Raw genomic sequence first — 72089 nt, 5'->3', positions numbered from 1 at the left:
TATCGGCAACAGTAATTTTTCATTGCAAACTATGGATGACAGTGAATTTATCACTTTTGCTCTTGTTGTATTTATTCATTTATTTGGAATTTACATCATTGCATAGTGCCTTTGTGAACCATAACATTTTCAGTTTGAGACGTATGGGCCCTGGGGGTCCAAGTTGGTCTTGTGAGTGTCAGCTGTGGCTTATAGTGGGTAGCACTCTTGCCTCTGAGTCGGAGGGTTGTGGGTTGAAGTCTCACTCCAAAGGCTTGAACACAAGACTGGATCTGACATTCCCAGTGCAGTATGAGGGAGCTGCACTTTGCGAGGTAATCATCTTTCAAGTGACATGTGATAGGGAGGTTGGGGGCAGAGGCAGGTTGGTGGGGTGGGGTGGCGGTGTGTGGAGAGTGGGGGGGAGTTGCACAAAAATCCAGGATTGAAGGAGTGGAGAGGCTGGGAGTGCTTTAGGGCTGGAGGAGGTTTCAGAGATAGGGAGGGACAAGACTATGATGGAATTCAACCCGTGGATGAGGGTTTCTGTAGTAGATAGGCTAAGGGAGGCTGAGATGAGTTGTTATGGAGGTGGAAGTGGGCAATCTTTACGATGGAGTGAGTTTGGTGTCAGCTCGGAGGTGAACAAGACACTAAGATTGCCAATAGTCTGGTTCAACCCAGTAGAAAAGGTTGAGAGTTTATGGCGGGGGTTTTGAAGATGATGGGATCAACATCCTTGACCATGTGTCAATGTTTCCAGGATTCCTCAGGAGTGTGGAAAATTTTTCAGAAAATCCCCAGAAGCATGTCAGTATTTGAAATGGGCATTCTCCTTTGCATTTGCAAGAGCTGCTTGGGAACGTGCCAGTATGTTTGCACACAATGGTAACATTTGCAAAGAGAGTTGTCCAGAAATATGCCATCATTCCCCAAGAGTGTTTGCAAGGGATTGCCAGAGAGTGTGACAAGATCTGCAGGATGTCGCCCGCACTAATATATTTTAAAAGCAACGGGCTAAATTATGGATGCCATTTCGCTCACTGTATGACTCACCATGTTTACGTGGACAGACACATTGAAGGCTGGAACAGTCAAACTATTTAATACTTTATTCCCTCAAGTGGGAACTTCCTCTGGAGAGAGGCAGGGAGCAACTCGCTTTACAGGACATGGAGCCTTAAACTGTTCTCTGTGCTTCCATAACTATTAAAACAAAATAAAAAGTTCTAATATTAAGCTGGGAATTCCACAATTTCCAACTCTATATTTCCGAACATTAAAAATTAAAATCCTACATTTTACATTTCCACTTCAGTTACATTTTCTAAATGTTCTAAAATATCTTTTTGCAGCCACCCCCACCCCACCTAATATTTTAGTGACGATTCTAAATGATCCAGTCCTCCTTGTCTGAAAGTATACAACATTCATATTTAACTTGACTAACATATTTTGGATTCTGTGAGGACTATCAAATTTCCCAGAACATGTTATGTTTTGGTATTTTGCCTCTAGCTAACAATTTGCTGGAGCCAAAGCCTAAATCAATGCAAAATTTCCCAGGACCCTCCATGAAGGAGAAGAGAAATGGTTGCTGAACAAGGATTCAAAAGAGTTGACTGGGAGGCATGGTTGAGGAGTTAGGTTTGAACTAACACCTGAAGGTGTGGAGAAAAGTCACAAAGGAAGGCAAGATGGGGTTGGTGGGTGAGGGTGCGATGTTTGGAAAAGAGTTTCCAGAGTGCATGCACGACATGAGGACACACAGTAGATCAGAGTGTAAGTCATGAAGAGAGTCAGAAAGCAGGACAGAGATCTTCACTGTATCGGTAATGGAAGCCAGTTGTGAGTTGGGTGGATCGGTGAATGGTTAGCATCAGTGACAGTGTACGAAGAATTGTATTTTGTGGAGAGTTGTGAGTGTTGACACCAACTCTCCATCCTAAGTTTTTCAGCAATTAAAAATTAATTTCAAGGGAACTGCTGTGAGCAAATACTGGAGAGAAAGATCCTAGGGGCGTTGGGAAAAACATTTTTCACTTCCTTTGAGCATTTTTGTTTATCAGTTATATAAAAAAAAATGGAAATGGAATAAAAAAAAATGGTTGTTTAACTGACAGCCAAACAACATCCAACGGGACAATGAAGAGCCTTGCTGCTTTGCAATTGGCTATGGCAAGGTGGGTCACCATGACGATAAACACGTCGTGGGACCAATGGCGGGAGCTTGGGGGTGGGCTGGTTAGAGCCATGCGGTGAACCCTCCAGGAATACATCCAACCAGAGTTGGCAACTGGAAGTGCGTGCATGACCTACTGGATCTATTTGTAGCTAAGATTGTGAATGGTAGAGCAATTGAGTTGGTGAAAGAAGGTAATGCTCTGTCCAAATGGGAGGTGAGTGCATGTACAATAATATTGCAGGGAAAGTCACAGTTTTAATAAGGTCAGTGTGCCTGTATTTAATTTCCATGTTCTAACTTGTTGACCCCTTGCATGCTAGCCAAGAGCTTACAGAATTAATCAAAGCATCACCTCTGCAGCATGAAATCTCCGCTGGGCAGATATTAGGGAGAGGTGGTGACATAGCGTTAATGTCACTGGACCAGTAATCCAGAGACCCAGGTTAATGCTCTAGGGACATGGGTTCAAATCCCACCACGGCAGCTGGTAGAATTTAAATTCAATTAATAAATCTGGAATTTAAAAAGCTAGTCTTGGTGATGGTGACCATGAAACCATTGTCGATTGTTCTATCTGGTTCGCTAATGCCCTTTAGGGAAGGAAACCTGCCATCCTTACCTGGTCTGGCCTACATGTGACTCCAGACCCACAGCAATGTGGCTGACTCTTAAACGCTCTCTGGAATGGCCCAGTAAGGTACTCAGCTGCATCAAAACCGCTGGAAAGTTGACAAGAGGAAATGAAACCGGGCGGATCACCCAGCAGCAACCAAGGACCCAGAAACAACAGCGGCGGCAAACTCAGCCCTGTCGACTCTGCAACGTCCTCCTTACTAACATGTGGGGGCTTGTACCAAAATTGGGAGAGCTGTTTCACAGACTAGTCATGCAACAGCCTGACATACTCACGGAATCATACCTTACAGGCAAAGTTCCAGACACCACCATCACCATCCCTTGGTACGTCCTGTCCCACCAGCAGGACAGGCCCAGCAGAGGTGGTGGCACAGTGGTATACAGTCGGGTGGGAGTTGCCCTGGGAGTTCTCAACATTGACTCTGGACCCCATGAAGTCTCATGGCATCCGGTCAAATCTGGGGCAAGGAAACCGCCTGCTGATTATCACTTCCCCCAACCTGCAGCCCTCTCAGCTGATGAATTAGTGTTCCTCTATGTTGAACACCACTTGGAGGAAGCTGAGGGTGGCAAGGGCACAGAATGTACTCTGGCAGCATGACTTCAATGTCCATCACCAAGAGTGACCGAGCTGGCTGATTCCTAAAGGACATAGCTGCTAGACTGGGTCTGCAGCAGGTGGTGAGGGAACCAACAGAGGGAAAAATCTACTTGATCTCATCCTCACCAATCTACCTGTCACAGATGCAGCTGTCCGCCATAGTATTGGTAGGAGTGACCATTGCACAGTCCTTGTGGAAACAACATCCCGCCTTCACATTGAGGATACTCTCCATTGTATTGTGTGGCATTACCATCGTGCTAAATGGGATAGATTTCAAATAGATCTAGCATCTCAAAACTGAGTATCCTTGAGGCACTGTGGGCCATCAGCAGCAGCAGCAGAATTGTATACAACCACAATCTGTAACCTCATGGTCTGGCACATCTCCCACGCTGCCATTACCTCAAACCAGCCGATCAATCCTAGTTCAATGAAGAGTGTAGGCGGGCATGCCAGGAGCAGCACCTAAAAGTGAGGTCATAACTTGGAGAAGCTACAACATAGGGCTACATGCATGCCAAACAGCAGAAGCAGTATTTGATAGACAGAGCTAAGCGATCCCACAACCAATGGATCAGATCTAAGCTCTGCAGTCCTGCCACATCCAGCGATGAATGGTGGTGGACAATTAAACAACTCACTGGAGGAGGAGGCTCCACAAATATCCCCATCCTCAATGATAGAGGAGCCCAGCACATCAGTGCAAGAGATAAGGCTGAAGCATTTGCAACAATCTTCAGCCAGAAGTGCCGAGTGGATGGTTCATCTTGGCCTCCTCCTGAAGTCCCAGCATCACAGATACCAGTATTCAGCCAATTCGACTCACTCCATGTGATATCAAAAAATGGCTGAAGGCACTGGATACTGCAAAGGCTATGAGCCCTTACAACATTTTGGCATTAGTACTGAAGACTTGTGCTCCAGAACTAGCTGCGCCCTTAGCCAAGCTGTTCCAGTATGACATCTATACGGCAATATGGAAAATTGCCCAGGTATGTCCTGTACACAAAAAGCAGGACAAATCCAACCCAGCCAATTACCACCCCATCAGTCTACTCTCGATCATCAGAAAAGTGATGGAAGGGGTCATCGAGCTTCCAAACCTTCAACCTCCGCTATCTAGAAGGACAAAGGCAGCAGATAGATCTGTCTATCCCAGCCTGAAATATATTCAGTGATGGAGCAATCCTCTGGGGTAGAGAATTCCAAAGATTGACAACCCTTTGAATAATTTAATTTCTCATCATCTCAGTCCTAAGTGATTGGCTCCTTACCCTGAGACTGTGCCCCCCCCACCCATTCCCTGACCAGCAGAAACAGTAACTCAGTCTCTACCCTGTCAGGCCCTTCCAGAATCTTGGATGTTTTAGTGAGATTGCCTCTCATTCTTCTAAAACCCAGAGAATTTAGGCCGACAGTACATGGTAGAGGCTCACTACCCCAAGGGAATAGAAGGAACACCCAACATTCCAGTCTATTCCTCCTCTTGAGGTTTTAATTGCTACAGATGGAGCAGTCTTTGGCCTGTGGAACCATTGGTATAATCAGCTGAGAACTGACAAGTAGCCATATTGTCTCACGTATTACATTAGTGAACAGTGCTTCATGAGTAACTAATGGACAGAGTTCAGAGTTACAAAGCTGTGATGCATCTGAAATGTACATGATTAGAGACGTGACATACTTTGCCTTATTAACTCATATATTGTTTAATCTGATTCAGCAATGCGTGATTAAATGAATGTTCAGAGTCACAGCTTGGTGAAGCTACAGAACTGCACCAATGAATGGTAGAAGTCATCTTTGTATCAGCAATTTCCCAACATTGTCCATGTTGGCTCTCAGCCAGGTCACTACAGAGAGCCATAGGGCACCTGGAATTCCTGCAGGAGTCACTCCACACAGTTGTTACACAGGGTCCAAGGAGCCAGTCACCACACAACATAGGCAGAGACAATGGGACTTGTATGGCAGTTGGCAATGTTGTGTCCTTAGGGTTACCAGCCTTCCAGCATTGTCCTGGAGTCTTCACCACTGAAAGTGATCCAGACAAAAATCATAGGGGCATTAGTTTAGAACTGAGATGAGGAGAAGAGAGCCAGTGCAGACACGATGGGCTGAATAGCCTCCTTCTGCATTGTAAAGATTCTGCAATACTGTGAAATTACAGCTTTGTTACTCTGAACTCTATCCATTTGTTACTCATGAAGCACTGTTCAGTAATGTAATGTTTGAGACAATATGGCTACTTTAAGAGTTCTCAGCTGATTATACCAATGGCTCTATAGGCCAAAGACTGCTCCATATGCAGCATTTAAGACTGCAAGAGGTGGAATATATTGGGATATTGGGTGTTCCTTCTATTCCCTTGGGGTAGTGAGCCTCTACAATGTACTGTCGGCCTAAATTCTCTGGGTTTTAGAAGAATGAGAGGCGATCTCACTGAAACATCCAAGATTCTGAAGGGGCCTGACAGGGTAGAGACTGAGTTGTTGTTTCTGCTGGTCAGGGAATCTATAACATGGAGGCACAGTCTCAGGATAAGGGACCAATCATTTAGGACAGAGATAAGGAGAAATTTCTTCACTCAAAGGGTTGTGAATCCAGAGGGGTGTGGATGCTCCATCGTTGAATATATTTCAGGTTGGAGTAGACAGATTTTTTGGAATCTCAGGGAATCAAGGGATATGGAGAGCAGACAGGACATTGGAGTTGTGGCCCAAGGTCAGCCATGATCGTATTGAATGGTGGAGCATCCTCGACAGACCGCATGGTCTACTCCTGCTCCTAACTCTTGTGTTCTTGTTTTAATCTTTATTTTCCTTGAAGTTATTAGTTAAGGTAGGGGAAAGAGAGCTGATTCAGTGGCCCTGAGATGAAATCTCCATGAATATAGCCTATGAGAGCTTGCAACCCTACACTGCCCTAAGACAAAGAGGATGGGAAAAGTGCCTAAGGAAGGAAAGGTATAAGAACACTGAGCACAAAGGAGGACATGTATTTCATTTACAATCTACATAGGGTGTTGTTTCAGTTTGACTGTTGCTAGGGTTGCCAAACCTCCTGGATTGGCCTGGACTCTCCGGGGATTGAAGATCAATCTCCAGGACACTGGTGTGTGCAACTCTGGAGAAAAATTATAGGGACATTAAAAAAGATTGCTTTTTGACATTTTCTTTGAACATTTCTCTTTACCAGATATAAAAACATTAAAAATGGGGACAACAAGGCTGTTTGGCTGATAGTCTAGCATCATCCGATTGGGTAATGAGTCTTTTTGCTTTCCAGTTGGTGTAGGAACGCAGTCCATCACAGGGATGGGTGTGTTGGCCGACTAATGGCTGGAGTGTGGGGGCAAATCATGTGATGAAACCTCCAGAAATACACTTAATCACCGTTGGCAACCCTAACTGCGGCACAGATGTTGTGGAGGCTGTAACTCACATCACTTCCATCTCTCTCTTCCACGAGCAAACCATCAAATTGAAGATTGGCCAAGGAAAATAATCCAACAAACACAAATCAAGGTGGGGGCTTAGAAAAAAAAATCTCATCTTCCCTTCACCAAGAGAATGGAACGGACTCCCACATATTACTGAGAGGGAAGATTGAGAGTCAAGAAGATAGTAACGGAATTTCTACTTTAATTTTTTTAAAGTGGAGATGGAGGAAGAAAACTTTCCAGGGTAGGTGAGGAGCAGGTGGTGGGAGTGAGGGTAAGAAGGGAGAAGGTCAGAAAGTATGGGCAGAATTGTCTCAGATTTGCACTACCAAGTGCGGTAGCGAATGGCAGCTTTTCACACCATATCGTCCCAAACACAGTGCATTAATTAAACATTCCCGGGAAACATGCCGTTTCCATGGCAGCGGGCTCTCATTCGCCCGCCACGCCATCACCTCGCCACTTCATCACGCGCCCTGTTTAAAGTGCAGTCACGCACACACATCTCAGTTCCCGGCCCAGGACTGCCGTATGGAAGACAGGATGGCCACGAAAGGCAAAAAGACTGCAGCCCCCACCCCTGCATCAGTGATGCGTCCCTCCACCGTGATGTCCTTCACCCCCACTTGGGCCATAGGATGGGCATGGGAGAGGGTGGCAGTGGTGGTTAGTGCCAATGCCCTGCAAAAGAAGACAGCCGCCCAGTGCCACAACAGGCTGAATGGTCTCTTCCGTTCTGCCATGGCAAGTCGCCCTTCTCATCGCTCACAACTCACACACTCACAAACCCATCACATGTCCACAGGGATCTCACACCCCAAGGGACAACGCCACTAACTCTCACACACACCCTCACATCTCCATCAGGCTCATATCCTCTCGACCCTGTGTCCTCATCCTGTCCATGGCTCCGCTCACCACGCAAACGTTCCACGCAGTGCCATGTTTGCTGCTCACACTCTGTAGGAGAGTGTTTTCATGTAGGAGAAGCTGGCTCACATCAGCAGGGAGAGGTCCCACACCAGGGATGGAGTGGCCCATATTAGGGCACTCACTCACTTTGCGGAGAGTGCCATCGCACTGACTGGTGGGGACGTGGACCGTGCCTGCAGTGACAGTGAAGTTGGAGGCAAACACCCTCATGAGGATCCTGCGCCATGTCATCCCTCTCTCAACACAACTGGGAGAGCTCTCTCTCCTGTTTTTGACTCTGCTGCCATGCACTAATTGTCTCTACTTTGGTTCACAGGGAGCTCTGCCAAGTGACCGACACCCTTAGCCAGCCAGTCCCTCAGCTCCATCCAGGTCCTCACCTCCAACCAAGAGGACACCTCCTCCATTGAGGAGCTGGAAATAAGCAGCCTGGAAGACCCGTCACAGCGCTTACCCACACCCTCCACCACCGCAGAGACACACACCTCAGTGGGACCGAGATCTCGAGCAGGCTCAGGCTCACAATCTGGTGGTCACAGCACAGACGCGTGTCTGCAGCAGGAGGAGACAGGTTCAGCCAAGACCCCCAGCACTGGGGGGACTGCTGGGGAAGGGGTGTCTGTGAGGTTTGAGTCAGATGACGAACCTCTGGATTTGGCCTTCCAGCTCATCCTGGAGAGTCAGCAGAAGGTGTGTGAATGTCACGCAGAGCTGTCGAAAACCCTCAGCAGAGTGGCACGCCAGTCCGAGGAGCGCGTCTGCCTGCTCTCTGATGAAGTGATGGCCACATGTGCACGTATGGAGCTCTCCATGGGGAAGATGGAGACCCTGGTCCAGCAGAACGCGGAGATATGTGCAAACCTGCACTCCATCGCGGGAGCCATGAGTGAGCTCCTGCAGTGGCAACGCAACAGGGAAACAGGGCACCTCGACATCCCTCCAGGTGCTCCTTCCCCTCAAGGAGTCTGGCCGGGGCCCTCGGGCACCCAAAGGGAGGAGGAGCAGCAGCAGCTGGACACCCCTGGGTCATCCACTCAGGAATCTGAGGCTGTCCATTCCCTCCGAGTCCCCTTTGCCTGTGAACCCCTCAACCTCGTCCTCTGTCACCACAGAGGGAGCAGCCGGACAATGAGTGATTCTGGAGGGAGAAGCGGGTGTGTGGCAGGACCTGTCGGAGCCTCGTGCAAACACTCTCCACACACACGGATCCTTCCCGTATCATACTCACCTCACTGCCCTCAGCATTTCCAATGCTGTCTGCTGGGGCTCACATTCAGGTGTCCACCTGAGCCTGACCCACATCTCCACCCACCCACTGACCTCACTCCCATGCAGCACCTGATCTCACCCACACGACTCTCGTTTCACTTTCAATTTAGACACCATGGTTGTGATTCAGTTTTTGCTGAACTCCCCCATCTTTTCCCCTCCCTCAGTCACCCATTTCCTTTTCCCCATTACTGTTGAACCCCCAGCTTCACCTTCCACCTCCCCTCTGTGACCCACCAGCCACAACACTTTCCCTTCGGGGATGTCCAGGTAAACGTGCACATTCCCTTCCTTCCCGAAAATCCCACCCCCATCCATGTTCACCTCCCCGGCCTCCTCCTTCCCACCCCCAGGGTCCGTGTTTGCCTCCGAGACCCCACCAACCATCCTCGCCGTCCCTTCTACCACTGTCGAACCCTCACCCTCTCACTCTACCGCCTCACTCTCCCCTCGATCATTCTCAGAATTTCCTCATGCCACGCACACCCTCAGTTCGCTCCCCAGGAAGCAGTCATGGACCCATCAGACCCCTCCCTTGCACATTCACCTAGACATCTTCCCTCTGGACCCCTTCCCTCCCCCCCTGCAAATCCCCTTCCGCCTCCGGACCCCTCCCCCCCTCCAGAACGCCTTCCCCCCTCTGGACCCCTTCTTCACCACTTAGTCCCCTCACCCCCAGACTCATCCACCCCATTGCTTAGTCCCTCCCCCTTCCTGACTCCGTCAGACACCCTTACTTCCTCCAGCACCCTTAGTCTTCCACCCTCCTGACTCCTTCCTCTAGCCTTACTCCTGCCCCCTTCATGACTCCCCTCAGGCACCCTCACTTCTTGATGAGATGGAATTTCTTCACTCGGAGTGTGGTGAGTCTTTGGAATTCTCTATGCCAGAGGGCTGAAGATGCTCAATCATTGAGTATGTTCAAGACACAGATATTAAAGCTATTTAGGGGTACGGAGATGATGCAGGAAAATTGTGTTGAGGTGGAAGATCAGCCATGATCTAACTGGGTGGCAGAGCAGGCTTGAGGGGCCGAATGGCCTCCTGCTGCTCCCATTTCCTAGGTTCCTAAAATAGAATCATCAGTGACTCTGGATTGACTAGTTCGATGGGCCAGATGTCCTTTGCTTGCCCTGGACTTGATGTTACTAGGAATAAGACACCCTGATGCTCACTGTAATATTAGGACAAGTTGCGGTGACATTAAAGACTGAGAGCTATATACTCGCTGTCTATAGAACCTGAATCCTGGGAGTAGCAGCTTTAAATCAAACCCATTTATCAGTTATATTTTATAATATATAAAACAGATTATATATATTATATACCACATATTATAATTTTTTTTAGCCTCCATTTTGCCAGTTTGCCTTATTATTTGCCAGTGAAAATACCACAGCAGATGCCAGTGATTAGTACACCCGAGAGTCTCAATATTTTAAGAGGGTACCCCAGAGTGTGTCAATGTTTACAGGAGATTCCAGGAGGATCTCAGTGCTTACAGAGGGTATCAGGGGGTCTCAGTATTTGGAAACACTCCCCAGGGGTGCGTCAGTTTATGCAGAGGGTCCCAGGAGTGCGTCAGTTTATGCAGAGGTTCTCGGGAGTGCATCAATTTGTAAGGATCTACAGAAGTTCATAAGCATTTGAAAGCGTCTTTCATCATTTGGCGAGTGTCTTCACACAGAAATCCTCAGTTGTGGTTACTTTTCCTGCCTTATCCTGAAACCACAGTGAGAAGTTGTTTCATTTGAAACCATCTAAATTATTTCGAGCAGAGTTTTGCTGACCAAGTGAAGTTTTATTTTCTGACTAAAATCATCTTTTGATCAAAGAGAAATTGTTAAAGCAACATTTGCTTCTGAGGACAGTAATCTGACCACTTTCCAAGTAATTTCACACTGCAGCATTCTCTGGTTATTTAAAGTCAGCCCATCTCTCCCTCATCCTCTCCATCTTTAGGCCAGTTAAAAAAAAGTGTATTTTATAACTAACTCAAACATACGCTCTGTTCCAAAAGCCCACTTGCCAGATCCCTGAGCAATGTCTCTTAGTCTTTGAGTTCAGAGTGCCCTGAGCAATAGGAACAGGAGGAGGCCATCCAGCCCCTCGAGCCTGTTCCACTATTCAATTACCATCATGGTTGATCCATACCTTAAATTCGTTTACCAGCCTTGGTCCCAAAACCCTTAATATCCTTGCCTCACAAAGATCTCCCAATCTCAGTTTTGAACTGTTCGGTTGACGCGGGGTTTCAATAGCTTTTCATGCGAAGGTTTTCCAACTTTCCACTAAACTGTAGCGCAGAGAGCGATATAACTACAGATGGATTAATCCCAGTTGCGACTGACATGGAAAGTAGTGATCAGGTTGCTGATTTATTGGGTACTTTTCTCTTTTACGCTTTTTATAAAAGGTTACACTAAAAACTTGCGTGTGACAAAGTGTGACAATGGCACAGCTGAAAACACAGATCTCTGTGCTGTAACAATTCTGTGGTCTATAATCTTTTGAAAATCTTCCACCCGTCAGCACTCCCTATCTACTTAACTTTACTTATTAACATCACATTTTTGTCATGCTTTTGTGTCAACTTTTTCCATGAAAAATTCCTTTGATCACACTTGGAATGGAGGTCGCCTCTGTAAGATGATGGTGCCGGCTTCACATTGGGAACTCATTAAAACATCTTCCCAGTCTCAGCAGGTAGTGCTCTTTCCTCTGAGTCCAAAGGTTGTGAGTTCAAACCCCATTCCAGAGACCCAAGCAGATAAACTAGCCTGGCACTCCCAGGACAGTGAAAGAGTGCTGCACTGTCGGAGGTGCCATCTTTCAGGTTAGATATTAAACCAAGGCCTCGCCTGCTGTCTCAGGTGGATGTAAGAAGTCCATGATCCTGTTTCAAAGAAGAACTGGGAGGCCTCCCAGTGTGCTAGCCAATACTTATTCCTCAGCCAAGATGTCAAAAAGAATTTGTTTTTATTTCATTGTTGTGGGATCTTGCAATTGGCAAATTGGCTGCTGCATTTCCTACTTAATAACAGTGACTGTATAGTGTTCAATGATTCAATTGTTCTGCATTTGATTATATGAACCTGGTAACTGGTCTATGTTCACTGTGATTGATTTTTTAAGTCTGGGTGTGGACTCAGAGCAAAGTAAACAAAAATAAAAATACTTGGAAAAACTCAGCAGGTCTGACAGCATCTGCGGAGAGGAACACAGTTAACGTTTTGAGTCCGTACGACTATTCAACTGACACCACAGAAGCTACATGTAAGCATGAGTATAGACATTTTGTGATTGCGGAGATATTTTAAAACACCTGTAAATAAACCTGTTGTACACTTAGAATCCAGTTTCATCTCTGCATTGCTCTGAGGTCAATCAAGTATATAAAATATACAATGGTGACTACAGTTCAAAAGAACTTCAGCCATCACCGCACTGAATGATTGAGCAGGCTTGAAGGGCTGAATGGTCTACTCCCGCTCTTATTCCTTATTTTCTTCTGAAGTAGGGTGGTGGGAGATGGCTCGCGAGTAATGTCAGTACAGATCAGATGGGCTGAATGGCCAGTTTCTATACTGTACTCAGTGCCCTATTTTTGCACAGCAGAGAGTGTCTCACTGCTTCTACCAATCTCTCAGCCTAGTAGAACTATCCAGGCTTGACAAGGTACAACAAGACAACAGGTTGCCCTGTGTAGCGAAAGCATCACAACAATCATATATCATTGTGCCAGAAACTTTGATCAACACTGTTTGTACGAAAACTCTCCAAACGCAGGACAAGATGATCATTACCATTCACCATATGCTGTGTTGTCAGGGGCCCAAAGGATTCTTCATTTCATCGCTCTCCCACTCAATCCGGTAATGAGTTGCCATGTCACATAAACCAAGGAATGCCCTTTGACACCACCTATTATTCTGAATGTGTAGCAGCCTGTTGCTCATCTTCAACTGAGTGATGTGGGCTACATTCTGTATTGCTACTGCAACCTCTCAACCTCAGACTGCAATAAGGGAAGTACAAGCCTAGTCAGTTTGAACAAGTGGAGGAGAGGGGTCCAACACGTTACTTATTGCCACAGCTAAATGAATGTTCAACTCACTGAAGAGAAATTTGTCATTATGATGAGCCTTTTGGTGGGAATGTATAAATTCTATGACAAACATCACATAGCATTTTGTTTCACCAGCTTCCTCCTCAGTTTTGATTCTCTGATGTTTTAATTCCTCAGCCAAGTGGTTACAGTAGTCCAGTGGTTCTGTACTGGATGATCAGGTTTGAGGTGAAAAGATGGCAAAAATCAAAATAAATACGCCTGGTACTTTGTTGGTTTGGCACCAGGGGATGCGACCATGAAAGCTGCTGGATTGTCATGAAAATCCAACTCGGTCAATCATGTTCTGCAGTGTAGGGAACCCATTCACTGCTACCCCGTCAACCCTAAATATAACTCCAGCCCACGTCACCTATTTGGCATTCAATGCCCTTCGAAGAGGCCTGGCAACCGATTTGGTCATGAGAGCAGCTGCCAGTCATTGCCACCATCCCCGTGAGGGATGGACAACAGCCGCAGTCTTGCCAGTATCGCGCACGTTCCAAATCAAGTCATCGGAAAGCACTTCAACCATGGGGGTGTTTTACTCAAGTTCGGTCCTGCTCCCTCCTGACATCTTATAAGTTTGCTTCTTCTCTGCCTCATCTTATGTTGGAGAGATCAGCTACAGAATTCAGTCATTCAAAAACGCACCCTGGGCTGCAAAGTGTGTTGGAATGCTGTGAAAGTCACTAAATAAATGCAAGCTCTTTCTTTCATATTCCAATGATATTCTCTACTAAAACTCATCTTGGACTTGGCAAAATGTAAATCTCTCTATTGACAACATATTGTCAAATTCAAGTCAATAATAGTGAGGCATTATGTCTTGGTAAAAGAATTATGCTTTGAATGGGGGAAGGTTGGGTGATGCGGAAGAGCTGAGGGATTTGGAGATTCATGTTCACAAGGCATGAGAAGCAGCAATGCAAATGGACAGAGCCATAAAGCCAATGGGAAACCAGCTCTTAAGCCACAAGGCGTGGATTATTAAAGGCGAGGTGATGAATTCATGTAAAACTTTGGCAAGGCCACAGTTGGCGGACAATGTGCAGTTTTGAGATCTGCTCTGTTGGAAAGATGTTGCGGCATGCAGTGCAGAATGCTGCCTGGTGTGTGGAAACTCAAATACAAAAGCTTGGTTACGGTGTTATTTATTGATGGGGTTTATAATTATGAAGGGGTGGGGCAAAGTAGAAAGAAGCAGACTGTTTCCAGTGTTTGAGAGGTTCAGAGTGAGGGTATTTAGATCTAAGATGATATGAAAGAGCTGAAGAAATACACTGTAGGCATATGACACTGTGGGATTCACATCCAGAGATCATGATTGAAGCAGGGATTATGTGAACTGTCAAGAACAGGATATGTAAGTGATTGAAGGAGAAAGGGAGAAAATGATATGGGAACTGAATGGATGCATGGGCTTAGCATGACTGCTCATTTGTAGAATAAACACCAAGGTGGATTGCTTGTTTGAACATCCTGTTTTTGTGTTGTTATTTCTGTGTAATTAGTCCCAAAGTGCTCTCTTCCAAATTCATGGTAAAGAAACATTTCTTAAAGTAGTAGCAGATCCCTATCTAGTGTCTTAAAATGAGAACAAGAGGAAGGGGTTCACTACCTGAGCTCTAATTTAACCAGTAAAGATTCAATGCAAATAGCCATTTGCCAGTGTACCAGAGAACTGGGTCCAGACTAGAGTATTCAGACGAAGGTGTAGACAAGGAGCCACACCTATAACAACCGAGCACAGTCAGCCTTCAGGTGGCACAGATTGAAAACTTTTCATTTAATCTACATGTCTCAGGTATAAGGAGGGCAAGAGGTAACATCTTAAAGCCAGTGGACATATTGGAGCTTTGGAACAATAAAAGGGATAGGAGCAGGAGTAGGATATGAGCCTCGTCAAGCCTGTTCTGCCAATCAGTAAGATCATGGCTGATCTTCTGCGTTATGACCTGAGGATGTTCCAGAGTGCTTTATTTTTGAAATGCAGTCACTGTTGTTAAGTGGAAAAGGTGACAACCAATTTAGACACAACCAACTCCCACAAAAAGCGATATGATAAATGATCAGAAGATCTGTTTTTATTAGCGGTGGGGGGGGGGGGGGGAGAACTTCCCTGTTCTCTTCGAATAGTGCCATGGGATCTTTTACCTCCATGTGAGGGGGCAGAATGGGGCCTCGGTTTAACACGTGTCCAAACCATGGCACCTCTGATAAAGCAGCACTTCCTCTGCACTGGACTGTCAACACCGGATGTTGTACCAGCATCTCTGGATTGGGGTTTTAATCCACAACCTTCTGACTCAGAGCGTTGCCCAAAGAGCATGGCTGATACATATGTACGCTTGTTGGTGGTGTGGGCTACAGGATATTCAGATGTGCTACACTAGCTAAATCATTCGTGTGTGTGTGTCTTGTTGTTACTTGTAGCCCCATCGAATAATTTAACTTGATGCAATGTCAGAATGTTAAACATTATAAGAATGCAGTGTTCTACATCTTTTAGAACCTTATCACTGTTGATTAGTTGTCTCTCTTTAAACCATCAGACATACTTATTCTTAATAAGACAGGAAGAATTTTAAAAACTCTCCCCTAAATGTCTTATTAAATCACTGAAGGTTCTAGTCTTGGACAACTAGAAATTAAAATAAATTGCAGTTGGAGAGAAGCAGTCAGCTATCATTTGAAGGATGATCTTTTCAATTCTTCCACACTAAGCAGGTCTTAAGTTCGCTCCCTTGGATAAAACCCTCAGAATCTAATACACACTGCCTAAGAGTTAGGGTCAGGTTAAGGAGAATCTCTGGGAGACAGTATTACAGGAGGTAACACAGCCTCAAACACATACTGAATAGCTACCTGCCCCTAATAGGGAGTGCTTTCAAGGGGCTGAAACAGATGGGAAAAATAAATCAGAGATAAATATTCATGGTGCCCTCTGGAAAAAAGGAATATATTCTGGTAGAAATGTAAATGTAGCGGGGAGGGAGCTGAGAGTTAAACCAACACAGTATAAGATTTAGTCCTCAAGTCTACTGGACTATTTCATGAAAGAGCTTAAAAGAGAATTAATAATGATTGACACCTACAAGTTTGGGAATGTGCACATAGATCTCTCAAAACAATGCAGTCTCCCAGAAGCAAAGGGCCTAGATATGGAAATCATGGTCATCCTCTTGAATGATTTTGCCACCTTACTTCAGCTCACCCTAACATCTCTATGAATGTATGTATGAATGAAAGAATAGAAACTGGCCTAAGCTATCCTTGTTAATCATAACTAGACAGCGCATACTGGAGAATTTAATGATATTAAGGTAGATCCAAGTTGGAACGCATTTAACATTATCAGAAATAACACAATTATGCGACTAGAAGCTAGTGAGTGTTTTCCAATTCTTTGGAAAAGAACGATGAGGCTGTTAGTTTGACATCTAATAGTTAGAATTTTACCTCCCTTGGCCTGTGAACAGGATTCAAACCATTCTGCCACTGCAGAAGCATAGCCACCAAGGGAAGTTGTGGAGGGAGGTGGAATTGAAATAAAAGATCAGCCATGATTTTGTTGAATGGCACATGAGGCTCGAAGGGTCAAATGGCCTTCTCCTGCTGCTATATCTTGTGTGTTGCTCTTATAGCTAAAAGGCGTATTACATTTGTATGGTGACTGAATTGCCTATGTTTGCCCTAGGCCGATTACCCCTCTCCTCCTTCACCTGAACACTGTACTTGACTGTGACTTCCTGTTAGCAAAGTCATGGGAGGTCAACTCCTTTATCATGAATGGCAGAGATTTCCAGCACAATCCTATTCAGTTGCCCTTGCTATTGTTGACTGCCTCCCTTCTATTGTGTAGCATATTACAAACTTTCTGTTGAATACTGACAGTCCTCATCTCAGATACAAACCTCTTGTGAATGAGCTTCTGAATTTTCCTTTATAAATCATTGTACAATATTAACCACACTACCTCAGCCACTAACTCAGTTAGATTCCCAAAGAGCTCATTAGGTGCAGATACCTTTCATATACTCCAGTTAGCTTGGATTTATTGTCAATAGATGGTCTAGAATGACATCCTTTACAATAGATTCTAACTATTAGATGTCAAACTAACAGCCTCATCATTCTTTTCCAAGGAATTGGAAAACACTCACTAACTTCTAGTCACATAATTGTGTTATTTCTGATAATGTTAAATGCTTTCCAACTTAGATCTACCTTAATTTCATTAAATTCTCAGGGGTGCACTGTCTAGTTATGATTAACAAGGGTAGCTAAGGCCAGTTTCTATTCTTTCATTCGTATATACATTCATAGAGATGTTAGGGTGAGCTGAAGTAAGGTGGAAAAAGGCTCCTCTAAAGCATAGACACCATTGGTGGTCAGAGCCCTCAGGCATCTCAGCTCGGGCAGATAGGCGTCAGTGGAAAATAGAAACTGAGACTGTTGTGTAGATGGACCTTTCACACAATTCCATAGCTCAGGATAGCTGTTTGAAGTCATTAAAAATCATGAGACATAACAGAGGTAAATTTCATTGCTGACAGCTGTTACCCTCTCTCGAATTCAGACCCATTGCTCACTCACCAGTTTGTGTCTACAGATTAGAAAACTCTTCAAATAGAAGATCAGTGAAAAGCTGTTTAAAGTTTTCATCATGCCACTCTCACTATCTCACTTCACTCACCCTTATGGGCCTCAAGTTCTTTAATACTTCACCTGCGCTAAACATACCTAACTAACCTTAATTTCTAGGACCCCCTTATGTGCCATTAATAACATTCTCATATTTGAACTAAGCTTCTGGCAAAAGTTGTTTGCATACTGTCATCACTAAGGAAATATGAAAATGTTTAGGCCCATCTGTCTCACTTTAAGCTTTAATAAACAAGTATTAAAAAGTCAGTCCAAACTCCAATTGACCTGAAGATCTGCCCAAGACCAGTTAGCCTCTGACTGGCCCAGGAAAGCACAACAATTACATCTCACCACTTTAAAGGGGACATATCAGCAACAAACTGCTGCATTTTCACAGCAGAGTAATACAGCAACATTAATATTCCTATCCTTGGAGACAGCTGATCAGTGGATCTACCATGAGCAGTGCCACAGGAGGTCTTCCATTCAAAGTGTAGATAAATTTGTGACGGTGTTTCTTGTTTGCTATATATAAAAACACATTTTAGCATATATTCCAGACATATACCTCAAGACCTTCACTGAAGTAATTGTTGCCTCTGTCACTCCCCATCAAGCATTTTGCCATGTGTTTTTGGTTGTGAATCAATTTCCAAACTTACTTGGAGTTTCATCTCCCCCCACCTCCCCCAAAGGCAAGATTGTGATTGGTCATTGTTGCTCTCTGACAGAATGATAATGATCAATGATTGGTTCAGACAAATAACTGAGCAAAAAGAAAGACTTGCATTTATATAGCACCTTTCATGACCACAGGAAGTCCCAAACTGCTTTACAGCCAATAAAGTACTTTTGAAGTGTAGTCTCTGTTGTAACATAGGAAACACGGCACAGCCAGTTTGCATATAGCAAGCTCCCACAGCAGTGTGATATTGACTAGGTAATCTGGTTTAGTGATGTTGATTGAGGGAATACATATTGGCCAGGGCACTAGGGATGACTCCCTTGCTCTTCATCAAAATAGTGCCATGGACTCTTTTACATCCACCTGAGCAGGCAGATGGGGCCTCGGTTTAAAGTCTCATACGAAAGATGGCACGTCTGGCAGTGCAGCATTCTCTCTGTACTGTACTGAGTACTGAGTACACTGAGGTCCTCAGCCCAACCATCTTCAGCTGCTTTATCAATGACCTTCCTTCCATCATAAGGTCAGAAGTGGGGATGTTCGCTGATGATTGCACAATGTTCAGCACCATTCACGACTCCTCAGATACTGAAGCAGTCCATGTCCAAGTGGAGCAAGACCTGGACAATATCCAGGCTTGGGCTGACAAGTAGCAAGTAACATTCGCTCCACACAAGTGCGAGGCAATAACCATCTCCAACAAGAGAGAATTTAACTATCACCCCTGACGTTCAATCGCATTACCATCACTGAATCCTCCACGATCAACATCCTGGGGATTATCATTGACCAAAAAAATGAACTGGACCAGCCATATAAATACTATGGCTACAAGGGCAGGTAAGAGGCTAGGAATCCTGCTAGGAGTAACTCACCTCCTGACTCCCCAAAACCTGTCCACCATGTACAAGGCACAAGTCAGGGGTGTGATTGTGGTAAAGTGGAGTGCTATGTACCTTTAAGAGAACATAGTTAATCGGCCACGTGACTGAATTGACCAATTGCTGTACAGCACGGGCTACATTGGTAACTGTAAGTCCAGAGCTGGGGGTAATTGATGAAGCACACATTGTGTAAATGTTCCGTTCTTAGTTCGAGTAAACCACCAGTGTTTGTTAAGTAAATCAGTCTCTCTCTGCTTACGTCGTTTCAAGCACTGACTAATGTGTAAATATCAAGGGGGCAGCTCGTGTTCGTGGGACACAGCAAAACCGATAACCCAAAACATAAAACTGGCGACAAGGATAAACTGGATCAATTGACGGCAATCAAGAAAGCCAAGGTAAGCCAGTTCCATTACTTTGCCACTACCTTGAAGGTGTTTGAATGCGCAGTCTCCTTAGTCATTGAGTACGCCGCGGTTTGGGCATCTTGAACCATTCGACCCCGTTTCTGATGACTGGTCTCATTACCTTCTTCTTTACCACTAACAACATCGTGGGGGAGGACAAGAAGAGGGCGATTATTTTGTCCACATGCGGGAGCAAATCATAAGGGCTGATCCGCAGCCTCACATCACCAAACCGCACCCCCCCGATACGAAGGGCAGAAATCTCCCCCCGTTGGGGGGGGTTGTGCGGTGGGGGGGGGGCGTGCGAACCTGATCAGTGCCCCCGATCGGGGCCGCGTCACCATTTTACGTGGGCGGGGCCAATTAAGGCCGGCCCAGTGTGACGCACGCCCTGAAGCGCTGAGCGCTCCCTGCGCGGGCTGGGGTGGGGGATTCCCTGAGCTGGGGCCTGCGCTTTTTCGGGCGTGCGTGTGAAAGAGCTCAGAAATCTCCCTGAGGCGCCTCTGTGCCTCAGGGAGAATCGTTTAATTTTCAAAAATTTAAATAAAGAAAATAAAAAATTTGAGGACCTGTCCCCTCGTGTGACAGTGTCACATGAGCTGGGACATGTCAATGAATATTAATGGAAAAATTTATTAAATTAATAAACCCTTCATGAAGCCTCACCCCGCCCGTGGATGAGGTTCCATGAAAAATGCGAAGGCCGCCTGGGCTCTTCGCCTGCCTCCCCGCTGCCCACCTTAAGGTTGGACGGGCAGCTCAGTTTATTTCTTTAATTGCTTTTTAAATGGCTTTTATAATCCTTTGACAGTTTGGCGGGCGCTCAGCCAACTGGGCTGCGCGCCCGCCGAACTGAAAATCTAATTGACGCGGGGTGACGTCGGGACGCATGCCTGATGTCACCGCGCGTCATTTTACGTGTCAGTGAGCGGGCCCCGCCCCCTGCTCGCCAAGACCTTCGACCAGTTAGTAAATATTGTCAAAAACCACTTGAAGCCAAAGCCCTCAGTCACTTTGCAGCGTTTTAAATTCAATCCGAGGAATAGGTTCCCAGGAAAGACAATCGCTGGTCAAGTAGCTGCTTTCAAGGAATTAATGGAATATTGAGAGTTCAGAACTTCAATTAATGACATGTTGAGAGATCGATTGATATACGGAATCGTGGACGATGCTACTCCAAAGCGATTGCTTTCTGGAACTAATCTAGACTTCAGTGAGGCATTAGAGTTGGCAACAGCTATGGAGAGGCCGTTAGAGACTCAGAGGTAATAAAAGATGCACAAAATGGCGCCGTCCATCTTGTAGGGAGGGAAGGACCAGTAACAAAAGGTGCAAAGACGTCAGACTCTGCAGAAAGGCAGGGAACACCCACTAGGTACAGACCGTAGAAGAACAACAGCACTACAGTGAAAACCCATGACATTAACGAGAGAAATGCATTCAGGCAGTCTGCAGGCGAGCGACAGTTCAGAAATGTCAAATGCTTTTTCTGCCACCACAATGGTCACATGATGCGGCACTGTAAAGATCGGGTGAGACAGCTTTAAAAACAAAGGTAGAAATCATGAAATCTGTCTCGTTGAAGAACCAGAGGAAGCAGAATCTGACATCTATTCATTACACAGGCCTGGAAGTGGGTAGGACTGAGCCAATCCAGGTAGTCATTCGAATCAATGAACAACCCATCAAGATGGAAGTTGATGCTGGGGCATCAGTGTGTCATAGGAGAACATGTGTTCAGATACTTGAATAAAGGAGTCCATCCCTTGGAAGAATCGGGCACTAAATTAAAAACATTCACGAGCAAAGAAATAAGAGTGAAAGGGGTATGTCAAGTCCTAGTGCAGTATGGGGACCAGTCTGCAAGTCTACCCCGTATAGTAGTAGCTGGAGTGGGCCCCAGTTTAATTGGTCACAACAGGCTCAGAAAGATTAAATTGCAATGGGCCGAGATTTTTCAAATCAGAACGAGAAACTTACAGGAAATTGTGACACTTCCATTTTCAGTGACGAGCTAGGAAGGGTTCGTGGGCTACAAGCCAAAATGAATGTAGACCCTAATGCAACCCCCAGATTTATCAGAGCCAGACCAGTCCCTTATACGGGACAAGGTTGAGACCGAGCTACACAGGCTGGAGAAGTTGGGTATCTTACAACCGGTGCAATTTTTCAAGTGGGAGGCACCCATAGCCCCCGAACTGAAGCCAGACCAAAGTGTTGGCTTATGCAGTGACTATAAGTTAACTGTAACCAGAGTGGTCAAACTTGATAGACGCCCGATACTGAAGATTGACGAATTATATTCAAAATTGGCAGGGAGCATCACATATTCAAAACTTGACATGAGCCACACCTACCAGCAGGTAGAGTTGGAAGAAGGCTCTAGAGAATTTGTGACCATCAATACACATTGAGGATTGTATCAATATACTCGACTACCCTTTGGGGTCTCAGCAGTCTGTGCTTTTTTCCAGCGTACCATGGAAAATCTGCTTCAGGGACTGCCCCATGTCGTCCTTTATCTGGGTGATGCCTTAGTCACTGGACTAACTCACAAAGAACACCTAGCTAATTTGGAGGAGGTGCTTAAACGCTTCTCACAAGCGGGGGGTGTGTTTGAAGTGAGAAAAATGTCTTATCCAAGCCAAAGAAGTAGTTCACTTGGGCCATAAGGTCAACGCGCAGGGCCTGCATCCTGTGGAAGAAAAGGTCAAGGGTATTTGCGATGCACCTGCGCTGAGAAACACTACAGCCTAAAGGCCTTCTTAGAGATGATAAACCACTATGGGCGATTTCTCCCACATCTATCAACCATACTGGCTCCATTACACACACTGCTTAAGAAAAACGATAAATGGGTTTGGCAAGTTCTGCACCAGGAAGGTAAAACAATTGATAAGGTCATCGCCCTCCTGGTCCACTTTGACTCCAAAAAAAAATTGATTTTAGCTTGTGATGCATCCCCTTATAGATTAGGGGCTGTACTTTCACATGGGATGGCTCTGCATGACCATTGGTTATACATCTCACACGCTCAGTGCTACAGAGCGACGATATTCTCAAAATGAGAAGGAGGGCTTGTCTGTCGTGTTTGGTGTTCAGAAATTCCATCAATACCTTCACGGTCACCATTTTCACATTAAATCCGACTACAAGCCTCTGCTGGAATTATTTGGAGAGGATAAGGCAATACCCCCCCCATCGCATCTGCTCACATCCACTGATATTGGCTGCTTCCGAATACTTTTATGCACAGATCGGGAAGCCAGATCGTACATGCGCACGCACTGAGCTACCTCACCCTGCCAGATAACAACGTGAAGGTTCCAATTCCTCAGCAACTTGTCTGGGTGCTACATTGTTTGGATTCCTCCCCTGTCCAGGCCAAACAAATCCACTAGCGGACAAGCGGGGATTGACATTTGTCACACGTCCGGGAGCAGGCATTGATTAGATGGTCAGGCCAGCCCAAGTCGGATGACACGGAGCCTTATTTCAATGACAGATGTGAGCTCACCTGCCAGGATGGCATATTGCTCTGGGGAACGAGGGTTATCGTGCCCCCCCAAGAGTGCGAAGGCCATTCCTGGCCGAATTACACAGCGCTTACCCTGGCATTAGTAGGATGAAGATGGTCGCACACAGCATTGTGGTGGCCAGGGATGGACACAGACATTAAAATTTTAGTCAAAAGTTGTTTTCAATGCCAGCAGGTACAAATGCTACCCCCCACCCCCACTTAGCTCCCTCTCCCCCCATGGGAATGTCCGGGGCCGGGTCAGCCATGGTTGCGCCTCCACGTTGACTACGTGGGGCCCTTCCTGAGCACGATGTTCCTTTTACTAATAGACGCCCACTCCAAGTGGATGGATGTCTATGAAATCTGGTCACCCACATCTGTTGCCACCATACACCGTTTGCGACGGAGTTCTGCAGTGCACGGGTCACCGGAGGCGCTTGTGTCAGGTAATGGGATCGCATTTATCAGTGGGGAGTTTACGACCCTCACCAGGATAACTCATGTCAAAACCTTGCCTTCCCATCCCGCCGCTAAGGGTTTGGCCGAGCGGGCAGTCCAAACTTTTAAGTCCGGGATGAAGGTGGCAGATGGGGGATTCCATCAGCACCAGATTTTGACGGTTCCTGTTCGCATACCGGATGCTGCCGCACACGACCCCCGGTTTTGCCCCCGCTGAATTACTAATGAAGAGACGTCTCCGCACCCGCCTAACTTTTATCAGGCCGAATTTAGGGGGGAGGGTGGAGAGAAGCTAAGAGGCCCAGAAGACCAGGCATGATGGCCATGATCATGAAAGACACTGTTCTCGCAAAGAACTTTGGAGGTGGGTCCAATTAGCTATTAGGCAAAGTGAGCGCGGTGACAGGGCCCCTCTCCTATAACGTGTCAGTAAACAGCCGAATAATTAGATGACACATGGGTCATCTCCGGAGAAGAGAGAGAGAGAGTCCCACAGTAAGGAACGCCATCATCATTTGCGTTGGAGTGTGCATCTCACTTGGAAGAAACGTCACATGATTTGGAAACACCGGTGGGGCTTATTGGACCCGAGAGGGTCGAAGACACAAACTTTCCCACTTCCACTGAAGAGCCTGCTGGACAGTTGACCCCTGAGAAGGGGGGTCAGAAAAGCCAGTCGAGGTCGTTGAGCTACGACACTCAAACACATCCAAGGAGCCTCCTGAGAGACTTGACTTGTAAATAGTTATTCATGTAATTGGGATGTTGTGAAGCTTGTCAATTGTACTTCCAAGTAAAGGGGGAGGGATGTGATAAAGTGGAGTGCTATGCACCTTTAAGAGAATGTAGTTAATCAGCCATGTGACTGTATCGACCAATCGCTATACAGTGCGGGCTACTTTGGTAACTGTAAGTCTGGAGCTGGAGGTGATTGAAGAAGCACACTTTGTGTTAGTGTTCCGTTCTTAGTTCCAATAAACCACCAGTGTTCATTAAGTGAATTGGTCCCTCTCTGGCTGTTGTTTTAAGCACCGACCAGTGTGTAGATATCAAGGGGTAGCTCGCGTTAGCGGGACACAGTGAACCTGATAACACAAAACATAAAATTGATGGAATACTCTCCGCTTGTCTGGATGAGTGCAGTCCCAACAACACGCAGAAGCTCAACGCCATCCAGGATAAAGCAGCCCGCTAAATTTGCACCCCATCCACAAACATTCACTCCCTCCACCACCGACGCACAGTAGCAGCAGTGTGTGTACCATCTACAAGATGCACTGCAGGAACTCATCAAGGGTCTTTACTTCGCAACTTCCAAACCCATGACCACTGCCACCTAGAAGGACAAGGGCAGCAGATAGATGGGAATACCACCACCTGGAAGTTCCCCTCCAAGCCGCTCACCATCCTGACTTGGAAATATATCGCCATTCCTTCACTGTCGCTGGGCCAAAATCCTGGAACTCCCTCCCTAACAGCACTGTGGGTGTACCTACACCACAAGGACTGCAGCGGCTCAAGAAGGCAGCTCACCACCACCTTCTCAAGGGCAATTAGGGATGGGCAATAAATGCTGGCCCAGCCAGCGACCCCCACATCCCGTGAATGGACTTTGCAGCTTGCTGTCATAGCTGATGACAAGGGCAGGGGATCGGGCTCTTGAAAGAGACTATGGGAGAAAGTACAAAAATAATTTATGCAGGAAAACTTTTCCCACTAGGACAGAAACGCGTTATGTATTTTGAAGAAGTTATCCTGATGTTTTAACCTCAGAAACTGGCCAGTGTGAAACCCAATGCATTATCAGTATATTGGAAAAGTAAAGGAAGTAAATGTTATTCGGAACGATCTGTGGAGAATTGTGCATTGTCTTGTTTTCTGCTATTCCTCATTTCTCTTATGACTAGGTTCCTGTTCACAGGCTGACAGCTGCTCCTGGGCCTCTGGTAACGTAACAGTGCAGATAACCACCTTGTGACTTTGGGAGTGGTGTGTCATGCTTGACTATCCACATCGGCTATATGCGAATCACTGAAAAAGTCTCCCTCCAAGCAGAGTGAAAATGGATACTGTTATGAAAAGGAATGGATTCAAGTCAGCAGCCGGTTTAGAAAAAGATGTACATTTATAGAGCACCCCAAAGCACTTTGCAGCAAATGAAATGCTTTCTGATAATGTAATGTAGGAGATGTGGCAGCCAATTTGCGCACAGCAAACTCCCACGAACAGCGTCGCGATAATGATCAGATAATCCGATTCAACGATGTGTTTGCTGAGGGATAAATATTGACCGGGGAGAAGTGGTTGGGGGGGGGCTCCACTGTTTTTTTTCCCCCCGAATATTGCAGTGGGATCATTTACATCCACATGAGGGGGAAGACTTGCTTTAATGTCTGATCTGGGAGATGGCACCTTTGACTGTGCTGCACTCTTATCGGTACCGCAACTGGGAGTGTCAGCCTAAATCATGTGCTCAGGTCTCCAGAGTGGGAGGTGACTCTGCAAACTTCTGACTCAAAAGGTGAAGATGCTGCCCTAGTGGAATCAGGTCACTCGTTTAGTGTTAATCATTATTTATCATTCTTTTTAAAAAAGTATTCCGATGAGGCTCAAAGCTGAAGGTTTATGGGGATGCTGTGACATGTTTTTAAAATGTAATACTTTTGGAACTTAGGGGAAAAGAAGATGCGATTATGAAGGAACTGCGAATTGTGCTACACTTATTTTCCCTTTAACTCCTGTGTGATGGATTGCCTTGCGTTCTGCTCAGGTAGCTGTCCAGCACTTCGTCTGGGGAAGTGAAGCTAACAACGTTGGATTGACAAGCATTCTTGAGACTTGTGCTTGTGACTTTCCCCACAAGTTGGACAGAGAGTGTCTTAACAGCTTGAGCTGTCAGGTTACCTGCCAGAGCCACTGTGTGCACTTTACCCATCATCCAAAAAAACAATTTAAGAGCGCACACAATTCTCCTGCACAGTCACTTAAAAAGGTTTTGTGGGATCATCTGAAATTGTAATTTTTACAAGAGTATAAAGAACTCTCGTTTGCTCAGCACCTGCTCAAAAATCACACACTAAATTCAGCCTATTCCCAATATCCTTTCCACCCTTGCTAGCATTATAACTCTTGATTGCAATTGCTGTTGATTTATGGATTATTTAAATGCACCCTATACAGCCCTTTCCATTTTCCACATTTTTTTTTTACATAATTCATTAAGTTATATGACATGAAGTATTTTGTTTGTAATATGAACCCATTTCATTTGCATAAATCCATTCAATTGTATGAGATTAAGGCCCTCAGATCAATCTGTTTGCAAAAATGCATTGTCTTTCACTCTTTCCCATTAATCTAATATATCTGCAGCCCCCAAGAGATCACAACATCGTAGTGGCCGTTGCTCTGGTCACTAAGTGTTGTGCTGTCACGGTTACATTCAGAAATAATAAATTTGTGTTGCTGCTGTCATGCACAGTTACCACAGTAATTCTTAACCCACAGAAAAGCAATTCCTTCATCTACCGATGCTAAGTCTTACACCTGTGCACACTTCATGATATTAAACTTCGTTTGGTTATCATGAACATGAGAGAGAAATGAATAAAAGGATACATGGCAACAGGGTGAGATGAAGAGAGGTAGAAGGAGGCTTATGCGGAGCATAAGTACCAGCATGGAACGTGGGGCCGAATGGCCTGTTTCTATGCTGTAAATTCGAAGCAATTTTCCACCTCAACATATAACATGGAAAATGCCCATGTAATCTGCCAGTTAGAATGCAAATTCCCCTGGTTGTGCTGTAATTATGTACTGTGTCCATTACAGAATCACAGAGTGCAGAAGAGGCCCTTCGGCCCATCGAGTCTGCACCGACACGTCAGAAACACCTGACCTACCTACCTAATCCCATTTACCAGCACTTGGCCCATAGCCTTGAATGTTATGACGTGCCAAGTGCTCATCCAGGTACTTTTTAAAGGATGTGAGGCAACCCGCCTCCACCACCCTCCCAGGCAGCGCATCCCAGACCGTCACCACCCCCTGGGTAAAAAAGTTTTTCCTCACATCCCCCCTAATCCTCCTGCCCCTCACCTCGAACTTATGTCCGCTTGTGACTGACCCTTCAACTAAGGGGAACAGCTGCTCCCTATCCACCCTGTCCATGCCCCTCATAATCTTGTACACCTCGATCAGGTCGCCCCTCAGTCTTCTCTGCTCCAACGAAAACAACCCAAGTCTATCCAACCTCTCTTTATACCTTAAATGTTTCATCCCAGGCAACCTCCTGGTGAATCTCCTCTGCACCACCTCCAGTGCAATCACATCCTTCCTACAATGTGGCGACCAGAACTGCACACAGTACTCCAGCTGTGGCCTCACCAAGGTTCTGTCCAACTCCAACATGTTGCTCCACAATCGCTCCACCATACTCTGTGCTCTGTGACACAGAGTGAGCAATACCACGGGGGATCTACAACAGGTTTGCCAACTTTCAGTTTGAAAGCACAAATTTGTAAGGATCCCAATCAAGGATAGGGAGATGGGAAACGACTGCAGTTCAGTTCAATGGCATAATATTCCATGCAGTAAGGGCTCATTTCAACATCAGCCAAATATAAGAACGTCAATGATTTTGTAGGGAGTTTCCAGTTGGGCTTGGTCCTAGCACACGGTAGCAGCAGCCCCTACTCCAAACTCGAATTGGATATCAATGACAGCTGATGTATCTCACACGGGCAAATATTCACAGTTGCGACACGTTTTGGTGTGAAGTTTTAATTTAAATTGATAAAATGTCAGGAAGAGTTAGCGATGCAAAAGAATTGGCTAATAGTTTTGCAGGGCAATTTGCCTCTTTGTGGCAGTAGCTCCACAGCAGATGGAAGGATAAAGTGGGAGTATTGCCAGTTCACATTGAACTTTGACATCGAAATGTAAATAACTTTAATGGAGCTGCCATTGACAATATAGGCAAAAGGAACATTGCTGCCTTTGCTTAGTCCAATGGTATAAGGGCACCACCAAGAGGCAGGAGCTAAGAACAGCAAGGAAATTCTCCAAAAAGGTGCCCTGTGCAATATTGTTCATGTTCTGTGTCTGCTATCTGTCACTTAAGAAATTGGATCAATGTTTTTTTATTCATTCGCAGGATGTGGGCTTCGCTGGCTGGGCCAGCATTTATTGCCCATCCCTAGTTGCCCTTGAGAAGGTGGTGGTGAGCTGCCTTCTTGAACCGCTGCAGTCCATGTGGTGTAGGTACACCCACAGTGCTGTTAGGGAGAGGGTTCCAGGAATTTGACCCAGCGACAGTGAAGGAACGGCGATATATTTCCAAGTCAGGATGGTGAGTGGCTTGGAGGGGAACTTCCAGGTGGTGGCCTTTGTTATATTAATGCATAATATATTTCATTCAAAAGCACCTATACATTCATGATCAACACAAGTCCAGGAATATAAGTGAAACTTTATAGTAGAGATCACTTTGCCCTGCTCTCGAACAGAGCAGTTACTTGACGCACAATGAAATCAGCCTGAACATGGGAATGAGGTGATTGGAAACCAATTATTTGAAAAACAATTGTTTCCGCTGCGACTCTAGGGTAGCACTTTTTGCCCCTGAGTTAGGAGGTTGTGGACTCAAGGCCTGCTGGAGGGATTAGAGCCCAAAATCGGGGCTAACGCTGCCTAGGAGCAGATGCAGTACCGAAGGAGTGCTGCGCTGATGAAGCTGCCATCTTTCACACCAGGCATTAAACAAAGGCTGCATCTGCCCTCGTAGATGGATGTAAAAGGTCCCATGGCACAATTCAAAAGAGAACAGGGGATTTCTCCCCGGTGTCCTGACCAAATCCTATCCCTTAGCCAACCTGAGATTATCTAGTCGTTTATCACATTGCCATTTGTGGGAGCTTGCTGTGCGCACATTGACTGTCGGGCTTGCTACATTGTTTACAACAGTGACTAACACTTCATAGGCCTGAATCTTCTGGTCAGGGGCGGACCCCACTCTCCGACGCGCAAAATGAAGCTCGGTGACATCGGGTATGTCTCCCGACGTTACCGCGCGACATTCCAATCTTCAGTTGGGCGGGTGTGCACCGGAGTCGGCTGCACGCCCGCCGAACTGTCAAAGGCCTGTTAAGGCCATTAATAATCTAATTGAACCGATTGTCTGGGCTGCCCGTCCAACCTTAAGGTTAACGGGCAGGTGAAGAGCCCAGGTGGTCTTCGCATTTCTCATGAAACCTCATCCACGGGCGGGATGAGGTTTCATGCAGTGTTTATAAATTGAATAAAAATTTTTATTAAAGTTCATTGACATGTCCCAGCTCATGTGACACTGTCACATGTCTGAATAATTTTTTTCTTCTTTATTTCAATTCTTCATAATCAAAGTAATCTCCCTGGGGCAGCTCTGTGCCTCGGAGATTTCTGCGCTCTTTTGCGCGCATGCACGAAAGAGCGCTGGCCCCAACTCTCCCTCCTCCCCCCCGCCCGCACAGGTAGCGCTGAGCGCTACCGGGCGCAAGTCACGCTGGGCTGCCCTTAATTGGCCCGCCCACTTAAAATGGTGGCGTGCAGCTGATCGCGGGCGGTGATTGGCTGCGGGCCTGCCCACGCCCACGCCCACCCCGCCTGATGGGGAGAAAATTCTCCCCATCAAGTACTTCACTCAGTGCAAAACGCTTTGGGACATCCTGAGATTGCGAATGGTGCGATATAAATGCAGGTTTTTTCACCTGTGACAAGAAATTGTATCAAAAGAAGTTTAGGTGTAAAATGGCATTTGAAATTCTAATGTGTAACCGTGGATGAGGTCTTAGCATGTAGGGTGTGAAGGAAATTTGCATTTTTAGATAAGTGAAGGAGTTGTTTGGGTTTTAAGGGGATGGAAGGTTGTTTACAACTAACAACACAAATAGGACAAGGTTATTGTATTTACTTTTCCTAAAAGGTACTAACCATATTGGCAACATGAAGGATTTTTATATTATGGGGAAAGTACATTCCAAAGACATATGGGACTATGGAATTACAGATTAAAGAGAGAGAAACATATATAAAGGAAGGAGGGAAGGAAGTCTTTCCATGTTTACAGGGTGGAGCAGGCAAAGATATTAAAATTTTAAGAGACACAGGGACTAGTCCATCCTTAAAGTTATGGGACAGTGATATTTGCTGTTCAGAGAGAGTATTCATGGAGATGCTAAATCTGTTGCATTGTAGAAGGTGAATTTAAAGAGTAAGTGGAAAACTGGTGAGGTGATTGTTGGAGTAATGGAAAAATAGCCCATTGCAGGGGTTCAAATTTATTTCAGGTAATCATATAGTTGGTTCACAGATGTTGGTGATGCCTACTGTAGTTGAGCAGCCCGTGGAGTTACGGCAGGAGGATCCACGAATAAAGCAGTTATATCAGGCAGCTTACTCAGGAACAGAGGCAGAATGTATTCCCGAATACACTAGAGGTAATGTGTTAATGAGGAAGTGGAGGCCATCTCAGCAGATGAAAAATGGGTGGTACTGCATCAGAAACTTAGACCATCTGGATACAGAAATGGAGATATTGAAGTAGCTCATGAAATTCCATTGGGGAACATTTAGGAATTAAGACTCAGGAGAAAATACAAACATATTTCTATTGGCCTGGATTGCCAGGAGATGTAGTCAAATCATGTCATACATCAGGTGACAGGGAAACCTCAAGCAGTGATTAAACCGGCATCTTTAATTACGATTCAAGCATTTCAGAAACCTTTTACTAGGGTCTTGACTGATTGTGTCTGGCCACTCCCTAAGTCTAAAAGTGGAAATCAGTACTTGCTGACAATAATGGATATGTCTGCAAAGTTTCTGGAAATGATACCTTTGCAAAATATTGCAGCAAAGAGAACTGTGGAAGAGTTGACTAAATTATTTACCAGATACGGTTTACTAGGAGAAAAACAATTGGATCAAGGTTCAAATTTCATGTCACAGCTGTTTAAGGAAATAACGAACAGCTTGGGGATAAAACAGTTTAAGTCAACAGCTTATCATTCTGAGTCACAAAGTGCTTTGGAAAGATCAAACTTTAAAAAAAACAACTATGATGAGGGCTTATAGTCAAGACTATCCACAGGATCGGGATAGGGGAATTCCATTCTTGTTATTTGCTATTAGGGATGTGCCCAATGAATCGACAGGAGTTAGTCCTTTTGAATTAGTCTATGGTCATAAGGTAAGGGGGCCACTTAAGTTGATTCAAGAGAAGTTATTGGATCAGAATTCAGAAAGTACTCTCCTGGATTATGTGACAAACTTCAGAGAAAGATTGAACAGAGCGTGTGAGTTAGCTAAGGAACATTTAAGAATATTACAGCAGGTGACGAAGGCAAAGGCAGATAAGAGAACCACAGCTCGTAGTTTTGTTGCAGGGAGGAAAGTGTTAGCTTTACTCCCAGTACTGGGTGAAACATTACATGCAAGGTTTAGTGGGCCTTACAGGATTGGAAGGAAACTGAGTGAGGTAAATTATTTAATAAATACTCCAGATAGAAGAAAGAAGCAGAGGATGTGTCATGTAAATATGCTTAAAAAGTACTTGGACAGGGAAGGTGACCAAAAGGAGGTATTAGTGGTGGTAGATAAAGAGAAAGAGGTAGAAGTGAAGGTTCTTAAATTGATTTTCCTCTAATCAAATTGGATAATGAGGGGGTACTTAAAAATTTAAACATAATATTGAGTTACCTTCCTGACAAGTGTCAAAGTGATTTGGAGAAGCTATTGCAGTCACACAAAGTTATTTGTGGGAATACACGAGGGAGAACAAATTTAGCTACACATGGTATAAAGGTGGGAGATGCAGTTTCAATAAGGCAACATCCTTATAAATTAAGTCCAGCAAAATTATGACAAGTGCAGAAAGAAATCAAATCCATGCTTCAAAATGACCATCATTGAGTCTAGTTGCAGTAACTGGAGTTTGCCTACTGTGATAGTACAGAAACTGGGTGAAAACCAAAGACTGTGTGTGTGGATTATCGAAAAATAAATACAGTGATTAAAGCGGATTCTTATCCTATTCCATGGTTGGAAGATTGCATTGAGAAAATGAGACAAATTTTATCACAAAGATTGGCTTGCTGAGAGGATATTGACAAGTACTGTTATCGGACACAGCGAAGGAGATATCGGCTTCTGTTATGCCAGATGGACTAAATCGGTTTATAGTTATGCCATTAGGTATTAAAAATGCACAAAGTAATTGCGTTGCTGAGCAATTGTGCGGTTTATATTGACGACTTGATAGTTTTCAGTCAAACGTGGGAGGTGCTTTTACAACATCTGAAAGAACTGTTTGATCGACTGCAAGAAGCTACTTTGGTGAACTTGGGTAAGAGTGAGTTGCAAAAGTGCAAGCTACATATCTAGGCCATACCATTGGACATGGTAAAGTGGCTCCAAGACATATGAAAATAAAAGCCATCGTGAATTTCCCCATGCCTACTACAAAATAAGAAGTTTTAAGATTTTTGGATTTGAGTGGATTTTACTGGAAGTTCGTATCAAATTTTAGCAGTGTGGTTGCTCCATTGACTGAACTATTAAAACACTAACAAGACGTTTCAATGGACACAGGAGTGTCCAAATGCATTGGATAGTTTAAAAACTGTATTGACGATGACACCAGTTCTGACAGTACCTAATTATGCAAGCAATTTAAGTTGGCAATTGACGCAAGTGATGTAGGCATTGGTACTGTACTGTTGCAAGATGATGAAACCAATAGGATATTTTTCACAAAAGCTGAATGTACATCAGAAAAGATATTCAACCATTGAAAAGACTCGAGGTCCTGGGACTGGCATTGCAGAATTTTGAGGTTTATGAAGCAAGCAATTCTTCACAAACAATTGTTTATACAGATCACAATTCTTTAAAATGTCTGGACAAATTTCAAGCCTGAAGTGCAAGACTGTTCAGATGGAGTTTAATACTGCAACTGTTTAATTTACAGGTTATGCATGTGGCTGGACGAGAAAATTTAATTGATGCATTGTGAAAAGATTAAAGCTCAAAGGAAAGTGGACATTTAAACCCTGGACACTGGACTGAAATGCCCTCTGTTGATACAAAGGATTTGTATATATTGCTATGTTAATGCATGCACTTGGTAAAGTAATGGTTCGTGTATGTACATAAGTATAGTAAATAATGTAAGATGGGTTGAGAAAATGAAGCCATTTTTAAAAAATAATGACGGTTCATATTTCAATAAGGATGGAGGTGTCACAAAACAATAATAATTTTAATAATATTGTCGTGGTTTATTGTAAAGTAGGTTTCTGGGTGTAAGTGTAGATGGTTCTGTCTGTGTGATTTAATTCAATTAGAGTCAGACAGGCTGCAAGCTTGAAATTATTAAAAGTTAGGGGGAAAAGGCATTTGAAATGTTAATAAGTAAACATGGATGAGGTCTAAGCATGTAGGGTGTGAAGGACATTTGCATTTTTAGATAAGTGAAGGAGTTGTTTGGGTTTCAAAGAGGTGATAGGATGTTTACAACTAACAAGATAAATAGGACAAAGTTATTATGTTCATTTTTCCCAAAAGGCACTGACCATATTGGCAACATGAAAGATTTTTATATTATGGGAAAAGTATATTCCAAAGACATGTGGGACAATGGAATTTACAGATTAAAGAGAGACAAACATATATAAAGAAGGAAGGAAGGTTATGTTGGGGATATATAAGAATTAAAAGGAGCATGTAAAACAGCCTCAGGGAAGCCTCTAGCCATGTTTGCAAAAGTCAGCTGTGTCCAGTAACTAAAGTTGGAGAAAAGCCTTTGGAATTCCACAGTTGAGTGGGTGCTGTGATAAATTTGTTGGCTTGCTATTTAAATCTAAAATCTATTTTGTACTGTTGCCTTAAAGGGAGTATGTAGTTTGGGGGGTCAGTTTAATTAGGACTTTTGTGATTTTTTATATTAAGTAACTGTAATTTTATGTATATGCTCAAAATCTTGTGTGTTAAATGTTTTAATGTTGTTTTTTAAATTTCTAAAAGGTATTAGTGGACTCATTACTTCCGAATTCAGTGCCCAAATCTTCTCCTAATAAATACAAATTGCAAAACCATCGTAACAGCCAAGTTACCCTTGTGGGTTTAGCCTGCCATGCACACATCACCTGTCATGTCATAACAACCTTCTTTGCCTCTCTATTCTCTCTTCTTTGAGACGCTCCTTAAAGTCTACCTATTTGACCAAGCTTTTGATAATCTGTCCTAATATCCCCTACAGTGGTTCAGTGTCAAATTTTGTTTGATAAATGCTCCAGTGAAACCCCTTGGGGGTTTTACTAAAAGCACAAGTTGTAGCTGTTTGCTATCAATGTCACCGTATTGAACTTTCTATTGCTCAGATTCATCACCCTCATGCCCTACAAAACCCTTGCTGCTAAAAACAATGCAAATTAGGAGGGTGACATCGGCCCATCGAGTCTGCACCGACACGTGAGAAACACCTGACCTACTTACCTAATCCCATTTACCAGCACTTGGCCCATAGCCTTGAATGTTGTGACGTGCCAAGTGCTCATCCAGGTACTTTTTAAAGGGTGTGAGGCAACCCACCTCCACCATCCTCCCAGGCAGCAAGTGTGAAATTCCAAATAGGTTTCATTCAGGGAATCAATTTCCTGTTCATCACTGCAGTAAGATTCTGCAAGGCAAACTCTCACTTGTTCAGCATTCCATGATTGTCGTTATTCTTCAGGGAACTTACCAGGGTTCCAAGGATTGTGCTCCAGCACCTGTTATACGAAGGCATGTTGCACTCCAGCAATTTTAAATCCTAAGAATCTATAGGACAGGTTAAGTATCCATTGACTGACAGAACACACAGGGAAAATGCCAAATTCTGTTAGAACAAATCTTAAAAAAAAAGGTTGGTTGGGAGAGAAGTTTTCTTAGAGTACAATTAGCAATCTAAAACTGTGAAATTTCAAAACAAATTTTGTCTCCTTAAAATTCCAGGAAAAATTTACTAAAGGAAGTGACATCTATTCACACAAGCTGAACCGCTCAAATGAGTTACAGGAGAATTTCAGCTCCCACATTGGGCATTTCAAACAGATATTTGCAAAGCTAACAGATGTTTAAAGGTCTTGCATTTTGTGTAGCTTTACCCAATGGGATTGGCGAAGGCATGGTTGGGAAATGATTGCACATCCGTTGACTTGGGATTAAAAACTCCTCTTTTACTTAAACACAGATCAACGGTTAGCCAAATTGCTTAAGAGTTGGGATCTAATTAACAGTATAGGCTCTGGGTAGCTTGGCTCCGTAATTAATTAATCCAACTGCCTCTTGAGAATGTCTCTCCATATCTTATCCCTCAAGTGTCTTAATTTATTCGTTGATTCGAAGTCCACTTATTGGAGATGGAGGGTTAGAAATTTCTGGGGCAATTATTTGTGATGCAGCCTTTAGTTTTAATTTCAAAAAAGAAAATGATCGCGTTGTTGAAGAATGGGTAAATGAACAGCCAAGGGCGGACTGTGTCAATAACAGGTCAACGCTTTGAAGTGTGAAACTACTAGTTAAAAGAATTAAGTGCATCATACTAATTGATAAATGAGCCCTCAGATAATTATGGTCACTGAAGAAGTGCTTTTACTTCAAGAGACTTGGGGATTTTGAACCACAGTTTTTAGGATTTAGGGGATTTCAAGACACAATCAAGCATAAATATAATGGAGGAAGGGGATGTCGAACAGATTCTCCCGTAACCAGTGGGGAGCCTACATCCCACCTACTTTTCAATATAAACAGACAACCGGTGTTTTGCCTATAACATAGGGCTTGAATTCCCGATAGTCAGAGCAACTGGTTTACAAGTGAGTGATAAAGTCAAATTCTACTCTGTTACGTAGGACACTTGGTGCTGTTTTTGGGATGACATACCACAATTCCATATAGTTAGGAGAGATGATGGAGTAGTGGTAATGTCATTGGACTAGTAATCCATTGGCCCAGGCATGGGTTCAAATCCCACCATGGTAGCTGGTGGAATTTAAATTCAATGAATAAAACCTGGAATTGAAACTGAGTCTCAGTGATGGTGACCATGAAAGCATCATTAATTGTCGTTAAAAACTGCCCGGTCTACATATGATGCCAGACCCACAATGTGGTTGACTTTTAACTGACCTCTGAAATGGTCCAGAGAACCATTCAGTTGAAGGGCAATTAGGGATGGGCAACAAATACTGGCCTTGCCAGCAACACCCACAGCCCATGAAAGAATTAAAAAAATAAATATTTTCTCCTGGAAACCAGAGGACATAATTTAGAAGCTTTTGAACTAGCGTGTCAAGGTGCAATGTCATGCTGGGGGGTCATACATGCTGGGGTCTGCGATTCTCCATTTGCTGGGTTCCTAATCTCAGCCACAATGGAATGTGCAGAGTGAGCACTCATGTCCTTCTCCAAAGGAAGGGTCAGCAAAGTTCTCACACACATCTTCAATTAACAAGATGAGGAGGGATCATGAAACATGTAGCCTGTCTTCCCATTCAAAAATAATAAAGTTAGAGCACAAGTAATTAAGTAATTGGGCTGATGCATCCATTCCAACCACTATCGCCAACTTGCTTCATCATGGCCCATGTTGCTTAATCATGTGCATGGTTAAGGAAGTGAGTGCAACAGATCTCTGAGCACAGGATGAATACAGATAAAGAAAGGCATTCACCCCCATCTAATCCCATCCATTGAGAAAGTAGTGTCCCAACACCCTACAATAAACTCTTGACTGATGGAGGGTTTTCACTATCACACTTCCTGAACATCCATTCCAAATGTTAATTATTCTGTGCGTGATGATAATGTTCCTTTCGTCAGTTTGAACCCCATGCCCCCTAACCAAACAATTGTGGTTTAACTTGAAATACCGAACATTCAACATTCAAAACAGCAGCCCAGTCAATGCGGCAGAGAATAAAAGAAACAGTTCTCCAACTTTAGTTAAAATGTTAAAAATAGACCTGTATTTATTTTTGGCAGCTTTTTCACACTGGTCTCCTAGGTGAAATTTCCAGAATGCTTAAATAAAAGCAAAATACTGCGGATGCTGGAAGTCTGAAATAAAACAGAAAATGCTGAAAAGACTCAGCAGGTCTGGCAGCATCTGTGGAGCATCAGAGATGAAGAAGAGTCATATGAACTCGAAATGTCAACTCTGTTTCTCTCTCCACAGACGCTGAGTCTTTCAACATTTTTTGCTTATTTCCCCAGAATGCTTGTTGTGTATACATACATTTGGTTAATGGTAAACCAATAAAATTCATAATTGTGACTGACCAGATTTTATATACTGTCAGCTCAATATTAATCCCACTACGTGCAGAAAAAAGAAATTGAATTCGTACCAACTTAAGTTCTAATGAAAGAAAAATCACTTTCTTAAACTTCAAAAGCACCAAATATTGCCCAATTACAAACTGATCCCCATTGAAAGACGGAAGCTATTTGACTTTGAAAATTGCTTTTGACAGCACATCCTGTGTGCTCCAAGAAGATTAAAAAGGTATAAAACAGATGCCTAAAAATCTAAGCCTACAATTTTGTTTCTTTGAATCAGCCCGAGGGACACAGGTGGTTGCATAGTTAATGAAAACTGATGTGTGCTGGGGATGACTCAGGGTTTAAAACACTCTGCCTGAAGTCCTTAGATAGGGAATCAAATCCAAAGGTGGCTGGGTTGGGTGCTGGGTACCACTTCTCTTCACTGTTATTACAGGGGAGACTTGAATGCACTTTGACTATTCTTCTCCCACTCAACGAAGGGTTAAGAATGCTGATGTCCTGGGATTAGGGCTGAGGAACACCCAGGAAATATTTCCCATCATTTGACAAAACTGTAGATCATTTCTTAATGAGCAGGGACCCGATAGTTACACATAGTACAGAAAGGCAGAGTGGGAAACTTCCATCAGAGTTGGGCTGGGATGGCTCAAGAGGGCACCATTTGTTCAATGAGTCATCACACAACTTGGAATACTGAGTTCATTTCCCTGCCTAGTGATGATAACCTTTTATGGTACAATTGGCCAGTGGTCCAACTACATTCCCCACAAGGTGGCTGAAAGTCCAATCCTGGTCCACTGCACTTCTCAATTAATTTAACATTTCACAGTTGATCCAAATACTCTTTGCTATATCAGATGAACGACAAGAACAGAGCAAGCAGAACCGAGAGCCAGGCCAAGAGTGAGGAAGAATGACATCACAACGCCAGTTGGCTCGGATAGTTCCTTTGGCACAATTCTTGGGCCATAAATCATAGGCAAAGTCCCCAAGTATCCATTGGTAAGGCCCAGGACAGAGATGAAGACAGCGGGGTAAACATCCCAATTGAAGAAAACCGTGTGTAAATTATCTCGCGGTTGGTAATTACAGAATATGAACAAGGGTAAGAACAGGGTCCGCAAAAGCACCAAGATGGGAAGAGCTTTACTCTTCGGCCCAGGGATTTGGATCCAAGCGGTTATCTGTCGGCCAGTCCAGTCAGCAAAGTTGTACAGGAGGAAGCAGGTCAGAGGTACAAAGTACTTACTGGTCCACACGCTATCTGAGTCCTTTGAAACAGATTTGATGCTGGATGAGATGGAAGGGAAGATAATGATGGAAATGAAGAAGGTGTAGAACACACAGAAGCCCACGCCTGCGGTCTTTCTCAGGATGGGCATCAATGGAGGAACAGTGCCCGTGTTGCTAGGCAGGGAAGCACTCCCAATTGAGCCATTTAAGGAGGCAGTGTCATTGCTGAGCGAGTCAATATTTTCACCTCCACTATGTTGCATTCTCTCACGCAGACTCTTCAGGTAGTAGCTAAAGATAAAGGACAAAAGTGTTAAGCAGAAATTAAGAAAAGACACATAATTGCCAAATACGTACATTCTTATCTTGCTAATATTAAAATTACTGAAAAGAGGCAACATTTACATGGACAAATCTGGAAACTCTTTCTTTGCGAAGTGCTCATCGACTTAATGCCACACGTCACCAGAAAGTAACTGGAAATCCAACCTGGCAGCTAATGTGGTGTCAGTTTGAAAGGAGTGCTGCCAGTGAAATTTGTGGGTTCAAATCTCACCCCAGGTCTTCAGCAATCCAAGTTGCTAAAGTGAGTGTGGTGCTGCACTGTCACTGATGCTGTCCTGTTGTGGTGGTCTGAGTGAACTTGAAAGATCCCACGATTCCAAGATAGAGCGGTGGACACAGCTCCCAGTGCCCTCAACCAACCCCGTGAAACAGAGTTTAACTGACCATTGCCATTTGTGAGATCTGGCTTCCAACAGCATCTGCACTATACTCCAATTCATTCAATGTGAGGCACTTGGCAATGTGATAAGGAGCAATGTAAATACAGATCTCCATCTTTCTGTTAGTTATTGCAGACACTAAAAACGCAAAACACGACCTATTTCGGCTTTTTTCTAAGACAGATGTTTATTAAGTTGTAAGCTGACCCAATAACAAAAAAGAACTATAGTTTCTGGAATGTTTTATTTAGGATCAAGTCTGATCGGATGCCATAACATTACCAGTTAACAAGTGTACAACAGCGAGGGTTGGTTGCACAGTGGATTACAATCGACTCTGATGGACTGCACGCCTAGAGGGATTTTGGAAAACTCAATCTGTGTTGGTCCTTAATATAAAACCACTTTGAATCGATGGGAAATGGGAAGGTGCAGTTAGTGGCATTTATCTTGGATTCTGATGCAAGTATGCTATTGAGTTGTGGGAGTTTCACTCTGCACATCACGATAACTAACTTGTGCAACACACAAGTGGGAAAGTATTCCATTTGACACTTTTACCATCCATCATCTGAGCCAGAACAAACCAATTCAGCCAATTATAATTAGCGCAGTCATTAATATGAAAGGGAAGTGTCCAAATTGATTAAGAAGCAAGAAAACAACAGGCTAGGAATGTTTTCTTTTCTATTAGTCTCATTCTTCTCTTGTGACAACAAATCAACAGTTGATAGGAAGGTAACTAACACTGATTAACGATTTACAGGGGCTGCCTAAATATTAATTATGCTGGAGGAGAGAATTCAATCAGTGTGAGGGATGTTGCGTTCGATAATTGGAATGTCTTTCCACTTCACATTCAGTGCACCAATGTGATATTTCCCAATCACTTCAAGGGAGCTTCCCTTGCCAATGTATTCCTGGCCACCTTTGCGTTGTAGATTTGTACACACTTGAAACTGGGTTACCACTGCATCCTCCTACCATTCGTGGGATGTGGGCATCGCTGACTAGACCAGCATTAATTACCCATCCCTAATTGCTCTCAAGGTGGTGGTGGTGAGCTGCCTTCTTGAACCACTGCAGTCCACCTGGTGTAAGTACACCACATTGCTCTTAGGGAGGGAGTTTCAGGATTTTGACCCAGCAACAATGAAGGGACGGCAATATATTTCCAAGTCAGGATGGCGAGTGGCTTGGAGGGGAACTTCCAGGTGGTGGTGTTCCCATGAATTCATATTGGAATTATTGCAATATCAATCATCAAGGAAATGATGGAGAGATTCCAATTGCCAGAAGAAAGATGAAGGAGAAACATGTTTACCTGGAATACGGGATGTAGGGCAAAGTCATGTAGAGGACAATACAGATCATGAGGAAAATGTCAGCAGTAAGAAAATAGGCCAGTGCGCTGTCGTAAATGGACTCAGCAGTAGCAAGGTCCACCACTGAAGCCAGCGCACTAAACGTCCCTCCCATGGCTTGTCCTGTAGAAGAAGCAAGAAAATTGAACATGAAGCCACCATACAATCAGTCATTGAGAACAGAGCATTTCATGTCTTTCCAAATGTAGATGCAAACCCGCAATTGTTCCACAGCTGAGAAACTATGAGCTAGCAAACCGTTGGCTTTTTCATCATTCAAACACTCCATCGAGACAGAGAAGAACCAAGAACAGCTCCAGGGAGAAGGGAGTATAATTATGTGACCAGACTGGAGAAGCTGGGATTGCTCTCCTTAGAGTAGAGAACAGGAAGGTGATAGTTGATAGAAGTGTTCAAAATCATGATTATTTTAGATGGAGTAAATAGAGAGAAACAGTTTCCAGTGGTTGAAAGGTTGATAACCAGAGGACAGAGATTTCAGGTGATGGGCAAAGGAACTGGAGATGACTTGAGGAAAAGCTTTATACACAATGAGTCGTTCAGATTTGGAATTCACTGTCCGACAGAGTGGTGGATACAGATTCAGTATTAGCCTTCAAAAGAGAGCTGGATAATATGGGGAGAGAGTGGGGGTGTGGGGCTGACTGGGTCGCTATTCGAAAGAGACAGCACACTTGATGGGCCGAATGGCCTCCTTCTGTGCTATACTGTTCCATGGTTCTAAGACGTTTCCACTTCTGTGGGGCGATCTAGGGGCCATACATATAAGGTAGTCACTAATAAACTCAATAAAGATTACTTAGAGAATGTGGAACTTGCTACCACATGGAGCAGTGAAGCTAATAGCAATGCCACATTAAAGGAGGTGCTAGATAAACACATGAGCAAGAACAGGAGGAGATATTGATGGAGTTTGATGAAGAGGAGTGAGAGGAGAGTCCGAAGGAGGAGTATAAAGACTGGCATTGACCAATTAGGCTGAATGACTTGTTCCTGTGCTGTAACCTACCTGAAATTAAAGCTTGTGAATTCCTCATGGGAAACCTTCCAACTTCTCCAAAAATACTGCCCAAAAACACATTGGATGCTCCACTGACGATGACCACACAGACCATGGTCAGACCAAAGAACTCGTATATCCATGAAGATGTGTCCACTTTCACCAGAATGGTGGTCACGCAAAATATAATGAGCATGATAGATAGGGAAGAGAGCACACGGACTTTAGCAGAGATCCTAAAAGGGAAAGAAGAAATGTGCAAAGACAATACTGAACCATTCCAATCCAGGTCCCCACACAAAGAGCAATGCAGGAAATGAACTACCACAGTACAATCTAAAAGGGGGTCTAGGTACAAAAGTCTCTGAAGACGACCAGGCACATTGAGAAGGCTGTTAAAAGAGCATCCTTATTTTTACCCATGGGAGGAATGGGGTACAAAAGCAAGGAGGTTATGCCAAATCTGGTTAGCCCTCAGCTGCAGTATTGTATCCAATCCTGGGCACCACACTTTAAGAAGGGTGTCAAAGCCTTAGAGAGAGAGTGCGGGGGAGGTTGACAATAAAAGTACAAGGGATGGGGGGACTTCAGTTATGTGGAGGGATTGAAGATGCTGTGGCTGTCCAGTGGAGAAAGTTAAGGGGAGTTTTGATCGAGTTGTTCCAATATCACGAGTGGTTTTTAATAAAAGTAAATAAGCAGATACGGACTCCACTGGCAAGAAGGGTGGAGAACCAGAGGGCACAGCGTTAAGGCAATTCGCAAAAGGACAGAGACCACATGAGGGGGTGGGGAAAAAGAAATGAAGCAAAGAGTTGAGATCTGGAGTGAGATCTGCCTGAAAGGATGGTGGAAGCAGAATTCAGTTGTAACTTTCAGAAGGAAATCCTGCAAATACTGAAAGGGAAAGTATTGCAGGACTCTGGGGAAAGAGTAAGGGAATGGATTCAACTGGATAGCTGCACCAAAGAGCTGACACATGCACAATGGACCAAGCGAGCTCCTTCTGTGCTGTACTGATTCCTGAACTGAATAAATGTTATGTAAAATCCACACACACTTAACCACGACCTTCGGTGAAGTAAAATCAGTTTAAATGAGAAGGTATAATGGTCAACATTATATTAAAAAACTACGCAGCTTGAAAGGTCGAATATTTTGGGGCCCTGATGTCCGAGATGTTCAATTGAATCCTTTGATAGATTCCTGCCTTGTAATGAGTCAGATTAATATCGCTGCATGATTTTCAAATCTTCTCAAGCAGAATCTATCTGCCCACGAAATTTTTTTTAAAGTGAAGATAGTTACCAATAAATTCAGATAGGCAATTAAGGAGAAATTTCTTTAGTCATAGAGAGATCAGAATGTGGAACTTCCTGTCACAGGGACTGCTTGAGGTAATCAGCCTCGACGCAAGCGAGAAGAAAACTAAGTGATTACGAGGGGGAAAGAGGAATAGAAAGACGTGCTGAAAGGGTGAGGTGAGAGAGGTGTAATGAGAGAAGATTTGTGTGGAGTATAAACACCGGCATTAACTAGCTGGGCTGAATGTCATATTTATGGGCTGGAAACCCTACCCATTTCTATACAATTCTCCAATATCCATCACCTTGCTTATCTAGCCACAAAATCTTCAACGTAGAAGAATGACTGAACTTCATTTATATACAGCCTGTCACATCTTAAAGTGCTTTACTACCAATGGATTATTTTTGAAGTGCAATCACTTCTGTTTTGTCCTGTTAATATCAATTTGAAGCAAACAAGGCCTCTCAGCTGAATATTGAGTTAATACCATTTTGGTTGAAGGGTAAGTGTCGGCTGGGATAATGGGGCAATTTTAAAAATGCACAGAACCACAGAATCTCTACAGTGCAGAAGGAGGCCATTCGGCCCATCGAGTCTGCACTGGCTCTCGTGAAATGGAAAAGGTTTATTGGTCAATTTTATTTTATCATAGGATCTTACATCTCAAAAGGAGACCATTCAGCCCATCATGCCTATAGTGGCTTTCTAAAAGATCTAGTCAATAGTTACTCTCCTGTATTCTTACCATAGAGCTGTAAATTTTTCTTTATGAAATTAAGTGAAAGGTTTGGGCTTCAGGCAGGTGTGGGGTCAGGAGGCCCTTTTGGAATAAACACCCTATCATCTTTCATCCTATTTTTAAATTAATTGATTGTCTTAACCTTGGCTGCCCTTCCTCGCAACCCATCCCAGCCGTCAAGTCACTAAGTTTGCTTCTTTTTCACCCATTTCCTCGTTGACCTACATGGCTCTGATCCTCCAGGAATATTTGCTGAGGTAAACACAGGTTTTACTGCCTCCTTCAGGAAGTCAGCCCTTAATAGAGGCACCACAGCACCACCACCAGCTCCTCTCACTTTGGTGCATCACAGAATGCCGGCTTTTCCCATCATCGAAACAATCTTTTCCAAAAATAGGAAAGAGGTGGCGCAATATGCATGGCCTGGGAGAGCACTTGAAAAGCCAAGACAAACGTGGGTAATTTTTGAACAGCTGCAGAGTCAATTTATGTTGATATTACTGACAGGCTTATAATCCCCAATTACTACTTTGAACACAAAGACAGTGCAGAGAGGAAGAGAACTTCACACTCAGCAAACATAACCTTTTTTTTACAAACTCATCTCCCAGGATGCAGGCCGTGAGCAGCCGGGGTTTTGGATAAGATTTACTACTAACATAGCCAGTCCCTTCACAACCAATGCTCACATACTGTATGTGTGAAGGTGGGAGAACAAATCATCTAACATTGCGAGGTCAATTGGATTTAACCACTTTCGCATGTTTATTTAGATTGGTCAGGGTTGGAAACTTAGTTAGAAGCTGAACAATGCACTGAACAGTGGTCGCTTGGTAGAACTTGAGTATTGCTGCAAAAAAAAAGAGACAAGGTGTTGAAGGTTTTTGTCTCACACTCATTAGGACAAACACAAGGATACCAAATCTCCAAGGGAACAACAACTTATACTGCATGAGAAAATGGTGCTGATTGGTTGGCAAGTTGACTCTGATTAGTCGAGGTGTTGCCATGTACCAGGGAACAGTTGTCAGGCATTGCATCTTTGTTGAATTAAACAAAAGCATGGGGGACAATAATTGCTGCATTCTCCATGGCAATGCCTTGACCAATCAGAGTACACTTATAACCTATCAGCACTCTTTTCTCATGCAGTATAAACTGTTGCTTCCCTTTGAAATTTGGCATTCTTGTACCTGTCCTCTGAGTACAGAATGAAAAGCTTCAACAACATGTCTCCCTTTTCAGTAATACTCACACATTGAACAGTCTGCTACAGCCCGAGACTGTGACTGTTGCCAAAGATGAATCTTTCCATTGTTTAACTCGAGGAAGGTGTTCTTCCAAGACAGAAACTACGGAGAGAGTCAGAGACCCTGAAGAGGTAGAGCTTGGTGTCACCAGTGTGTATCTGGAAGAATCTGAGAATGTTAGGCTGGTCTGGGAGATCGCACAGACTGTAGTCCGTGAACTTGCTGATCTTCCATATGATGTGATCTCTGCCCGAACCAAGGGAGGAGAGGATTATAATCTTAATGAGAAAGAATTAACTAAGGATCTATTCAACCAAGAAGTAAATGTTAAGGGGAGGTTAATAAATTATGTCAACAACAATGAGTTGTTGAGGAAAAATAGTGGAATATTTTGTACAGGAAAGAAGGAAATGGAAGATTTTTTTCTCCTGCAAAGGTACATTGGAATATGGAATGCATCAACACAAATGGCAATTGAAGCCAATCAAAGTATTTATTTGGGAATGAGAAGTAAACTTGAGATACACAGAATGGGGAGCTCTTTTGGACCAGGACTGGCACAGAGACAGTGGTGTTGGAATTTCTACGGCAGCACGATATTCTCCCAAAATATCTTCTCAAACAGGATCAACAAAACTACAGCTGTGATGAATTCCAATCTATCTTACTATGCAACATTTTGTCAATACCAGTTAAACAGGAACCAGGAGGTGTCAGATCCTGTCACCAATACTTACTTGTTCACCAGGAGATAGTTAATCACCAGGCACAGCACAGAGGGTAGAGTTGATGCAAGCGAAAGGTAACTCTCAAAATAATTCTAGAAAATGAACCAGAACAATCATAAGCTTCACCAATTTGCTGCAGTGCTTAGTGTACTGGACTATACCACTCTCCATATTACTAAAAGGATATTAAGGTGGTGTAAAAAAGACAACACCAGAACTGAAGAGGTTATAACTATCAGGAAAGGCTGAACAAACTGGGGTTCATTTCTCTAGGAAGGAAAAGGCTGAGGGGTGCCCTGGTGGTGACCTTTGAAATTATCATGCAGATAGGCTTGATGTAGACAAGATGCTTCCATTTGTAGGGGAGCCCTAAACAAGGAGCCATAAATATTGGGTAATGGTGTGTTAGTTCACTCAGGGAGTCTGAGTTGCTGTGGCAACATGCAGTTTTTAAACATGTATATTGTAGTCTGGAGCTATGGATAGTGATGGGAGAGGCTCCAACATCCTTTCCATCACATGGCTGACCAGGAATCTCTCCCGCTCTTACTGCCTGCCATTGATGTGTGTTGGAAGGATTTGCAGGTTGATACTCAACCAGTTTAGCCACATTATGAATGCACCTTCCTTGGCCGTCAAGTCCTGGAGTGGGACCCGAACCCTGGCTCAGAGGCAGGGATGCTAACCCATTGTGCCACAAGACCTCAATAGAAGGTAGTCAGTAAATCTAATAAGGAATTCAGAAGAAAGGTCGGAGAGTGTTGAGAACGTGGATCCCACTACCACAATGAGTGGCTGAGGCCAACAGCATGGGTACGTGAGAAAGGAATAGATGATTTTGCTGAAACGAAGTTGGGGAGGAGGCATGGGGTGGAGATAGAGCCGGACATACAGTTTCTGCGTCCGGATGGCCTCTTTCTGTGCCATAAGTTCTATAAAACTGCTGATGGGAGTGAGCTGGTAAAAACACGAAAGGAGAGAGAAAAGAAAAAGTATTGATTGATTCCAGGAAACTGGGAGGAGAGGATATTGTTGGACAGAAGCTGAGTAATGACGATCCTCACCTTGTCAATTTTTTGGTAAGATTTGGAGTTGAATTCGGTGGGTCTGCCTCGAGCGTGAGGTTTCTTTTTGTCATTCCTGGGCGACTGCATTGATTGCCTACCAGCAGCTGAGAAAGTGGTACAAGCGAGAGGCCACTTTCAAACTCAACCACAGAACATGGGGCTAAGGTCACGCTTAGGTCAAAGTGGCAGCCTCCCTTTAAATTAAATGAACGAGTTGGGATTTTATGGCAATCTTGTCTCTTTTAAAGCATGTTTGTTGGATTCAATTTAACTTGCTGTGGTGGGATTTTTCTGTTTAAGCATTCATGGGATGTGGGTGTCCCTGGCTAGGCCAGCATTTACTGCCCAGCTGTAATTACCCTTCTTGAACCACTGTATTCTATGCAGCGTAGATATGCCCACAGTGCTGTTAGGGAAGGAGCTCCAGGGTTTTGACACAGTATCGTGGGAACAGCAATATATTTCTGAGTCAGGGTGGCGTGTGACTTGCATGGGAACTTCCCCCTGGACTAACAACCCACCGTTTGTGAATTAAACTCATGCAAGGTGGGTAGCTAACCCAGTACAGGTATTACAACTTCTACACCACATGACATTATACTCCAAATGAAAGCTACTGCAGATACAATGGCACAAAACAGTGATACTCACGCCAAGGTCATTGTGCAGGGGAGAATGGTCTGTTCTGTTGCTCAACTTGTACAACCAGTAGTGTTTTGGCGTGCAGAAGAAGTTCCACGGCAACAAGGAGCCAATCCCGAGGAAGAAGAAAATTATATACACACCGTTGAACCTATCGGGGGGAGCCTCTTGGAAGCGATTTCTGACTAATGGTGTGAGGGTCAGAGGATCCTCCTCTTCTGTCTGTGAGCTATGGGCCCTGTACAAAGAGTCTTGACTTTCCATTTTCTCTGAAGCGGAGCAATGCCAGTGGAGCTCTCCGTGACAACTTCTTTTCGAGTTTCCTAAGGCTGAAATGCAACGTAAGAAACGAAAGAGTGGGTTAATAAACTAGACAGAAGACAATGTGAATACAACAGTCAGATACTCACCAGGAGCCAATGGCTCCACGTCAAATGCAACCTCTTAAACACCGAATTTCATCATTTGTATTAGTCCTTTGGGAGTCACAACTCCATTCGTCCACGATGAAACAGCGCTAGTCTGTGGACCCTGGATGGATCAAACTATATTTCTAACACCCCTGTCCCCAATATCCTTTTCTCTGCCACTCTTCTGGGAAATGCAATACTGTTGTTTGGTCCAATGTTCAGTGCCAACACCAAACTAGGTCACAAGTTGTCAAACCAGGTGTATTATGGGTGGTTTTCATTCTGGTGTGGTTATCTGAGAATTTACGCTTTTAAGAAAATAAACCGAATTTGGAAAAAGAAAATCTTCATCATTTTAGGAGTAAAATAAGCTGTTAAAAATTAGATTTAAAATGGATCAGATTCAAAATCACTGAGAAGTGTGTGGCAAACAGGTAATTCGAATGAGCTTATTATTTTTATGATGAACATTACTTAATGAAACCACATTCTGAAACCTCCAAAGTTAGCAGGCTCGAGGGGCCGAATGGCCTATTTCTTACGTGGAGTTGCTACAACGGAATCTTCTGTTAGACCAACAATGCTTGCTCAACTTTTTCAGGGCAGCAGAGTCTCTTCTAAGGGTCTCGCCACTTACTGCCATGCCACTCGTCTTTCTTTACAAAGGATGTGAAACTCTTTCTGTTCCTTTCCACTGTTCGCTTCCGCCTTTCTAGTATCACCTGTCTCAGCCCCTGCTTCAGCTCGTTGCTGCTGAAACTCAACAGCCTTGGCCAACGTTCCCCTCACCAGCCTCCCGCCCTCCATAAACTAAAGCTCATCCAAAACTCTGCTGCCTGGATCCTAAATTGCACCAATTTTCACCCGTGTTCACTGACCTACATTGGCTCCCCGGCCCCATAAATGCTTCGATTTTAAAATTTACACCCTTGTTTTCAAATTCCTCAAATGGCCTCAACCCTCCTATCTCTGGAACTTTCTCCGGCCCCACGACCTTCCCTGGTCTCCGTGCTCCTCCAAATCTGGCCTCTTGTGCATCCTCCACGTGCTTCACCTCATCATTGGCGGCCGTGCCTTCAGCTGCCTGGGACCAAGGCTGTGGAATTCCCTCCCTAAGCCAGTCCACCTCTCGGCCTCTCTCTCTCTCCTCCATAAAACACCCTCCTTGAAACCTACTTCTGTGAGCAAGCTTTCACTCACCTGATCTAATTTCTCCTTTTGCGGGTCAATGTCAAAACGTGTTTGGTGATGAGCATGTGAAGCATTTACCTAAGTGTGACCTCAGTTATGTCTCCCCAAAAAAAAAATGGCAGCTGCTTTAATGCACTTTTAAAAAGCACTTGCTAAATCCATGCCCTACTATTCCCTGACACACGTCCGCTCAGATCAGTGGTATCACTTCTGCTCTACTTGTTCAAGCCTCTCTCCAGGGCTTGACGTCCCAGTGCAGTAACTGTCAGGAGGTTGTGTCCCTAGGGGAAGAATTTCTCTCTCGTCGACCTGAACGAGAGTAAAAGAGAGTGCACGATGAGGTCAGGCGAGTGCCCTAACGTCATCGCGCGCACTCCCACGATATTTCGCTTGGCAGGCGCACACGAGAGGCAGCAGCGCGCCCGCCGACAACTAAGAGGCCTGTTAAGGCCTTGAATCAAATCATTTAATCGGATTTTTCGCTGCCCGTTCAACCGTTGGCGGGCAGCGAAAAGGCCAGGCGGCTTTTGGATTTTTTTTAACGAAACCTCACCCATGGGCGGGGTGAGGTCTCCAACAGGAATTAAAAAAAAATAAAATAAAAATGTTGAAATCTCACTTATAACATGTCTCCCTGCTCATGTCGCAGGAGGGGGACACGTTGGTTACATTTTTAAATTCTTCATTTATGGTTTTAAAAATCTTTAGCTCCCTGAGGCAGGTCTGTGCCTTCAGGGAGCGTCCTTTAAGCGGACCCGGGCGCACGCTCAAACATCCTCGCTTGCCCTTCGCCCACCCCTGGCAGTGCCCAGCGTTGTCGTGGCCGTTAATTGGCCAGCCAGCGTGAAACCGTGGTCGCCGCCCGATCGCGGGCGGTCTGGCGCCCATTCCCAGGCCCACCCACCCACCCCGCCGGCCTGACGAGGTAAAAATCGTGCCCTTGGTTTCCACTGATCCTGTCATTTCATAATGAAACCACATCAGACTCACGCTAGATCCCACTAAAGCAGAATTAATCCCACCAGTTCACTATACAATTGAAACATAGAAATTACTCAGGCATTCTTTTTTAGTAAAATTGAACCAAAAGTGATTGCACAGAATTTACAGCATAGTAACAGGTCATTGGACAGACCCAACTGGTCTGATATTTATGCTCTGCATGAACGTGATGAGGAACTTGTCAAAAGTGTCTTGCTGTGGGCAGTCAGGTTGGAACACGTTCCCAACAGTCAGTCAGAGTCACAATGCTCAGTGCTATCATTCTCTTTGCAAAACTCGTGGGTAACACAGACAAAAGCCAAAGCAATACGGGAATGAAACAGATTTGTAACTTGCTCGCAAGTTTGTTCCTGTACATTGCAATAATGAGCCAGCTACGCATTAACCCGGGCTGAGTATTGGCATTCCTGCCTTGGGCTCAGCGGCCACCTCAGAGGTTTCATCGCAGAATCTAGGCTGACACTCCCAGTATGTTAATGAACTGAGGGAGTGCTGCACTGCCGGAGGTATCATCTTTTGCACAAGATTGTAAACCGAAGCTCCGAGTGCCCTTTCGGGTGGATGTAACTGATCCCATGACAGTATTTTTAGCCAAGTTGGGAAGTTCTCCGGGAGTCCTGCTCATTATTTACAATCCTACCAGCATCACCAAAAAATTCTTCACCAGATCTAAAACACTTCATTAACTAAAGGCAAGTTCTTGCTTTAATCTTGACACTAAAATGAGTAACATTTTCACATTAGAGGCACAATCTAGTGAAATAATCACACTCGAGGAACAAGACTGAAGTAAAAGATCTCTCCTGCCAAGATAAATGTAACAAAATAAAACTATACTCATGCTTTTACAAAACATTTCACGCCATCAAATGCCCCAAAACATTGCACCCCAGGAATCAGAGAACACCAAACAGGAGGTTTGAGAGGCGCTACAAAATTAACAGAGGGGGAGACGGTGATGTAGTGGTAATGCCACTGCACTGGTAATCCAGAGGCCCAGGCTAATGCTCTGGGAACATGGGTTCAAATCCCACCACAGCAACTGGTGGGAATTTGAATTCAGATAATATATCTGGAATATAAAAGATAGAGTCAGTAATGGTGATCATGCCAACTATCGTTGATCATCATAAAAAACCCATCGGGTTCACTAATGTCCTTTAGGGAAGGAAATCTGCTGTCCTTACCCAGTCTGGCCTACACGTGACTCCAGACCCACAGCAACAAGTGACCACTCACATCCCATGAAAGAATAAAGAGGGAAAAAAAAAACAAACGTTAAGATGAAGAGGAGAGTTTAACAGGTTGGGAGAAAGGTGATAATTCCAAACGGTTCAGGAAGAGAACTCAGGTTGCACAGGTGTGTCGGTCACCTCACTCAACTTGAAAGGAAAGTTTGAGCAGAACCAATGGATTTATTGGGAAGTTCACAGAATCGAGAATAACAATGTGCTCGAATTCCTCCGGTAATCTTTTTAAGGGCTGCTCAGACATGAGTTGAATGAACAAAGTTGAAAACTTACTTTAGTAACTTTTAGCTACTTTTGTAACAAGTATAATTGCACGAGTGCACTATTGGTAAAAATGTGGCTGCACTTCACAGTAAATCTAAACATTCTAACACAGATAGAGCCAGAGACAAGAATTCCTGAAGGAGTAGTCTCATCCAATGTGTCCTGAGAATCATCGTGGGGAGTAACACCCCATTTTACTGAACACTATTCAAAATGGTGTAAAATCCAGCTGCCCCTCACTAAGCTTGCAATGTGAACTGCAACTTTTAAAAACACAAGAAGTTTTATTCCCAGCACGTGGGATAAGAATTTCTCTCACCCTCCTGCTTCAATTCCAGATATTAAAATATAAATGATCATTTTTGGTAGGTTTTCAAATTTGCAAAGCTGTGCGTTCCTTGCAAAATCTCAATACTGATAAAAGTCAGACTCTAACAGACACACAGTGTGCTAAAATGAGCCACGACGGTTTTGAACAGCACAAAAGCAGGGGTGTTCCGTTAGCTACCACTGCAAAATGTTTAAATTTGCAGACTCTTACAGTGCAGAAGTAGGCCATTCGGCCCATCGTGCCTGTGTCAGTTCTCAGGAAAGAGCTGGCCAATTAAGCCCCATCCCTAAATTCCTTTTCCTTATAGTCCTGCACATTTGCCCTCTTCAGGTAGATTTTTTTTTATAAGCAGAACAAATGCAAATTCAGAATATACACAAACCTGTTAAGGTTGAAACTTGATTATGAGAAAGACTCATATTCCGAACTATTGCTCCCTAGGAAAACTGTAGTCAGACTGCACAAGCTGCACTTCACAGGCCATTAGCATAAAACAAGGAGACTCTGGAAGCTGGAGAGGAAATAAGGCTGAGAAAATATGTCACCAGCGTCTCAGAGGACAACAGACACAAAGTTAGAGATCTGAGTGAGGATATGGTTAATGACATGCTCACAAATTCATTCAAAGACGTTTGTGTCCTGGTAATCTGGTAACAAGCTTAATGTATCCAGTGATGGTTACATAATTCATGTATCCCGGTTATATACTGTAGTAATACCCATTCGTACCCCAGAGACACACAGACACCCCCCGTGTCTCTACCCCGGGGAGACACAGACACCCCCGTGTCCCTGCCCCGGGGAGACACAGACGCCTCCTTTATACTCTGTTTGGATTGTGTAGGTTTAGACAGACAGACAGACACGGACAGACAGACAGACAGACACAGACAGAGCCCCGGAGCCGAGGCCAGGCCCCCGAGCAGAGACTGGAAGTTGTCTGGAGCCGGGTTTCCGCCACTCACCCCGGCTGCTGTGGCCGAGCTCCCGCGCCGGGGGCTATTCGCCCATCGCTGCCTCCGGAGTCGGTGCGGGGGTCCCGCCCGCCGCCGCTCCGCCCGCCGCCCGCCGCCGCTCCCACTCCCACTCCCAATTCCCCGCTCCCGCTCCCGGCCTCCGGACCCCGGACCCGCTCGGCCCAGTTTACGCCCCTCTCTCCGCCCCCAGCAGCAACCAGCCAATCAGCAGGCTGCAACCCGGATCTGGGCGGATTCCCCGCCCCAGCCCAAACTTTCAAACAAATCCTGAGATCCACTGGGGATCCACCCAGGATCTCTGCACTTCCTGTTGTACAGTTGGCATTGGGGCTGCTCTCCCTGTCTCTCAGTGAAATTAAAACAAAAAAATGCTGCAAATACCCCAGAAACCAGAATGAAAGGTCAGCAACCTGACACCTGAGCTCTGGTGTCTGTGAGATTCCCCCTGCGGTGATGAAGATAATCCCAGTGAAGTCTGAAGTCCAGTTATCACAATGTCCTGGCAGCAGAGCAGCCCATTCAACTATGTCCCTACACGCTCAGAGATCCATAATCGTGGATCTCCAAAGGCAGCCGGAATGTGGATTCACAGCCCAATATTACCCTGGTTATTCTGCCGGTTGTGAATCCTACTGATTTTCCGGGGTTCCAGAAACCTGACCGAGAACGCTGAATCTCATTGGTGTTCTCTTGTAAAAGCACCGATCGACGCCCGGCTCCTGATCCAACAATGCCCCATTTTTTAGAATCACGCGCGAACCCTTCCGTAGCCTCGCCCCCTCCCCCCCCCTCTAACTCTGTAACCTGCTCCAGCCCTACAACCCTCTGAGATCTCTGCACTCCTCCCATTCTGGCCTCGTACACATTCCCCATTTTATTCACTCCACCGTTGGTGGCCAACACCTTCTGAAGCCTCGGCCTGAAACTCTGGAATGACCTCCTTGGCCGTCCTCGCCTCTCTACTTCTCTCTCCTCCTCTAAGTCGCTCCTTAAAACCTATCTCTTTGACCAAGCTTTTGGTCAGCTGCCCTAACATCATCTTATCTGCGTTGGTGTCAATTATGGTCCATTAAGTTCCCGGGGAGCTCCTTGGGATGGTTCAATGTGCTTAAGGCACTCTGTATGGGGACTATCTCACTGCACTGTGCAAACCCCATACCATTAATTCAGAAATATAAATTCATAATATAAAGCACAAACCACAGTCAGCAAACTCACGGTGATGGGGAGCACTGACAGAACAATTAATTAACATTTGTTTTGCTTTGCATTGCACAGCACAATTTGCATGTTCTCACTATAAACAAATGTGCCTGTTCCCACTTGGCAGCTGCAGCAAGATAATTAGATAATTTATATGATGGATTGACTTAACAAATTACTGGTGCAGGAGGGAGCTGATACACACTCACTGTTCATTGACAAAATATAATATCACTCTGTTTGTGCATTCTCCGCTATACCAGGTTTTACATGCTTCTCTTTCCCTCTCCTCTTCTGCTGTAACCTTTACACCTCCTCTGGACCCAGGTTTTGTCCTTATATTATCCCCAAGATCTCTGTGCTCCTCCAATCCTGCGCCTCTGCAATTTCCGTTGCTCCACCATTGGCAACTGTGCCTTCAGCTGGCTGGGCCCCAACCCTAATGAATTCCTTTCCTAAACCTTTCCTCTTTTAAGGCGATCCTTAAAACCCGTCTATTTAATCAAATGTTTGGGTCATCTGTCCTAACATCTGGCTCAGTGTCAAATTTTTGTTTGATAAAAATTCCTGCTAAGTGCCTTGGGGTATTTTATCCAGTTAAGGTGCTATGTAAATTCAAGTTATTGTTCTTGTAGTACGAATATCACCTTTGCTATACGATCACTCCTGTCCTCCAGATCAATCATTTCCTTTCCTGACCCTTTTCCCTAGCTCAGTATCAATTTAAAAGCTGTTCACCTTGTAATATCTTCCAGTTCTGATGAAAGGTCACAGACCTGAAACATTATCTCTGTTTCTCTCTTCACAGGCCTGCCTGACCTGCTGAATATTTCCAGCATTCTCCGCTTTTATTTCAGATCTCCTGCACGTTTGCAGTATTTTGCTTTTTGTCTGTGACGGTAAGACTTGAGTACACCCAGTAAGAAAGTGGAGAGGCTGGAGAAGCTGGGATTGTTCTCCTTCGAGGAGAGAGGGTGAAGAGGAGACTCGATGAAGGTTTTTAAAATGTTGGAGGGTTTTGACTGAGCAAATATGGAAATATGTTACAATCCCCGTCAAGACCGATAGCTTTTAAAAAGAGCTTTGATAGGAATTCACAAAAAAATTCCCAAAAGAAGTGTGCTAATGATAGGTGTCAGGTAGATAATACAATTAAGAACCAGGCTGAATATAAAAGGTTCAGAGGGGAGGTGAAAAAGCAGAAAGAGAAGCAAAGAGAGAGAATGAAAAGAGACTAGCAGCTAACGTAAAAGGGAATCCCAAATCCCAAAACCTTCTATAGGCATATAAATGGAAAGAGGGCAGCAGAAGGAAGAGGAGGGCTGATTAGGGACCAGAAAGGGGATTTACACATGGAGGCAGAGGGTATGGCTGAGGTATTAAATGAATATTTTGCATGTGGTTTTACCAAGGAAGAAGATGCCAATCAGGTAACAGTGAAAGAGGAGGGTAATTCAGACACTTGAAGGATTTAAAACTGATAAGGAGGAGGTATTGGATAGGCCGTCTTTACTTAACGTTGATAAGGCACCAAGACTGGATGACGTGCATCCAAGGTCGACTGAGGGAAGTGAGAGTAGAAATTGCGGAGGTACTGGCCATAATTTTCCAGTCTTCCTTAGACTCAGAGGTGGTGCCAGAGGACTGGAGTATTGCAAATGTTTCACCCTTGTTCAAAAAAGGGTGTAAAGATAAGCCCGGCAACTACAGGCCAGTCAGTTTAACCTCGGTGATGGGGAAACTTCTGGAAACTACAATTCGAGACAAAATTAATAGTCACATGCACAAATGTGGATTTATTAAGGAAAGACAACACAGATTTATTAGGGGAAAATTGTGGTTAATGAACTTGAGAGTTTTTTGAAGAGGTTAAAGAGAGGGTTGATGAGGGTAATGCTGTTGATGTGGTATACATGGACTTCCAAGAGATATTTGATACGGTGCCACACAACAGACCTGTGAATAAAGTTAGAGCTCATGGAATAGAAGGGACAGTAGCAACATAGATACAAAATTGGCTGAGTGACAGGAAATACAGAGTAGTTGTTAATGGATGTTTTTCTGGCTGGAGGACAGTTTGTAGTGGAGTTCCTCAAGGGACAGTTGCTTTTCCTGATAAATATTAATGAGATAGACCTTGGTGTACAGGACACAATTTCAAAACTCACGGATGATACAAAACTTGGAAGCATTGTGAACTGTGAGAAGAATGGTGTAGAACTTCAAAAGGACATAGTCAAGTTAGTGTAATGGGGAGACAAATGGCAGATGAAGGTTAATACAGAGAAATGTAAAGTGATTCATTTTGGTAGGAAGAACATGGAGAGATAATATAAAATAAAAGGGGTGCAGGAACAGAGGTACCTGGATGAAAATGTGCATAAGTCATTGAAGGTGGTAGGACAGGTTGAGAGAGCAGGTAATAAAGTTTACTGAATCCTAGGCTTTATTATTAGGGGCAAAGAGTACAAGAGCAAGGAGGCTATGTTGAACTTGTATAAGACATTAGTTAAGCCTCTACTGGAGTATTGCGTCCAGTTCTGGGCACCACCCTTTAGGAAGGTTGTGATGGCATTAGAGAGAGTGCAGAAAAGATTTACGAGAATGGTTCCAGGGATGAGGAACTTCAGTTACGAAGATAGATTGGAGAAGTTAGAACTATTGATTGAGAAGAGAAGGTTGAGAGCAGATTTGATTGAGGTATTTCAAATCACGAGGGGTCTGGACAGAGTGGGTAGGGAGAAACTATTCCCACTCATGAAAATATAGAGAACGAGGGGGCACAGATTTAAAGTAATTGACAAAAGAAGCAATGACGACATGAGGAAAATACTTTTTCATGCAGTGAGTGGGTAGGGTCTGGAATGCATTGCCTGAGAGTGTGGTGGAGGCAGGTTCAATTGATGCATTCAAAAGATAATTGGAATGTTATTGGGGGGAGAGGATGGGAGAATGGCACTAGGTGAATTGCTCACCTGGAGAGCCAGTACAGACACAATGGGCTGAATGGCCTCCTTCTGCACTGTAGCAATTCTGTGATTCTGTGATGAGTGACTCAAAGGATCACATAACAAGATTTCGTGTTTTAAGATCTTTAGTGTAACAAACTGAGATCAACATCAATTAAACATTACTTAGTAAGCAACTAATACAATTACCTACAGAAGAGATTTCACTTATTAGCATTTTAACAAATTAGAAAACTGTAAAACCCCACTGTATATTTATACACAACAACACACTCCCTGCAGATTTGCAGGCTTTACCAGAACCAGTCCAAAGTTACTCTATCTTCCAATGGGATCATCTCATCTGTTTTACTGAGTCATAATGTCCAGTGAGTGTTGAAGGTCCCTTCCCTCAATCTTCTGAGAAATCCTGAACCAACCTCAGCAGCTCTGCTCACCCTGGTGATTCCTTACCCTGGCTATATCAGGGACAAATCTTCCAGTATCCTTACATTTCCACGGGTTCTGTCTGTTTGACCAGAGACCAGCTTTTCCACCTGGATTCTGTCTGGTAGCCAATAGAGGAACAGCCCTTTCCCCTCTGCTGACCATTCCAGCTGCTGCCCCTGTCTCTCTCTCTCTCTCACACATTGGCTTATGCTTGGCAGAACTAGCGGGAGGTCACATGCTTCCTTTTTACCTTGAATTAAAAGAGGTAATTTAAAACATAACCATCTTCTTATAAAACCTAACATTCTTAAATTCTTTCCAAGTGAGTTTGTGAGTTGGTAAAAAGTGAATCAGAGACTATATGAGGAAACATATTTTCTACACAACAAGTTGTTATGAACTGGAATACACTGCTTGAATGGGGGTGGGGAGGAAGAGATGTGTCATGGCTCTGTTGGTGTGATGATATTGTGAGTCTTTTAGAAAAAAAACTGTATTTTTAAAAACTACTGAATATCAAGATGACCTCCGAGAAATTGCCAGACAGTTTTGTTCAATAAACTATTTTTATCTCTCGAGAAGATACTCTTTCTGATATTAACTCAATGTTTGTCAGACTAGGAGATAAACAAAGCTCCACTGACAACTTGGTTGTAAAAAATATGAATTCACCTTTTCAGGAAACAAAAGATATCAGCGCACTGAAACCACAGGCGGGAGAAGAATTTAACTGCCTAATGGGATTACCACAATCCCTTATTCAGGACTGTGACTTGACTGATGTGAGGTCTTATGATAGAGTGGCCATCTTGGTTCCCTGCTAAATATATAGCAGAAGACACAAACTGCCTTTCAGAAACATGTTCAGGGAGACTGAATATCATCAGAGAGGGAGGTCCTGCATGGATTGCTGCAATCAACTAGCGGTTAAAGTGCCATAACCCTGTAGCTTGAAAGAGAAACAGGACCCTCCCTCCTATGCCCTGTTCCAGTCTTCAAGCCTACCTGAGAAACCAGATCACCTTTAGGAGCCATCGCAGCTGCTGAGATATATCTGCAATTTCAAAGCCTTCCCTTTAGTCAACCTAACAACATGAGTACGAAACAACAGGCCTGTACCGAAACAGAGACCGAGTGAAATTCCATCTTTATAATTACCATCTTATCTTCACCTGTAACTAATTTTGTATGCGTGTGAAACTATGAGCGAGACATCGTTATTTTATTAACTTCCAGGGAAAAGGGTGTGGGGAAAATAAACTAACCTTTTTCTTTTCAAATGCAAAAGCTTGCTGCTTGGTTATTTAAAAATTGACTCAATCACTCAGAGCGTAAGAAAACACAGATCCACATACAAATATATTTGATCACGGGCAATAAAAGGTAACATCTTAAATTTGTCTATGACTGGTGGAAGAAGACTTAATAATAACCCTCAAAAGAGAATTGAATAAATACTTGAAGTGGAAAATTGCAGGGCTATGGGGAAAGAGCAGGGGCATGGGATAATTGGATAGTTCCTTCAAAGAGCTGGCACAGGTATGAGGGGCTCAAAGGCCTCCTTCCATGTTGTATCATTCTATGATTCTGATCCTGCAGCAACACTAACATGGACTAGTCCCACCCCATGAAGCCAGTAGAGACAGTAGCCCTTTAGACAGTACCACATGTTGCTTTTTCTATCTAATACTAAGATAGGAACATAGCAAGTGGGAGCAGAAGTAGGCCATTTGGCCCCTTGAGACTGCTCTGCCGTTCAACTAGATCAGGGCTGACCTTCTACCTCAATGGCATTTTCCCCATGTCCCTCGATGCCTTTAATATCTAAAAATCTGTCGATCTCTGTCTTGGACATACCCAATGGGCAGGATTTTTTGGCCCTGCCAGTGGCGGGCATCATCACAGGTGGGACGGGAAAATTTGGAGAGCGGACAAAATTGGCTTATGGACGCTCTCCAAATTTTTCTGTCCCGTCCGCGATGGGAAATCCTGGAAAATCCCACCCAATGATGAGCCTCGTGATAAAAGAATTCTTCGCTACAGCGAACTGAGGCCGATTTAAATTCACATCTAAACTGCATAGGATTTACAGCACAGAACCATGCCTTTCAGCCAATTATTCTATGCTGGCCTTTAAGCTCCACACAAGCCTCTTCCTATTTAACATTATATATTAAAGGCGTTTCCCTAACTGAGACAAACAGAGGTCACCTTTTTTGTGTGTATATAGGATACCGAAGAGCTTGGTGCCGACAGCAACTCCTCTACCCATAACTTAGTAACATCAAGGTCTCTCTCAATATTGAACTGCCAGTGAAATCTTCATGCTTATACACTTAATGACTGCTGTTTGAAGAGCAAACAATTATTCAACTAGAGACATTACCTTCTAGTCAACACTGGAGCAAATCTACCAGTACTTCCATAACACAGCAACACTGAACACATCTTCAATAATACATTAAGGACAAGACTATCCTTGTCTCCTTCATAATGAACTTGAGGAAGTACATGAATCTGGCTAGTGAATAGGTCAATAAACCAATATCAGCAATATTCAGCCAACAAACAGGATATTATCTCAGCAGATTAACTCTTCAGTGTCAGCATTTTACATTTTGAAGATATGTAATCTCTTTGATAAGTATATTAAGGCAGATAAATGAAGTCAATAGAATTCAGTGGAGACAAAGTGGGGAAGTGGAGATAAAGAATTATTACTGGTCTCTGTAAATCTTTAAATTGAAATTATCATTGGGAATAGTCAACAGCAAAAATCTTCCCACTATGTTTACAATGTCATTAGCACAGAGAGACAAGAGAAAATCTTCCCAGGAATTGCTCTCATTGTAACATATAGCATCATAAAACCCCAGGTGGTTCGCTAATGTGCTTCAGGAAAGGGATCCCACCAACCCCTCCTAATCTGGTCCACACCTAACTCCAACCACACATCACATGATTGGGTCTTAATACTTTGGCAAACCACTCCATGGCTCAGTTGAAGCCATTCTCATCTCTGAGTCAAAAGTTGGGGGGAAGGCTTGAGTCCCCACTCCAGATATGTGGACTCAAAATCCAGACTGATACTCCCAGTGCAATACTGGGGGAGAGCAGCAGTGTCAGTAGTGCTGTCTGTTTGAATGAGATGTTAAGCACAAGCCACATCTGCCCTCTTGGATGTATGTAAAAGATCCCAGGGTGCTAATTGGAGTTGAAAAAAATCGGGTGAGTTCTCCTTGATGTCCTGGCAATAGTCGTGCCTCAACCAACTTCACATGAAAATACATGATCTAGTCATTTATCACATTGCTGTTTGTGGGCGCTTGCTGTGCACAAAGGGTTACTGCCCTTCAAAAGTATTTCATTGCCTGTGAAGGCCTTAGGACGCCCTGAGGTAATGAAGGATACGATGGAAAAGCAAATCTGTTTTGCAGTGTGTAAATACCAACCAACCAGGAGCCCTTTTAACAAGTATCATAAATAACCAACACCCATGTACTTAAGCCAATTGCAGATTTGTGAAACTCAGCAAACTTTCTCTTCCTCATCACAGTGAAAATGCAAAACATTCAATTAAATTACAAATAACAGCCTCGCAATAAACAAAATGCAAGAAGTCAAAAACTTCCAGCTCTCTTGTGAAGCAGAAGAAGGTTTCAGTCCTTTGTTTGGTGCATAATGTCAATGATATTTACAAAAGATTTTAATACAAAAAAAAAATCCAGAACAATTCCTCGTGACAGATACTGAGACAACACAGCAAAAAAAAAACACAGGAAATGGTGAAGGCAGAAATTTCACCGCAGACAGAAACTCCAGCTTTGACAGAAACTCCAAGTCTACTCACCCACAAACGCCCCCACATACAAACACTAGAAAACCTTCACCGCTAGGCATCAGTTAGCACAATCACCACAGAGTCACAAGGCCATGGGTTCAATCGCCACTCTAGGTATTTGAACACATAATCCAGGCTGACACTCCCAGTGTAGTACTGTGGGAGTGCTACACTATCGGAGGTGCCACCTTTTGGACACTAAACTGGGCCCTGATCTGTTCTCTCAAGTGAAGGTAAAAGATTCCATGGCACCATTTCAAAGAAGGGTAAGGAAGTTATTCCTGACGCCTTGGCCAAATTTATCCCTAGACTAACGTCACAAAGCAGATTATCTAGCCATGACCACGTTGTTGTTGTGGGAGCTTGCTGTGCGCAAATTGCTTACTAATTGTCAAATGCCTACACTTCAAAAGTAATTAATTGGCTGTAAAGTGCTTTGGTATTTCCTGAGTTTGTAAAAGGTGCTCCCTAAATGCAAGTCTTTCTGTTAACATTTGCGCTTGGAAAGAATCATATTGCGAAGAATTCCATTGCATCTGTCAGAAATATCGCAAAACACTTCCCCGTCTGCCAACCAACCAGAATCAGCTCAAATCAAGAAGACTAGCCTGAATCAATTAACTACATCACAACAAATCTTAAAAATCAGTCCTTTTTTTCATTATTTCACAGGATGTGGGCATTGCTGGTTATGCCAGCATTTGTTACCCAGCCCTAATTGCCCTTGAGGTGGTGTGTTTAAGTTAGGAATATAACTCCTTGTGAAGATGGCAGGTTCAAATGAAAGGTTCAAGGTGAGATGTGGGCATTTTATTTCTTTTATTGCTAAATGGGGAAAAACACCCTGAAATACACCAAACGCCATTCTGAGCAAATGGGGGATTTAGAAGCTAGAGAATGTGGATGCCAGCTCTGGCTGGAAATCATTCATTTCCAACATTATTTAGTAAGGACATGTTGGAGCACAGGATAAAATGTCAAAACTGAGATTGATAGATTTCTGTTGGGTAAGGGTACGAAGTGATGTGGAACAAGGGTGGGTAGCTGGAGTGAAGATATGGATCAGCCACGATCTAACTGAATGGCAGAACAGACTCAAGGGGTTGAATGGCCTCCTCTGACCTTCATAATCCTGTCCCTTCGAGCCAAAAAAAGTAATTTGCTCTGGAAACCATTAAGGTTGTTTTGAATTGGACAATGGAACGTTCAAGCGACAGTTTCCTTCATCGATTTGTCATTTGGAAACATTGGCAATTAGGATCGGCGCTCAATTAGCTCTGTCCGCAGGACCGACAGGCAATGCTGGCTCACCACGGCATTGTCTTCATCCCTGGGTGAGTTCAGAGGCGGGTGGGAGATTACCTGGATTCTGGGCATGCTAAATTGATTATTTTAAATGAAACATCTTCATTTTTTTGATCAGTTCAGGGGTGATCAGGGTGAACAAATATTGTTGGACCTTCTGAAGAAGGGTCACCCCCCCTCCCACCAAACCCCCTCCACCCACACCCACCCCACATCCCCCACCCACACCCCTACACCCCCCCTACCCACACCCACCCCACCCCCCCCACCCACCCCCACCCCACCCCCCCTCCACCCACACCCACCACCACCACCCCACCCACACGGACAGCTTGATGCAGCCACACACAACGGTGGCCATCAGTATGAGGGCGATGTTGGGCACGTTTTTTCCCCCTTTATCTAGAGGCTTGTACATCGCGTCCCTGCGGACACGATCCATTTTCGACCTCCAGATAAAGCGGAAGATGGCTCGAGTGATCGCCATCGCGCAGGAGTCTGGAATGGGCCAGACCTGCGCCACGTACAGCAACAGCGAGAGTACCTCACACCTGATGACCAGGTTCTTACCCGCAATGGAGAGGGAGCGTCGCTCCCACATGCCCAGTTTTCTTTTCACCATAGACGCTCGCTCCTTCCAGTTTCTAACACATGCCCCGGTCCCTCCTAACCATATCCCCAGCACCTTCAGGCCGTCAGCCCTGACGGTGAAGGGGACAAAGGATCGGTCAGCCCAGTTCCCAAAGAACATGGCCTCGCTCTTCCCACGATTTACCTTGGCTCCCGAGGCCAGTTCGAACTGGTCGCAGATGTGGATCAGTCTGCGCACCGACAGCGGATCCGAGCAGAAGACGGCGACATCGTCCATGTACAGGGAGGCTTTGACCTGAGTGCCTCCACTGCCTGGGATCGTCACTCCTCTTGTGCCCGGATCCTTCCTGATGGACTCGGCAAAGGGTTCTATGCAAGACACAAAAAAGACAGGGGAGAGAGGGCAGCCCTGCCTGACTAACTAAGGCCTCCAGGTAACTAAGCCACAGGTGAAACGACCTGGCATTAATTGTCATTCACGTGTCATTTTCCCATCCTCTCTTCCTATTCCTCATATTTCACTGCACCTCAAACCCTCAGCATGACCATGTCTCAGGATTCACTCACCACATGAACGACTGTGAGCATGACGATATTGCACAATTGCTGAATTGGAAAACCAGCGATTGAATAGTAAAAACAAAAATTGCTGACAAGACTGAAGTAAAGCACTCACATGCAGATTTAACATGGTGGTTTTCTGTTGCGAGGGGATTGGCTGCTGGAAATCTCTGGATGCCCCACAGCATCCAGTTCTCAGCCTAGTCCGTGTCTGGCTGCACCTCCACCCCCACCCCCCACCATCCCCCAAACCCACCCACTGCCCCACCCCCAATCCCCAGGAGTGTCCATGGTAGGGAGTTTGGCAATATGGTTTTATTGATGGAGAAGGGGAGATTTCAGCTGGTTGAGGATGTTATAAGTTTATAAATAATATACGCAAAGAAACACAGGCGTTGGTTTAATGCCTCAACGCCAGGATGGAAAATCAAATCATACCGGCTGCAAATTTGTCACTCTAACCTCTCTGCCTGGAGTCCCAGGCTATGCTCCGATTGTGTGAAACTCTGTGCTGGGAACACAAACCTAAGAATCCAGCCCCTCCTGTGGCTGTATCCAACACCAGCATTGCAGCAAGGATCTTATATCGATATTAGCGTGACCCCTCAATGTCCTCAAGTGGTTATATATTGTAACTGCACACTTGTGGCAAAACATGTCTAAATTTTAAATAAAAGGACTTTAAGCAAGGCAAATACTTAAACAGACCAAATGAAGAGATATTTAAGAGGATGAGGGCAGGGGGAGAGGAAGGAAGGAGATGGGGGGAAAGGGAAGAGGGGGAATGGGTAGAGGAAGGGGGAGAGAATGGAGGGAAGGAAAGGGGAAGGGGAGAAAGGAGGGGAATGGGGGGAGTGCGAGAGTGGGAGGGGGAGAGGTGGAGACTGGAATATGGGAGAATAGGAGATGAAAGGAGTCTGAGAGGGAAGGGGAGGGGGAGCGTGAAGAAAACATTTTTCCACGTGTTGTAATGTAACTATATTGTGAGTTGCTTTTATTTCTGTTTTCTAAGACACTCCCTGTACAGACTAAGGGGAAAATCAGGACCCTCCCGAGCTTTTACGTCACTCCTGGAAGCTGTGAGGGTACATCAGCCTAAAATCCTGTAGCTTTTTATCCTTTTCTATATTGACTAGAATATCAGAAACTGGGTTATGTGCCTCATCTTGGACCTTAGTGCTACACTGGAGTGTTGACCTGGGTTTCTGTACTCAAGTCTATATAAATGCAAGTTGTTGTTGTTATGGCAGTCCGGCTTGATGGCTTCTGATTGAAAGATATAAACATACAAGTTAGGAGCAGGAGCCCCTCGAGCCTGCTCCACCATTCAATAACATCATGGCTGATCTGATTGTGGCCTCAACTCCACATTCCCATCTAACCCTGATAACCTTTCACCCCCTTGATTATCAAGAATCGATCTACCTCTGCCTTAAAAATATTCAAAGACTCTGCTTCCACCGCCTTTTGAGGAAGAGAGTTCCAAAGACTCATGACCTTCAGAGAGAAAAAAAAGTTTCCTCATCTCTGTCTTAAATGGGCGACCCCTTATTTTTAAACAGTGACCCCTAGTTCTAGATTCTCTCACAAGAGGAAACATCCTCTCCAAATCCACCATGTCAAGACCCCTCAGGATCTTATACATTTCAATCAAGTCACCTTTTATTCTTCTAAACTCCAGTGGAGATAAGCCTAACCTGTCCAACCTTTCCTCATAAGATGACCTGCCCATTCCAGGTATTAGTTTAGTAAACCTTCTCTGAACTGCTTCCAACTGCTTACATCCTTCCTTAAATAAGACCAATACTGTACACAGTACTCCAGATGTGGTCTCACCAATGCTCTGTATAACTGAAGCATAGCCTCCTTACTTTTGTATTCAATTTCCTTTGCAATAAGCAACAACATTCTATTAGCTTTCCTAATTATTTGCACACTCACCTTTTGCGATTCACACACAGATCCCTCTGCATCTCAGAGCTCTGCAATCTCTCACTATTTAGATAATATGTTTCTTTTTTATTCACCCTGCCAAAATGGACAATTTCACATTTCCCCACATTATACTCCATTTGCCAGATCTTTGCCCACTCACTTGACCTATCTATATCCCTATGTACCCTCCTTATGTCCACTTCGCAACTTACTTTCCTATCTATCTTTGTGTCATCAGCAAATTTAGCAACAATACCTTTGGTCTCTCCAAGTCATTTATATAAATTGTAAAAGGTTGAGGCCCCAGCACTGATCCCTGTGGCACACCGCTCATTAAATCTGGCCAACCAGAAAATGACCCATTTATGCTTACTCTCTGTTTTCTGTTAGCTAGTCAATATCCTATCCATGCCAATATGTTACCCCCTACACCATGAGCTTTTATTTTCCACAATAACCTTGGATGTGGCACCTTATCAAATGCCTTCTAGAAATCTAAGTACAGCACATCCACTGGTTTCCGTTTATCCACAAAACATATTACTTCTTCAAAGAAGTCCAATAAATTGGTTAAACATGATTTCCCTTTCACAAAACCATGTTGACTCTGCCTGATTGCCTTGAATTTTTCTAAGTGCCCTGCTTTAATGCCTTTAATAATAGCTTCTAATATTTTCCCTATGACAGATATTAAGCTAACTGGCCTGTGCTACTACAGCACCAAATGGACACATCTCAATCAACTTTCAGCCAGTGGTTTAAGCACAATTGACAGCAGCAACTTGCATTTATATAGCACCTTAAATGTAGTAAAACACCCCAAAAGACTTCACAGGAGCACTTTCAAATAAATTCAGAGGCTGAGCCACATTAGACAATATTAGGGCAGGTGACCAAGACTTTGGCTAAAGACATAGGTATTAAGGAGTGTCTTAAAGGATGAGAGAGAGGCAGAGAAGGTTAGGGAGGGAATTCCAGAGATTAAGGCACAGGTGCTGAATTATTATAATCGTGATGCATAAGGGCCAGACTTGGAGGAGTGCAGATCTCAGAGGCTGGAAGAAGTGTAAACTGACGCTGGCCTTAATTCATGCAGCAGCTGTCTCAATTTCAACATATCAGGCACAGCCTGGTGAATCAGCACTGGACACTCCCAAAAGCCTCAACGTCCTTTCTATATATGTGCAGTGAACTCTAACCGAGGTTGAAGAATCATTGAATCTGACAGCACAGAGGGAGGCCAATCAGACCATCATACCTGTGCTGGCCCATTGAAAGAACTTTCCAATTCATTCCCAACCCCAGCCTTTTCTTCATAATCCTGCAAATTAGTCCTCTTCAAGGAGATGTCCAGTTGCCTTTTGAAAGTTCCTATGGAATCTGATTCCACTACCATTTCAGGAATTGCTTTGCAGATCTTAACTCTCTGTGCGCTGTTATGATCCTTGGCCAGACCCCCAAGTTGTCACTAAGATCTGACTAGGGACCAATGACGTTTTGTTTAAAGTAGACAATGTTTGAGATTCAAGACACTTGCTCAGTGAATAAAACCACAAGATTCTACGGGTTTGAACAAATGAAAATAAACTTTACTGTACAAGGTCAGAAAGATAAAACAACTTATAATATATATCTTATACTATAATATTCAGAGTAAGTATGAGGTACAAGTGAATTAAGAAGTCAACTGGGATCAAACGCACCACACTACGCAATAAGTGGCAGATGCGACCAAGACAGAATCCATGGATTTCTTAACAACTCACCCAGGCATCAGTAACAATGTGAATAAATCAATTTCACTGAAACTCTGTCTCTCTCATGAGGGATTCCAACCTTTACCTTCAAAGATCTTGCCTTGTAATTCTCTCAAATGTCACTCCAACTTGGGTGGTATCAACAACAGTACACCTTGCAGGGTTTCAATCCCATCTGGTCAGATTCCATTCCCCCAGATTCCCAAGTATACACTCAAGCACCAGCTCACAAGCACAATTTCAGATCTTCAACTGCACCAAGCAGAACACTATGACTCCAAAGGGGTACCTTTGCCCCCAAAGGCTCACAGCACAGAGTTACCAACCTTCGACTGCCTTCTTGAATCTTCAGGGCTTCTGTTGAGCTCTTTTTGATTATCAGGGTTCCTTTGAGCCGATCTTCACTAAAAGTCTGCTATTCGTAGCCCTTTTCCTGTCTGGAGACTTTTTCTCTGGTCCTCCCTTTTTAACTGAACTGCGGCCTCTTCCTGACCCTGTAGGTGATATGAGACTCTTCTTACTGGACCTCTCCCTGTCCCCTCTCCCCTATGGGACCTCTTCCTGTCCCCTCCCTCCTTTGGGACCTCTCTCTCTGTGCCCCCTCTCCCCTTTGGGACCTCTCCCTATCCCCTCTCCCTCTCCCCTCTGGGACCTCTCCCTATCCCCTCTCCCTCTTCCCTTTGGGACCTCTCTCCCTGTCCCTTCTCTCCTTTGGGACCTCTCCCTGTTCCCTCCCTCCTTTGGGACCTCTCCCTATCCCCTCTCCCTCTTCCCTTTGGGACCTCTCTCTGTGTCCCCTCTCCCTTTGGGACCTCCCTCTGTGTCCCCTCTCCCTTTGGGACCTCTCTCTGTGTCCCCTCTCCCTTTGGAACCTTTCTCCCTATCCCCTCCCTCCTTTGGGACCTCTCCCTATCCCCTCTCCCTCTTCCCTTTGGGACCTCTCCCTGTCCCGGGACACTATTTCCTGATGGCACTCCGCTCGCGGTCACCTGACCCGGGGTTTCGCACCTTTTTCCTTATGCACAGGCGCTGGGTCCTATGAATGTAAAAATGCTGAACTGCACATGTGCTAAAGCTGCAAAGCCGGGGGTTGGAATTCCTGACCTCCGTTCTCAAAGGCCAGGCAAGTTTGACTTTCAGAAAAGTGAAAAAAATTCTCATTTGCCCACTCGTAATTCTGTCAATGATTTTATCTCTGTGGCCTCTAGTTACTGACTCACTTGCCAGAGAAAAATAACCCAAAGGTTTATCACATTTTATCCAATCATCATTACCTCGTAATCCAGAGATCCAGGGGGATGCTCTGGGAACCCGGGTTCAGATCCCACCACGGCAGATGGTGAAATTTGAATTCAATAAAAATCTGGAATTAAAAGTCTGATGATGACCATGAAACCATTGCCGATTGTTGCAAAAACCCATCTTGTTCACTAATGTCCTTTAGGGAAGGAAATCTGCCATCCTTACCCGGTCTGGCCTACATGTGACTCCAGACCCACAGCAATGTGGGTGACTCTTAAATGCCCTCTGAACAAGGGCAATTAAGGAGGGCAATAAATACTGGCTTAGACAGCGATGCCCACATCCCGTGAATGAATAAAAAAAACCTGTCGGTTTTAAGATTGTGCACCTCCTGTGATTTAAAAAAAAACAATGAAATTCTACATTTTAACAGCTTTATTCACATGTGGTACCATCTTTAATTTCCTGTGAACTTGCTTGCCTCAAATCCGTCTGCTTTTCCACACAGCAGTCAGCCTGCTCCATTCAGAGTTTAGTTACTGTTGTTTTGTGTAGTATTGTCTCACTTACTGATGCCAAATTCCATCCAGCGCTTTTTAGTCCATTTCCCTTCTCCCCTTTTCAATCTCTTCTTTTCAGCTACTTTTCTAAAGATAACTAACCGTCTGTCCAATGAGGCAATAGGAAATAAACAGTACAATTCTGTAGGGTGCATAGGAGCAGAGGGACCTGCGTGTGCACAATATGGACATGTATAATGCACAAATCACTGAAGGTTGCAGGGCAGGTTGGTAAAGTGATTAATAAGACATAAGGAATCCTGGGCTTTACAAACCAAAGCATGGAGCATAAAAATAAGGAAATTGTGGTGAACTTTTACAAAGCATTGGTTCAGCCTGAACCACAATATCCTGTCTAACTCTGGGCGCCACACTTTAAGAAGGGTGCGAAGACATTAGGGAGGGTTCCAGAGAGGCCTCAGTTACAATGGATAGATTGGAGAGGCTGGGGCTGTTCTCCTTAGAGATGCTTGTGAGGAGGTTGGATGGAGGTGTTCAAAATGGTGAGGGGCCTGGACAGAGCAGAGAGGGAGAAACTGCCCCCCTTTGGTGGAAGGGTCAAGAATCAAAGGGCACCAGCTTAAGGTGATTGGCAAAAGAGCCAAAGGTGACACAAGGGAAAACTTATTTATGCAGCGAGTGGTTAGGATCTGGAGCGCACTGCCTGAAAGTGTGGTGGAGACAGATTCAATCAAAGCTTTCGAAAGGGACTTGGATAATTACCTGAAGAGAGAAACTCTGTACGGCAATGAGGAAAAAGGCAGGCAAATGGCACCAGGTGAGACGCACAGCCAGCATGATGAGCTGAATGGCCTCCTTCTGCTATGTAATCATCCTACGCTTTTATCTACAATGTAGACACCACTTGCCCTCAACCTATATGCAAATCACTGATACACAGTGAGTTTAAGTGAACCCCTGAACTGAACTCTGGGAGACACCATTAACTACCCCTAAAATGCTCGAGGATCTGCCTTTAATTCCCACTTACTGGTTTCAGCCTTCCTTATTAAATTTATAATCCAGATTGCTAACCATCCCTCATTCCACACCCCTTAGTCTACCCCAGTATTCTCTGCCCTAGAACCCTGTCAACAACAACTTGCATTTATATAGCGCCTTTAACGTAGTAACATGTCCCAAAATGCTTCACAGGAGGGTTACCAAGCAGAATCTGATACCGAGCCACATAAGGGGATATATCAGGGCAGGGGACTTGGTTAAGGAGGTAGGTTTTAAGCAGCGTCTTAAAGGAGGAAAGTAAGATAGAGAGGCAGAGAGGTTTAGGTAGGGAATTCCTAAACTTTGGGTCCAGACAGCTGAAGACATGGCCCCCAGTCTTGGAGCAATAGAATTCAGGGATGGGCAAGAGTCCAGAATTGGATTTTGCAAACATCTCAGATATGGCAAATTTTGTTTGATAATCACTCCGGTGACATTTAACTATATTAAAGGTGCTATATAAATGTAAAATGTTGTTGTGTAGACTGATGTTATTGTGTCAATGAATTCATGTCCCAAGAGATTATGAATAAGGTCGAGGTGACTGGAATTATAACAAAATCAACGTAATATTGACAAAATCCAATCCTTTATTTCTTTAAATCACTGCTACTGGTAGAATTTTGACTGAAAAATGCTGTCTTAACTTGGGAAACAGGATTCACTTACCCTTTAGAAGCAATTTGTCGGGGCTGCTATTTATAGTGAGGGAGGAAACTCTATTACATCGCACTTCATGAAACACTGCCCATGACATCTCTAGTCAACAGGAAAAGGGGAAGTGGTGACCAACAGATGTGATTGCTTCTTGAGCCTCATTCTCATTTTCCTTCCTTGACTTAAAGTGATCCTTGCAATTGGGAAATGGAGCCAGAAATGATTTGAGAGCACAGCAGTTGAATATTGCAGAAGAAACGAGAACGCTGTTGATGTTTTCTTTGTCTTGCATTCACCAGGACAGAAGCAGGAGTGCCAGATTTCAAAGGGAACAAAGACTTACGCTGCAGGAGAAACGGGTGCTGACGTCGGCGAGTTAAACGCTTAGCCTCACACGCTAAGCCAGTTTA

General features: G+C 44.3%; 1 protein-coding gene across 1 annotated transcript; it reads right to left on the bottom strand.

Annotated features, from left to right (window-relative positions):
* Nucleotides 1-37778: 37778 nt before the first annotated feature.
* On the bottom strand, nt 37779-60709 carry LOC144668651 (equilibrative nucleoside transporter 3-like). The gene is made up of 6 exons (XM_078530934.1): nt 60615-60709; nt 48212-48531; nt 46503-46585; nt 42478-42704; nt 41408-41570; nt 37779-39649 (listed from the first exon to the last, which is right to left on the bottom strand). The coding sequence occupies exons 2-6, from the start codon at nt 48464-48466 to the stop codon at nt 38974-38976; spliced, it is 1404 nt and encodes a 467-aa protein (XP_078387060.1). The 5' UTR covers nt 48467-48531; nt 60615-60709; the 3' UTR covers nt 37779-38973.
* Between the last annotated feature and the right edge of the window lie 11380 nt (nt 60710-72089).

The sequence above is a fragment of the Cetorhinus maximus genome, chromosome 27 (assembly GCF_964194155.1).
Source record: "Cetorhinus maximus chromosome 27, sCetMax3.hap1.1, whole genome shotgun sequence".
NCBI lineage: Eukaryota > Metazoa > Chordata > Chondrichthyes > Lamniformes > Cetorhinidae > Cetorhinus > Cetorhinus maximus.
The sequence above is the reverse complement of the archived record's forward strand: the minus strand, read 5'-3'. Positions and strand labels throughout refer to the sequence as shown.

Coding starts and splice junctions, on each gene's coding strand:
- LOC144668651 (XM_078530934.1), bottom strand. CDS start 48,466: ATGGAAAGTCAAGACTCTTTGTACAGGGCCCATAGCTCACAGACAGAA. Junction 41,571..42,477: donor TTCACAAGCTTTAATTTCAG/GTAGGTTACAGC, acceptor CTTCTTCTACAG/GACAAGCCATGGGAGGGACG. Junction 39,650..41,407: donor CCCTACATCCCGTATTCCAG/GTAAACATGTTT, acceptor CTTTATCTTTAG/CTACTACCTGAAGAGTCTGC.